The following is a 72089-nucleotide window of genomic DNA, read 5'->3' as shown; positions in this document are numbered from 1 at the left end:
TGCCAGTAGCCCCCCTTATCATGTGCCAGTAGCCCCCTTATCATGTGCCAGTAGCCCCCTTATCATGTGCCAGTAGTCCCCCCATCATGTGCCAGTAGTCGTCCTTATGTGCCAGTAGCCCCCCCTTATCATGTGCCAGTAGTCCCCCTTATGTGCCAGTAGCCCCCCTTATGTGCCACTAGTCCCCTTTATGTGCCAGTAGCCGCCCCTTATGTGCCAGTAGCCGCCCCTTATGTGCCAGTAGTCCCCCTTATGTGACAGTAGTCCCCTTTATGTGCCAGTAGCCGCCCCTTATGTGCCAGTAGCCGCCCCTTATGTGCCAGTAGTCCCCCTTATGTGCCAGTTATCCCCCTTATGTGCCAGTAGCCGCCCCTTATGTGCCAGTAGCCGCCCCTTATCATGTGCCAGTAGCCCCCTTATCATGTGCCAGTAGCCCCCTTATCATGTGCCAGTAGTCCCATATCATGTGCCATTAGCCCCCATATCATGTGCCAGTAGCCCCCTTATCATGTGCCAGTAGCCCCCTTATCATGTGCCAGTAGCCCCCATATCATGTGCCAGTAGCCCCCATATCATGCGCCAGTGGCCCCCTTTATCATGTGCCAGTAGCGCCCCTTATCATGTGCCAGTAGTCCCCCTTATCATGTGCCAGAAGTCTCCCTTATCATGTGCCAGTAGTCCCTCTTATGTGCCAGTAGCCCCCCTTATCATGTGCCAGTAGCCTCCCCATCATGTGCCAGTAGTCCCCCTTATGTGCCAGTAGCCCCCCTTATGTGCCAGTAGCCCCCTTATCATGTGCCAGCCCAGTAGTCCCCTCTTATCATGTGCCAGCCCAGTAGTCCCCCCTTATCATGTGCCAGCCCAGTAGTCCCCCCTTATCATGGGTCAGTATTGTACCTATATAAAAAAAAAAACACTTATACTTACCTCCAGCGATGCGATGCATTCCTCTGCCGGCCTGTGTCTCTCGCTATACGGCTCAGGCGGCGCGATGACGTCATCGCGCCGCCTGCACCGGCCTGTGATAGGCTGCCAGCACTAGGCTGGCAGCCTATCAGAGGAACAGGAGGGGACACACCTCTCCCTCCCCTGCCGCAGCATAGACATCTGTATTGCCGTCCTGAGGACGGCGATACAGATGACTATGGAGATGAACGCTTCCACAATGGAAGCGCTCATCTCCTGCTGCTGTGCCCTGCCGCCGGCCGCCCCTTCTTGTCACCAGGGCCGCGGCCTTGCAGCACTCAGTACTGCCGGCCTAGCGGGAAATTTCCCGGTATCCTGGCAGGCCAGTCCGGCCCTGGATGTTTTTATCTTAGTTTTTTCTGTGATTTTTTTGTCTATGTAGTATTTGCTTGAGGGAGTGGCACCTTCAAGTGTGAATGCGCACCTATTTTATCTTGGGAGTAGCATTCCTTTGCACTTTTACCCTTCCTATCCAATAGAGCGCCTTGATTAGGTGGTACATATAGGTGTGCTTGCTCATCCTCCCATTGGTTGCTTGATGCACATGGAGGTGACTAGGAGCAGCACATCATATGTGCGGTGTCTGCGTTCTTGAACATAGAAGCCCAATGGCTTAGGTAGGTTTAGCGTAGGACCCGCCTGACCTGAGACCACCTTGGCGCTTGGTAGGCGGGCTCAGATGTGTTTTGATCAAAATATATTGGCTAAGTGTCTCAGATATTATCATATCAGAGTGAGGACTTTGTCCATATATAATGCTTGTATCTACTTTACTAAGTGCATTATTATCTTATTTCTGTGATTTACATCACAGATGTGTGGACCGTCGGATGCTCATTCAAGTGAATAGGTCATGCGTTCGCATACGGCTATCTGACGTTCAGTGCCCATGCATTGCGGACCGCAATTTGCGGCCCACAACATGACCCCGGCTGGCACATGTTCGTGTCCATGAGCCCTTAGTCTATACCCCACTGAGAGACTGTAACCATATGCTAGTTGCCACATCTGAAACTATTAAAGGGGTTGTCCAAGTTATATTTATTGATGACCTATCCTCAGGATAGGTCATCAATATCAGATCGTCCGGGGTCCGACACCCGGCACCCCCTCCGATCAGCTGTTTGAAGAGAAGGAGCCAGCGCTGCCTCCTCTTCACTGTTTACCTTCTAGCCGTTGCATCTGCAGTGGTGAGCAGGTGTAATTACACCCAAGCCTTCCCATTCATTTCAATAGGAAGGCTTGGGTGTAATTACACCTGCTCACCACTGCAGATGCAACGGCTAGAAGGTAAACAGTGAAGAGGAGGCAGCGCTGGCACGGCACGCTCCTTCTCTTCAAACAGCTGATTGGAGGGGGTGCCGGGTGTTGGACCCCCGCCGATCTGATATTGATGACCTATCCTGAGGATAGGTCATCAATAAATATAACTTGGACAACCCCTTTAAGTCAGTTGCCTCTTTTGAGAACTCTATAACTGTCAAACTTGCTACCTGAGAACGGTACAGTCACTGTCCTGAGTTACATCTGTGTCCATCTAATTCCTTCTTAGAGTTGGAATCCACACATACCACACAGGCCCAAAATGATCTTATTTGTAACATCTAACCCCCTTATGAGTGGACCAACTATAGGAAAGAGAAGAGATTGTTTATGATGTAATGGCTGCAATTTCTCCATTGCCTTCTTGTAGATGGTCCTAACAATTGCACATATGACTAGTGTTGAGCGCGAATATTCGAATTACGAATATTTATCTTGAATATCGCAACTTCGAGAATAGTGCTATATATTCGCTATATCGAATATTCGTCATTTTTTAACATCTGAAAACATGATTCCTCCCTGCTTCTTGCTTGTGGGCCAATGACTCAAGCAACTTAAGCAGGGAGGAATCATGACTTTAGATGGGAAAAATTACGAATATACTAAAAAACAAATATATTCGATATAGTGCTATATATTCGTTTTTTAGAATATTCATAATATTCTAAAAGAAGAATATATAGCAATATAGCGAATATTCAAAAAAACAAATAGAGAGCTAATATAGTGCTATAATCTTCTTTGTCTAAAGTTGTAATTTTTTTCTCATCTAAAGTCCAGATTGGAAAAAAGATTATAGCACTATATTAGCTAAATTGCTCTATATTAGTTATTTTTTTCAAATATTCGCTATAGTGCTATATATTCGTTTTTGACCCACACCTGTATTGATCGCATAATATTCGCATATTATGCGATCATTACCTTGCCGATTTTTCAAGTAAAATAAAATGTTGAATATTCGAATTCGCGAATATTCGACAAAATATTCTCAAAATATCACAAATTTGAATATGACCCCTGCCGCTCATCACTACATATGACAAATAGTGATGAGCGGCAGGGGAAATATTAGAGTTTGCGATATTTCACGAATATTTGGTAGAATATTCATCATATATTTGAGAATTCGCATATTTGAGATTATTTTCTTGATCGGGAAAAATTGGCAGTTTAATATCCGTGTAATGCGCTCGAAATACAGGCGTAGGTCACTTTGGCTAAATTTTTCAAGCTGGTGAAAGTTTCCTGAGACTGGAGAAAATTGTTGGCACGGCAGAACATTACAATAGCTTTATATGCAGACAGAGTGCTCCAACATATTCACAATTGCAAAATCGACACCAATGATGCAAATATTTTGGCGCAATACGTGCAATTTCACATTTTAACAGGTCTGACTACATATTACTGATTGGTGCACTAAGTATTGTTGTGAACTTGTGACATCACAGCACTATGTCTGTATGTATGTATGTAGCATGTACAGTTGTGTTCAAAATTATTCAACCCCCACTGAAATTGAGTGTTTTGGCCAGTTTGACATTGATTTTGATCATTTCAGTCATCTTGTTTACAATTAAATCAAAGAGGCACTTGTAAGTCAGACAAGTATAACATAACATTTATAATGAAATAACCACAAATGTCTTTTCTGTGCTCACATCATTATCAGGTTTATTCAACCCCCAAGTGACATTCAATCTTAGTACTTAGTACAACATCCTTTTCCAGTTATAACAGCTTTTAAACGTGAAGCATAGCTTGACACAAGTGTCTTGCAGCGATCTACGGGTATCTTCGCCCATTCTTCATGGGCAAAAGCCTCCAGTTCAGTCACATTCTTAGGCTTGCGCGCTGCAACTGCTTTCTTTAAGTCCCACCAGAGGTTCTCAATCGGATTTAAGTCTGGTGACTGCGATGGACACTTCAAAATGTTCCAGCCTTTAATCTGCAACCATGCTCTAGTGGACTTGGAGGTATGCTTGGGATCATTGTCCTGTTGAAAGGTCCAACGTCTCCCAAGCCTCAGGTTTGTGACGGACTGCATCACATTTTCATCTAATATCTCCTGGTACTGAAGAGAATTCATGGTACCTTGCACACGCTGAAGCTTCCCTGTCCCTGTAGAAGCAAAACAGCCCCAAAGCATGATTGACCCCCCGCATGCTTCACAGTAGGCAAGGTGTTCTTTTCTTTATAGGCCTTGTTCTTCCTCCTCCAAACATAGCGTTGATCCATGGACCCAAACAGTTCTAATTTTGTTTCATCAGTCCACAGAACACTATCCCAAAACTTTTGTGGTTTGTCCACATGACTTTTGGCATACTGCAGTCGACTCTTCTTATTCTTTGGAGACAGCAAGGGGGTGCGCCTGGGAGTTCTGGCATGGAGGCCTCATTACACAATGTGCGCCTTATTGTCTAAGCTGAAACTTCAGCACCCACATCTGACAAATCTTTTTTCAGTTCCTCAGCAGTCACACGGGGACTTTTCTCCACTTTGCGCTTCAGGTAGCGCACAGCAGTCGAAGTCAGCATCTTCTTTCTGCCACGACCAGGTAGCGTTTCAACAGTGCCCTTTGCCTTGAATTTGCGAATGATGCTTCCTATGGTGTCTCTTGGTATGTTTAACATCTTTGCAATCTTCTTATAGCCATTGCCCTTCCTGTGAAGAGAAATCACCTCTTCTCTTGTCTTCCTGGACCATTCTCTTGACTTCACCATGTTTGTAAACACACCAGTAAATGTCTAGAAGGAGCTGAGTATCACAGTCCTTTTAAATCTGCCTAATTGGTGCTTATTATGCTTGATTGCTGCTCCTTGACATCCACAGCTGTATTCAATACCTGATCGAAAACACTTGAATGAACCTCTGTTCTTAAGAGTGGTAGTCTTTAAGGGGTTGAATAATTGTGTCAATGAAGAAATCACAAAAAAAATATTTAATACTGTATTACAAAAACAATTGATGTCATTTTAGTTGCATTTGGTTCTTTAAAAAGTCCTTGTAAGATTTCATTCTGAACACAATTACAATTGTACACTAAATTCCATAAAACCCTTTACAGCATTGGGGGTTGAATAATTTTGAACACAACTGTATGTATGGACAGCAGAACCTATCAGCTACACTATATCACTATCTAACCTACACTGACTATCTCCTACTAACTATCTCTATTATATATGTGAGCTAACTAACTAACTAACTAACTAATGTAATGACACAGGAAAGCACAGAGCACAGCAATGACACTGCTCTCTCTCTCTCAGATCTGCAAAAAACTGCAGAAAATGGCTGCTGGGGAGTTTCTTATATTGTAAGGGGTAAGCAACTTTCCTATTGGTTGCTATGGATGTTGCTAAGCTCAGACAAAGACATTGCAGTCTTCTCATTGGCCCAGAAGCAAGAAGGGAGGATACCTCTGAAAAAAAAAATCGAGAATATTCGCGATTACGAATATACAGTCAGGTCCATAAATATTGGGACATGGACACAATTCTACCATTTCTGGCTCTATACACCACCACAATGGATTTGAAATGAAACAAACAAGATGTGTTTTAACTGCAGACTGTCAGCTTTAATTTGAGGATATTTACATCCGAATCAGGTGAACAGTCTAGGATATTACAACAGTTTGCATATGTGCCTCCCACTTGTTAAGGAACCAAATGTAATGGGACAGAATAATAATCATAAATCAAACTTTCACTTTTTAATACTTGGTTGCAAATCCTTTGCAGTCAATTACAGCCTGAAGTCTGGAACGCATAGACATCACCAGACGCTGGGTTTCCTCCTTGGTGATGCTCTGCCAGGCCTCTACTGCAACTATCTTCAGTTCCTGCTTGTTCTTGGGGCATTTTCCCTTCAGTTTTGTCTTCAGCAAGTGAAATGCATGCTCAATCGGATTCAGGTCAGGTGATTGACTCGGCCATTGCATAACATTCTGCTTCCTTCCCTTAAAAAACTCTTTGGTTGCTTTTGCAGTATGCTTTGGGTCATTGTCCATCTGCTCTGTGAAGCACCGTCCAATGAGTTCTGAAGTATTTGGCTGAATATGAGCAGATAATATTGCCCGAAACACTTCAGAATTCATCCTGCTGCTTTTGTCAGCAGTCACATCATCAATAAATACAATAGAACCAGTTCCATTGGCAGCCATACATGCCCACGCCATGACACTACCACCACCATGCTTCAATGATGAGATGGTATGTTTAGGATCATGAGCAGCTCCTTTCCTTCTCCATACTCTTCTCTCCCCATCACTCTGGTACAAGTTGATCTTGGTCTCATCTGTCCATAGGATGATGTTCCAGAACTGTGAAGGCCTTTTTTATGTCTTTTGGCAAACTCTAATCTGGCCTTCCTGTTTTTGAGGCTCACCAATGGTTTACATCTTGTGGTGAACCCTCTATTCACTCTGGTGAAGTCTTCTCTTGATTGTTGACTTTGACACACATACACCTACCTCCTGGAGAGTGTTCTTGATCTGGCCATCTGGCCAGGGAAATAATTCTTCGGTCATCCACCACAGTTGTTTTCCGTGGTCTTCCGGGTCTTTTGGTGTTGCTGAGCTCACCTTCCTTCTTTTTAAGAATGTTCCAAACAGTTGTTTTTGCTATCTCTCTGATGGGTTTGTTTTATTTTTTCAGCCTAATGGTGGCTTGCTTCACTAATAGTGACAGCTCTTTGGATCTCATCTTGAGAGTTGACAGCAACAGATTCCAAATGCAAATAGCAGACTTGAAATGAACTCTGGACCTTTTATCTGCTCATTGTAATTGGGATAATGAGGGAATAACACACACCTGGCCATGGGACAGCTGAGAAGCCAATTGTCCCATTACTTTTGGTCCCTTAACAAGTGGGAGGCACATATGCAAACTGTTGTAATTTTTACACTGTTCACCTGATTTGGATGTAAATACCCTCAAATTAAAGCTGACAGTCTGCAGTTAGAACACATCTTGTTTGCTTCATCCATTGTGGTGGTATATAGAGCCAAAAATGTTAGAATTGTGTCGGTGTCCCAATATTTATGGACCTGACTGTATATCACTATATTCTCAATATTCGCAAATTCTCAAAGTGCCGATATTCCCGAATAATATTCGCTATTTGAATATTCGAGCCCAACACTAATGACCAATTACACCATTGTATAAAGCGTTGCTGTCTATCAGGTTGGCATCCAAATCAGGAAGCATGCAGACACAAAAAAACTGATGTTGGATTAGACAAAATTCAGGCATGTTCCCCTCCAGTGATCAGGCTTCTTTCAGCTCTGAGTGCTTTTTGTCAGGTCTTGTCTTCAAACTGTTGTGAAACCTCTTGTCTATGACATCATAAATCGCAGTGTTCTGCAGACATGAGACCACTAGTATGCAGGAAGAAATGCAGGTCAGGACCACAACAACCAACCAACGTGTTGCAGTGTAAGCCAGAATTGTGGATATTGAGAGGAAACCTACTGTGACCTGTGAGAGACAAAGGTCCAGATTTACTAATTCTACAGATGGCGTAACCTAAGGGGGTATTGTGTCAAGTGCACTGTGCCAGGAAAGTGGAGTGCCTGTTTTGTTGGTGCAGTAGGCAATTGTGCCAAATTTATTATGTATTTGCACCATTTTTATGCCAGGCACGGCAGTTTACATTTGCTAAGGGGCGGACAGATGTTTTGTGGGTGGAACTAAAATTTCAGCCAGATTTATCATTGCAACTTTTTGCAAAAATGTTTAAAAAGTTGAACATGGACTACAAGCAGCAGCACACTGCCATGCACAGTTCGCGTTTTACGTTGCAGTCATGGTAGAGTGCACCTGAACCCCTTTGTATGGAGGTGCTGGTCTAACTTAGTTTTTTACAAAAAATTTGCAAGTCTGCTCCAGTATTCTGGCGGCATACAAACTGACTAGATATTTAGCCTGAAAAACGATAGGTACAGTATATTTCGTATTGCGTAGGTAAATTTGTTGCAAAAAATGGCCTTAATTCAAACACATACACATATATTTAAAAAATAAAAAAAAAAGCCACAAAGTGATACTGGGATTTTGTGTATAGAGCTGAGGACATGGGTTGCTAGGTGGCCGCTAACACATCCGCAATATCCAGTCCCCATAGCTCTGTGTGTTTTTATTGTGTATAAAATTCGATTTGATACATATGCAAATTAACCTGAGATGAGTCAGAGCTTGAAAATATGACTCTTCTCTGGTCACACAAGTAAGATATGACTCTTTTATGTTAATTTTCATATGTATCAAATAGTTTTTTTTACACAATAAAAGCACACAGAGCTATGGGGACATGGTATTGCGGATGGGCTAGCGGTCATCTAGCAACCCATGTCCTCAGCTCTATACACAAAATTCCGGTGACGGGTTCCCTTTAAGTTCTGTTTCTTTTATCTTTTTTATTTTAAAACTGGTATTTGTTGCATTGTATTTGTATGTCATTGTACTTTTATATTTTGATAACTGTATTTTTGTATGCACTGACCTGTGGATATTAAAACTTCACTTCACTAGGAGAGTTAATTAGTTTGTTAATTGTATCAGAGACATAAAGCCATTCTTGGGGGTTCCAAATACTGCATTTGCCTCCGTCTTACTGTAATACAATAGTTAATCCGTTTTTTTATTTTGTGTGTGACCTATAGCCATTTTTTTGGGTGCAATACACCTCCTTTGCATCCGTGACACAGAAATACAATAATTAATTTGTCTATTAATTCTTTGGGTGACATGAACTCATTTTTTGGGGGGAGATACACCTCATTTCCATCCATGACAGAGAAATATAATTGATCATCTGGCAGCCAATATTTTGGGTCAAAAAATAAGTAATAAGAATAAATTGTAGAGCAGCACAAAATGGACCTTCTGGCCTATCTGGAATGCACCAGCCGTGGAGGAACAGCCAATCCAACGCCATCCCATAGACATAAATGGTTCTACACATGTCGGTCCAAGTACGTCGTCTACATGATCGTCTGCCCATGTAGTTTAATCTAGGTGGGCGAGACGACCATGGAGGTGAGGGAACGTATCAATAAACACGAAAACACCATAAGGAAAAAAATGCTGGATAAGCCGGTGGCCAAGCATTTCTCTGACTGTGGACACTCTGTCAGCCAACTGAGATTCCAGGTAATCGATTCCCAAGAGAGGAGGTGACAGGGAACGTATGCTAAAGAAATGGATTTTTACCCTACAAGCTCTTCAACCCCAGGGACTGAATATAGAGTTCAATGCTAACAATGTAGACAGATAAAAATACTTCCTACAATGTCCTTTTTCAGTGTATCTTGTTTTTACTGGGATTTTAAGGTCTATATATACTGTATATATATATATTTGTATGTAATACACCCCTTTATTCACTTTTGTACAAATAGAAACCTATTTATTCGCACCATTTATATGATCACGTGCTCCACAGTAGAGGTAAATGCTCACTATTTTATAGATGGTTCTTTATACATAGCCCTCTGTTGTCCATGCTATATATTAGAGATAAATGGCTCGGTCAGGGTTTAAAACATTTAAGTATATGGGTGATTGATGACATTGATCTATTGTCTATGCTGCACATAGACCTGACTAAGATACATATGGGATACACCTGTACCGTTATCATATGGTCTATATACACAACTGTGGTTGATAAAAATGATCTGTTACATTTTTTGTCTCTTGCGGCGTTCTAGGACCTGTTGAGGGTCAGGTAACTGTCACGTGATCGATGACGCATCAGACATGTGACCGATAACACTGATTTCTATTGGGTCACATGCGATGCTTACTTATAGTTTGATACAGCCTTCTTGCTGTGTGAGGCGACGCCCATAGAGACGCCGACTTACATGGACAACATGAGGATGCAGCTGGAACCGGTATAATGAACATCAGGTACATTTGATTGGAGCAACATTTCTATTGGCAGCAGTGATCATCTTAACAAATACACAGGCGTATTTGATCAGTAGCTTGTGCTCATTGGTTATATGTTGTCACATGGGGGGCCGATCATGGTATTTATATGTTTGATTGATCTTGTACCAGTATACTTGAGAAAGGCTACTGCGTAGCCGAAATGTCGTACTTGTGTGTGCACTCTGGTCCCCAATAAAAGTCACACTGGACATGCTGCTGTGATATCTTCTGTGAACCATTTATGTAAAAACAATAAGGGGAGCACCAAATAAGAGATGTGGGCGTGGTGCTACTGGGGTCGTTGGTGGTGGAGCTCCTGCTGCAGGGAGAGGATGTTGTCGATCTGTGCCAGCTATGTGCCCAAATAAAACCGTTTCCCATGGTGCAAGCAGGTGACAAGACGTTCTGCGTCATTTTGTAGGCCCGAATACTGCTCTAAGAATGGTGAGGCCAGAACAAGTACAGGCAGTAGTAGATTGGATGGCTGACATTGCCTCCAGTTCCTTCACATTGTCTTCCACCCGGTCCACTGCTGAAAGCGCAGAGTTCGCACCGGCGGCCCACGGGCATCTGTCCTCCACCTCAACCCCTTGCACATCAGCCAAGCAGTCTGAGCCACAAGTCATGCAGCAGTCACTTATGCTTTTTGATTACTGTGATGGCGGGGTTTCTGTGGGCCATCCACCTATCCCTGCTCAGAAGTGACAGAGATTGAGTGCACCGATTCCCAGCCACTTATGTTTGAGGATGAGGATGTGGGAGGACCATCGCAGCACGTCTCTGAAGATGATGTTGAAAGACAGGTGTCAACTGCTCTGGCTTTCTGCACTGTGCAGACTGGCAAGGAGAGCAGGGATGAGGAATGGCTGGTAGATGATGTGGAGGATGATGAGGTCCTAGACCTCACATGGCATCCAGGTCATCTGAGTGACATGTGCAGTTCGGAGGAAGAGGTGGAGGTCACGCAGCACCAGTCGCACAGGAAAAGAGGGAGCAGGTTGCTAAAGCTGAGCGACTGGCCCCCTGCCAGTGCACCTGCTACTGCCCACTGCGCCGAGGGACAGAGCACACCAAAGCCAGCTCAAAGGAGTTCCCTGGCATGGTAGTTCTTCAGACAATGTGCTGACGACAATACAAGGGTTGTTTTTTGCACGCTCTGCAATCAGAGCCTGAAGTGAGGCATAAATGTTCTAAACCTGAGCACAACGTGCATGACCAGGCATCTAAATGCAAAGCATGAGCTGAAGTGGCATAGACACCTGAAAATCCATGAAAGATCTGAGGCTCCTTCTGCTCCCTCTTCTGCTGTGGTCTCGGCCAAGATCCTGTGAATCCCTCAAAGATAAGAAGTCTTCTGCTAGAGCACCCAAACCCTGGTGGCCCCACATCATGTGTCTGTTGATCCTGAACCTATGCAGATAAACCTTCTTAGGCTGTTGGTTGACGAAAGACGGCACCATCTCTCTTCTGGTCTTTGCCTATATTGCGGTGGTTTCAGCCATCCTGATCACAACTGTCCTAGGAAGTCGGATGTTATGACCAGTGGGCGGGACCCACTGGTCAATAGTGATGTGTGGAAGGGGCAATATTAGAATTCACGATATTTCGCGAATATTTGGGTGAATATTCAAGAATTTGTAATCTCCAGTCATTATTTTCTTGACTGCGAAAATTCGCATTACGAAAAAAAAATTGCATTACGAAAATTCGCAATCAACACTACTCCTAAAATCAAAAATATTGCAGCCTTCTCATTGGCCCACAAGCTAGAAGCAGGGAGGGATCATGTGTACTGTTTAAAAAAATATCTTGAATATTCTAAATTACGAATATATAACTATATTCTAAATATTCACGAATTCTCGAAGTGCAAATATTCGCGATAAAAATACGCAATTCGAATATTCGTGATCAACACTACTGGTAAACCCAGTGTCAACCAATGGATAGCAGCCACTAACCCCTAGGGTGTTATCCAGCACTCTCACAGGAGACAGGACAGAACACGAGAGAGAAACTGAACCACTCCCTATAGGATTAGCTAATATGGTGGACAGCTGACTTACAGAGTCAGACTACAGGTAATGCTCCAACAGCTCAAGTTGCAGTAAGAACCGCAGTAAGTGTTTACTAAGTCCAATAGCAGACTCGGTGGTGAGAAGTGGTTTTGCAGAGAAGATTGGAGTAATGGCAGCAGCTGATGATGATTGTCAGAGGCAGAAGCTGAAGCGTGGTCAGAGACAAGCCACAGTTCAGAAGATAGTAGAGTGGTACAGAGGATCAGACAGGCTCAGTGTGAGACAGGTCCAGTAGTCAATGTAGGCAGCAGACAATCAGAATAATGAAACAGGCTGGGTAAAACATACAAGATCAGAACAGAACACCTTTCTATTACTGATAGTAACTTAACGCTCAGGCAACTTCCCGCCAAGGGGTCATGCTGGGAGGCAGGAAGCACGCACCACTGGAATCATAAATGACAGGAAGCGGCGGGTGCGACCATCATGGGACACCAGCATGTGATGGAGCATGGAGGCAGCTTGGCCAGCGGACACATCTGGCAGGCACATGCCTGCTACATCTGGCAGAGATAGATGCAGGGGATATGACAGGTGAGAAAGTGAGAGGTATGGCAGAAGGCCCAGGCCTAACATCGGATAACTACAGTGCCTAGGGTCATTAGGAGAGGTGATCCTAGGCGAAGATAACTCCTCTCTGAAGACCTCTGTTCTACTGTTTGGTGATGCCATGTTCTCTTTGACGGCCTCCATTGACTCTGGTTCGGCAGGAAACTACTGGGGGACTATGGGGAACATGATTACTAGTATGGGAACAATGTGGCCATTATTACTAGTGAGAGGGATACCGTGGCACAGTATCAGCCACGACGCGCTGCTTTAGTCAGTTGAAGTAGAGCCTTGAAGCAGTTTGCAGTCCTATTAGTACAGAAGAGCATTCCCCTCATCTGTCATACAAATCAGTCTCAATACAGATGAATGAGGGTCTCCTCCGCAATTTCTATACATGGGCTCTGTACGAATTTCCTAGTGATCTATACTAATAGGCTTGTGTCTCTCTTTGCATTGAGGCCATAGGTGTGCGGGTGTATTCACACACTGCTGTTTGCCTCTTCTCCCCCGTATCCAGGGGTTGTAAGTGGCTTTGGTCTCAGAAAAGTGCGGCAATTGTTTATCTATTATTTTATTCACTGGACCGGTATGTAGAGTGTTAAGTCTATTGTACATTCCAGGCTCAGTGGTTTGAAAAGTTAATAGCCTACAATACATATTCCCCCTGTGGTACCAACAGGAGGGTGGTGATATAATAGGCACATGTAGTTCACCTGATACACTCAAGACCTATGTATTAAAGTCCTCTGAGTGTGGTTTCTGTGTGCTCACCACACATGGGAATTTTTTAAAGGATTCATGAATTCCCTTCTCATCTTTTTTAGTGCAAACCAATAAACGGTTAAGTTTTAGCGCCTCTATTTATTCTTCTGTGACTAGTCACAGTATCAGCTTAGCACAATAATCTTTGGGGGACATTATGTTTATACTATTAGTGTCATGGACACTATTTGCTGAGAGAGGTTGTTTTTTAGGGCACCGTCTGCCAATAATTATTGAATGGGGCACTATCTGCTTGGTACTATTATTTTCAGGGAGACTATTGCTGTAGAATAGCATTGGGGAATACAGTGGGCACAGGATGGAGGGTAAAGAAGGTGTAAAAATGATGGAACAGTAGGAAACGAAGATGTCTGTTTGTCAAACTCTGAAGAGACGATATATGACTGAAAGAAATCATCATGGCGGTCTGCTCTGAATTGAGAAGGATGAGGAAAGAGAACATCTACATATGAGAAGACATGACTAGATGTAAGAGGAATGTATCAGTGTATTATCCTGTATGTTTTGTAGCAGTGCATGTAATGTTTTATAAGTATGTCTTTAACAGTAGGGCTGGAGGGAAGTGGTTGGGCTGAGGATTTGGCTTGGGGTGTGCAGTTTTAATTTTTACATCAGACAGCAGTAAGGTTTGGTGCACCCCCATCCCTTGCCACAATTCAATGAGGGAAGCGGGAAGGGGGGGGGGGGAGCAAGCTGAACTCTTGCTCCAGGGTCCATAAGCCTTTAGCTATGTGGTAGGAAGGCGGTGGAGTGGTTGCAATGCTGTACCCTGCTGCTGCTGAGGAGGAGGCAGATAATTGCCTGGTATGGGAGCCAGGTCGACACAATTGGGGAGGTCAAAAGGACCTGGCCTTGTTGCCAGGGTTCTGACACATCACTGCGGCAAAAATCATTGACCCAGGCTGTGAAAGACATGTACAGTCCCTGGCTGTAACCGGTTCTCCAGGTGTCCACCATGGCATGCACCTTGTTGCACAGTGACAATTGCAAGGAGTGGACCATGTTCTACGCCACATAAGAATCTTCAAGTGAGGCTGAGGGCACACCAGCTTCCTAAAGGCAGAAGACTGTACTTAAAGGGCTTCTGTCACCCCCCATTTTTCATTTTTGGGCATATTAAAATCCTTATTGTACGACTATTCCCTATATAGGGCTCTTACCTTGTTCTGTGGCTTTGTTTCATAAAAAATCGAGCTTTTAAAATATGCAAATTACCTCACTACCAGCAAGAAGGGCGTCTACTTGCTGGTGGCCGCCGCATCCTCCTTTTAAAAAACCGCCCCCTCCTCCAGTTGATTGACAGGGCCAGCGAGCGCTCTCCTCCTCCGGGTGGCCCTGTCAGCATTTCAAATCCCGCGCCTGCGCCTTACGTGTCTTCATTCGGCGCAGGCGCTCTGAGAGAAGGACGCTCGCTTCCTCAGCACTCCCTCAGTGCGCCTGTGCTGATGATGTCACCTCTAAACCCGAAAGAGAAGACGCCATCGGTGCAGGCACACTGAGGGAGTGCTGAGGAAGCGAGCTTCCTTCTCTCAGAGCGCCTGCGCCGAATGAAGACACGTAAGGCGCAGGCGCGGGATTTGAAATGCTGACAGGGCCAGCCAGAGGAGGAGAGCGCTCGCTGGCCCTGTCAATCAACTGGAGGAGGGGGCGGTTTTTTAAAAGGAGGATGCAGCGGCTACCAGCAGTAACCGCCCTACTTGCTGGTAGTGAAGTCATTTGCATATTTTAAAAGCTTGATTTATAATGAAACAAAGCCACAGAACAAGGTAAGAGCCCTATATAGGGAATAGTCGTCCAATAAGGATTTTAATATGCCCAAAAATGAAAATTGAGATTTGGGGGGTGACAGAAGCTCTTTAATGGTACAGCAGCGACTGCAGTTGGACTGTCAGAAACTTGGCCAGGATGGGTTCAGCTTCTAGGCAAGCTAATTGCTAATTCTGAATAGTTTTCTCATGACAACATATTCAGCTATGGATGCCTCACAATGGAGCAGAGAACAAGGAGGAAGAGGAGTCTGAGCAGGAGAAGAATACGCTGCTGATGATGATGACAAAGACACTGTATTTCTCAGGATGAGGGCTGGCTGCCACAAAGCGGACCAGGGGAAGGAGGACAGACTTGTTCTGATTGGGAATGTTTGCTAGTTCTATTTTCCCAGAGGGTCCAGTGATGCCGCCTCATGTGCTGCAATAGAGCCCGCCATTCAGGGTCTTACACTCTTTAGGAAAGACATGGCAAACAGAAAAGGCAGTGGTGTGTGCCTATATGTGAGGAGTGATGTGAAGGCAAGTGTGAAAGAGGAAATTATGGGTGAGGATGTTGAAACCTTGTGGGTGAAATTACAAAAGGAAATAAACTCTGTAAAAAATAATAACATAATAAGATAGTTTATAAGGCTGAAAAAAGACATCTGTCCATCCAGTTCCACCTCTTATCCTGCAAGTTGAACAAGAGTGAAAAAAAACACAAAAAAACCCTGTGAGGTAGAAGCCAATTTTCCTCACTTTAGGTGAAGAAAAGAAAAACCTTCCCGACTCCAATCAGGCAATCAGAATAACTCCCTGGATCAACGACCAATACTTGGTGTAATCTATAGACCTCCTGATATCACAGAAGAGATAGACCCTCACACATTCCAAGCTTTCCCTGATCAAAGTCCCTAGTATTCTGCAACATTTTTTCTATTCGTTCCCTACAACAGGGCTGGCCAACCTGCGGCTCTCCAGCTGTTGTAAAACTACAATTCCCACCAGGCCCTGCTGTAGGTTGATAGCTGTAAGCAGTCTGGGCATGCTGGGAGTTGTAGTTTTGCAACAGCTGGAGAGCTGCAGGTTGGCCATCCCTGCCCTACACTGTCCCTGTTCCTAGAAGAGATGCTCGCTGTATAATATTGTATTCTATCAGACACTGCACACGCCCATCCACCCTCATCAGCAGCTAAACACAAAATGCTATGCTGCTCATCTGCAAGGGCATTTTCCTGCCTGCTGCCCCACTGATTGACTGATGAGGCTGTTTGATGAAAAATTGCGAAAAATTGCATTGCCCATTTTACAAATTAAATTCAGTACATTATTAAAGGGGTTGTGTCACTTCAGCAAATAACATTTATTATGTACAGAAAGTTAATACAAGGCACTTACTAATGTATTGTGATTGCCCACATTGACTCCTTTGCTGGCTAGATTCATTCTTCCATCACATGACACTGTTCGTTTCCATGGTTATGACCACCCTGCAATCCAGCAGCAGTGGTCATGCTTGCAAACTATAGAAAAAAGCACCAGCCTATGTGCACTCACACCAAATAAGCCAGCACCTTTTCCTTTTTCCACCACTGATGGATTGCAGGGTGGTCATGACCATGGACACGAGCAGTGCATAATGTGATGGAAAAATGAATCCAGCCAACAAAGGAGGTAATATGGACAATCACATTACATTAGTGCCTTGTATTAACTTTCTCTACATGATAAATATTACGTGCTGAAGTGAGACAGCCCCTTTAACGGGTTTCTATCACTTGGTATCACATATTTAGCTGTCAGACACTAGCGATCCACTAGTGTCTGCTCTAACAAACCATCCTAATATAATAGGTTTTGGGGCAGCCGTTTCGCTAAAAAAAGAACTTATATCTATATGCTAATGAGCCTCTAAGTGCTATGGGGGCATCATTAGCACCTAGAGGCTCCGTCTACCTTCATAAACTGCCGCCGCCAAGCGCGTCCCTCCAGCCCGCCCATCTCCTGCTGAATGCGATCCTCCCCGTGCGCGTCTCTGTTCGGCGCATGCGCAGTGAATGTCTGACCGCTTCCCTGCACAGACATCTCCACTGCGCCTGTTCCTCGGAGCACTATGATGTCATCGGCGCAGGCGCAGTGGAGATGTCTGAGCAGGGAAGCGGTCAGACATTCACTGCGCATGCGCCGAACAGAGACGCGCACGGGGAGGATCGCATTCAGCTGGAGATGGGCGGGCTGGAGGGACGCTCTGGGCGGCGGCAGTTTGTGAAGGTAGACGGAGCCTCTAGGTGCTAATGACGCCCCCATAGCACCTACAGGCTCATTAGCATATAGATATAAGTTCTTATTTTAGCGAAACGGCTGCCCCAAAACCTATCATATTAGGATGGTTTGTTAGAGCAGACACTAGCGGATCGCTAGTGTCTGACAGCTAAATATGTGATACCAAGTGATAGAAACCCTTTAAGCACCACAGAGCAAGGAAGATGAAGACGGGATTATATGACCCTGGGCGCACAGGCTTGTTTATAATGTAAGCCGTGTACCGGGGTGGGCTCCCCAGGATACAGCAAAGTCACAGACAAGGAAAGCGACACTGACACCAGCTTAATATGCAAGAACAGAAACTTTACTTTGGCAAAAGTAATAAAACAAGAATAGCTGCAACAATACAAACATGCACAGAAAATGCTATACCCCGCACCAACAGTCACTGTCCCTGCCCACTGGACAGGCCTAACCGATGGCGGACACAGCAGAGCCTGAAAAGTCAATACTGTGCCGCAGAACAAGACAAACCTAGCCGATGGCGGACACAGCAGAGCCTGCAAAGTCAATACTGTGCCGCAGAACAGTTATGTGCCACCTGACAATCACACAACCCTAACTATCTATCTAGTTTCAGGCCTAGGCTTAGTCTCTGTTGCTTCAGGCGCCACTAGTATAAAGCAAGAAGTAAACGGGTGTGCTGACCTGCGTCCGTTCTGTGCCCTAGGATGTCGCTTACCCGGGATGGTCACCAAGCTCTCAGCAACCGTGCAGTCTTGCTTGATGATAAGGCTTTCTGTCCACACACTGGAACTGGTCTTCCTGGGACAACCTCTATTTCAAAGAGCTGGATCCAGTAAGGGGGCAACAGCTACTCTCCTTCCTTTGAGTGTCCATTCACTGCTGGACATCCGCAAGCCAGGATGGAATCGGATTCAGTCCCTCACAGCACAATCCTTCCACCAAGTCAGATCAGATCAGACTTCCTGGTTTTCAGAAGCAGCTTGCATGAGTCATCATCTGCTTTGCATATGCAGATCCCAGAGTGTGCTGACTGTGCTGCAAAACAGTGGCCTCTAGTGCCCAGAATGTCAAATGACAGCTCCAATACAATCTAGGCATAAACATTACACAGGCAGAACTTTTCCACAATCTCACAATAATGCCTTGTAATCAGCCTCATAGCTAATAAGGAAATACAATATAGACATGTCTCATAGGCACTATGTGAGATGCCAACTTTGAGCTCAGTCACTGATGTGATAGCAATTAGACACACAAGGCAGCAGCCAGTTTAGGGTCATTAAAGGACAGTGTTGGGCACTTGGAAGATATTTTTAGTTAGGATGATTGAATCACTTGATAGAAAGACGAGTTTTTAATATTAAGATAGGGTCAGTTAGTGTTCTGTGTGTATGTTATAGGACTCGAGCTGTTCTCAAACAGTTCAAACAAATAGACTCTGCTGCACTGCACATCAGATTGTTAAGAGATTGTGCTCTTTTTATTGTGCAGGAGCCAGCTAGAAGCCCAAATAATTACATTAATTCTACTGGCTGATGAAATTTGAAGCATCATAGTTGCACTGGACACTGTGGCCGCAGACAAGGTCTAATGTTCAGAGTAGAACGTGTGCGCATTTCAGATGTTATGTGGGTAAGAAGGCTTTCCTGGATTTGCAGCGACAGAAAGTTCTGGAATTCCACTGTATATATGCTGGAGCATCTGTAAGGTAAGCACCCGACTGTATAAGGAGGGTGATTAGGGACTGATGGTCCCCCTTCCCCTTTCCCCCCTTAGGGCGTTTAGGGAGCTGGCCCCATTACATTAGTGCTTAAGAAGGTGGTTGTTTAGGGCCATTAAGGGTTAATGCACTGGGGAGCCTTCTTAGACAGGATGTGGGCGGTCCAGGGGATCCTGGAGATACATATACTCCCTCCCGGTGCTGGCACTTCCTCTTGCCAGTGGAAGCAGATTGGCCCTCCCTCTGTGGTGATCCTTGGGAGGCAGATCAGGGTTCGGGGTTATGTTTGGCTATGGAGACTTGGTTATTCTGTTTTGTTTTTTGTTTTTTGATTTTTTCTATTCGTAAGAATCCACGCTGGGAGTCCAGCATTTTGAACATTGTTCCGATGATTACGGCTTTGGAGAAAGACAAATTATGGTCAAGTTTGTGAAGTCACAGCTGGCGGCATTTGAGTTCAGCAGAGATATGGTGGTGGCATATGGCGTACGTGCCCGCTGAAAGTCCAGCGGTTGGCATACCGCTCCGATTATATGGTTTATTAAGGTTTGCCGCTTTAATAAAGAAGCCAGCGATGGACTGGCCATCGGGAGTACCGGGAGAATCCCGGTGGGCCGATCGAATTATGGGCCGGCCAGGGCCGCCATCAGGGGGGTAAAGCTCCAGTAACAGCAGGCAGTGTGGGGGCGGCGCTCACTCACTGACGTCACACGCCTGCTCCTCCCACTAGGCGGCGCAGGCGCGTGACGTCAGTGAGTGAGCGCTGCCGCCCGCACTTGTTACTGGAGGCTGGAGGTGGGAGCTGAATGTAAGGTAGTAAAGACTCTTTACTAAAGAGATGAGCGCTGTGCCCCCACGTGTAGTAGAATACCTACCGGCTACCTGGAGCCAGACTGTGCACAGAAAGGGCACTTTGTCACTGTGGACAAAGTATGGCACTTTCTGTGCACAGATTGGCTCTAGGTGGGTACAGTGTGGCACTGCAGTCAATAAGGGCACTATTTATCTGGGCATAGTAGGGCACTATCTGCCCACATAGTCAACATATGGCGCTCTGGGCACTGCCATATAATAGTGTGGGTACGGCGATATTTGGTTCTATGTGGGCACTGTATGATTGTGGGCAGATAGTGCCATACTATCCACAGATAAATGGCGCATTTAGTGCCTGTCGTGCCCACATAGTGCCATATAGAACCCATACTCGGAAAGCGCCATACTTGTGTAGACAGAGTATAATTATAGGCAAAGTATGGCACTTTCTGCCCACGTTTTAGCTCTAGGTAGGTATGATATGGCACTTTGTGGGCACTGTAGACACTAAATACACAACTTATCTGAGCATAGTATGCCCAGGTCTTCCCACGGTCATACAGTGCTCAGATAGCGCCATGTTATGCACAGATAAATGGTGTATTTCTTGCTTATGGTGCCATACAGTACCTACCTAAAGTGAAAACCTACAGTACTTTGGCCACAGTCATACAGTGCCGACATAGAGCCAAAGTATGGCACTTTCTATGCACCTAGGTAGGTACTATATGGGTACAAATGCGCTATTTTTCTGTGAATAGGAGGGCACTATCGTGCTCTATGTGGGCACTGTATCACTATTAGGGCAGATAGTGCCATAGAGACAAAATGTCTCCCAGCACATTATACATGGCTCGTCATCATGGTTACGACCTCCCTGTAATCCAGCATTGGTGGTCGAAAAAAGCACCAAACTATGTGCACTCCCACAATCCCGGCTACTCCTATAGTGTGCAAGCATGACCACCGCTGCTGGATTACAGGGTGGTCAAAACCATGGAAACGAGCAGTGCATAATGTGATGGAAAAATGACTCCCGCCAGCAAAGGAAGCAATATGGACAATCACAATACATTAGTAAGTGCCTTGTATTAACTTTCTCTACAAGATAAATGCCACTTGCTGAAGAGACATAACCCCTTTTTTGAGTGTGTTTGGGAAAAATAAAGTGGGCCGGTCTGGCTGAAGTCCAGGGCCACTTTATTGTCCCAGTCCATCCCTGAAAGAAGCGGTGGCCGATCACCACCCAGCAACAAAAGTGACACAGTTGTCAGTGTTTTTGTTATGGGTCAAGGTTGGGTAAAGGGGCCAGGGGTGAGTAAATGGTGGTCCCCTTCCCCTTCTTCCCTAGATACCAGCAGTCTTAACGGCATAAACTGATCAAAAATTATATGAAGCACTGTGTATAATTTTGAGTTCAGACAGTGTCGGCTCATCAGGGACATGGCTAAGGGACATGAAAAGGCTACCAGATTTGTGAGTAGGAACAACATCAGTAGAGATAAGCAAATTTTTGAAAAGTTTGATTCGGCTGATTCGCCGAATTTGACAAAAAATTTTTTTTTTTTAGTAGCGGGTGCAGGGCCGGTGCAAGGATTTTTGCCTCCCTAGGAAAAGATCCATTTTGCCGCCCCCTTATGTCACTCACTCACTGACAGACAGACAGACACGCACTCAGACACTCACTGAATGACGTACATAGAAACTCACTGACAGACAGACATACACTCACTGACAGACACACATACACTCAGACACTCACTGAATGCCGTACACAGAAACTCACTGACAGATGTACTCACTGACAGATGTACTCACTGACAGACACACATACACTCACTGACAGACAGACACACACTCACTCACTGACAGACATACACATACCCACCGAAACACACACACACACACGGAAACTCACTGACAGACACTCACTCACTGGCAGAAAAACACACACATACTCACTAACAAACACACAGACACTTACTGACCGACAGACATCCACACTCACTGACATACACTCACTCACTGACATACACACACAGACACTCAATGACAGACACATATACATTTACTGACAGAAAGACAGACATACATACACTCACTCACTCACTGACATAAATACACAGGCAGACACTCACTCAGTCAAACACTTAAACACTCACCTCCCTGGGGTCCAGTGTGGTGCAGCTCCTCAGTCCTCCAGCGCGCCGTTTAGTATGCCAGGGCCGGAATGATGTCATATTCCGACATCACAGAGGGCGCACGAGGGAGGAGTGGGGAGCTGCTAGAACAGCCTCCCTTGCCACCCGCCTCCTCTCCTCCGGTAATTTACTGGCAGAGCAGGCACCTGCCATCAGGGTAAGCAGATACCTGCTCTGCCATATTTAAGAAGGACCTCCACCTCCTGGCCCCCTTGTAACTCAAGAGCCGCTCGCCCTGTCGCCCAGGGCTGCAGCCCCAGTCAGGGGGAGCCCACCAGGGCGCCCCCAGCAGGCCGGCTGCTTGGCTAACGCCTAGTTCGCCTATATGGTTGCTGCCCCACTCCCCCCCCTCCCATTGTAATCTTTAGATGCAGTGTGTAAAAACAGTGTAAAATTAACATTAAATAAAAATTTAATCAAACCTACCGCCTCCATTTGCTTGCGATGGCCCGGCACCCACTATCTTGCTTGAAGATCTGGCGCAAAACCATGATCGGCACGAGATTACATTATGTTGCCGGACAGCATGGTGACGTCATACGTCACCACGCATGGGATTTTGGCCGAGATCTTCAATCAAGATGGCAGCTGGTGGCCCATCGCGAGCAAATGGAGGAGGTAAGCATGATTTTTTTTTTACATTATTTCAGGTTAAATTGATTCCCTAAAACGTAGCACAAGGAAATTCAGCTTCGAGGTGAATCAAATTTATCCTGAAATTCGGATCGAATTCCACATCTTAGGATTCAATTCGCTCATCTCTAAACATCAGCATCAACAAAGTCATCCCCTGATATTCATATTAGAGCAAATCCTCACATTAATGCAACAATAAATGGTGGAAGAACTACTTCCACATCTTGCTTGCCACCAAATACATTAAGAACTATCTTCGGTCTCATGAACAACAAAGAGTCGTGGAAGTAATATGGCCCCCACAAAGGAACAAAATGATTTCCCTTGAAATGGAGGTTAAAGAAAAATCATACTCATCTCTCCTCATCTTGATTGAAAGTCCCAAGTGAAATCTCGTGCATGGTGTTTAGAGATGAGCGAATTTCTCAAAAATTCGATTCGGTCGGTTTGCCAAATTTTCAGAAAAAGATTTTATTCGATCCAAATTTATTTATGGTGAATTGCATAAAAAAAAAAAAATTTCCTGGCTGCAGAGAGCCTGTATAGTGGCGTAGAACACTGTGTTTTGCATAGGGTGTCTACTGTTAGTGAAACAATTCTGTGAGTCAGTATGACATGGAGATGACAGGCGTCGCTCTTAGAATTACTTCACACTTCACTCATTTGGTCAAATACGGGGCCAAAACTGACCAAATAACTCAAGTGTGAACTCAGCCTTACAGGTCAATGTCAGCACCAGGTATAAAGAACCATGCAGAGGACCAAGATCCTACTGTACCGTGAAAGAGTGCACGCCTCTTACACCGTCCTCAGCTGATTCCACATAGATTTCTACAGAACCTGTTCTATTAAACGCTTTTACAAGTAGACCCCCCCCCCCCCGACAGAGTGGAGAGGGTGTCAGCAGTAAGTTTGTGTTGACGTCACTTATTATTTTGCCCTTCCTCTGATCCGTCAGAACAATAACACCCAAAAAACGGATCCTGTCTGTTGAGCAACCGCCTTCACTTGTGGAGCATTTGGTCAGTAATCCATCAGTATTGCTAAAGCCAAAAAACAACAGGAGTGGATCCAAAACAGAGATGACACGTGAATGGAATATTTACATGTCTTCTGTGTTTTGTACCCACTCCAGTTTTTGGCTTCCAAATCATAAGCCAATTCTGATGTAAAATAGTGACCATGTCATAAAGTCCTTATAGCTGCTACACAGACAGGATCCATTGTGCGTCTCATTTTTCCTTCTGTCTGACAGATCAAAATAAGGGTCAAATAAATTATGATGTCAACCAGGTCAAAAAGGCAAAATAGTGGCCCAGGGGGGGGGGGAGGAACAGCATAATAAGTCCACAGAGTGGCCCTATGACAGAGTGGTGAGGTAGCAGCAGCATGCGGAGACTACAGAGTGGCCCAGTGACATAGTGTTGAAGTGGCAGTAGTGTCGGGTGCTCGTCTCCAGGAGGGGTGGTAAAAAACCCCTAGTAAAGCAATTTGTAGAAATCCAGAAAAATAAAAAAATGGAGACAGCACGTCCAAAAAAGGTGCAAAAGGTGGAGTTTATTCCGGGTGAAACGTTTCGGCTGTGTTAGCCTTTTTCAAGCATGCCCACAGAGTGGCCCAGTGACATAGTGTTGAGGTGGCAGCAGCATGAGGAGACCACAAAGTGGCCCAGTGACATAGTAATGAGCTGGAAGCAGCATGAGGAGACCACAGAGTGGTGATGTGGCAGCAGCATGAAGAGACTACAGAGTGGTGATGTGGCAGCAGCATGAAGAGACCACAGAGTTGCCCAGTGACATAGTGGGGAGGTGTAGGGCAATACCAGTACCAGCTGAAGATGGTGGGTGACTGTAGGAGCACCTGGCAGCAGGTGTGGCATCAGGTGTGTGGCAGCATCAGAATAGTAGCTGAAGCAGATAGCCAGAAGAAACAGGTCTCTTTTGTCAAAGTGTAGGTGTGATACCATGGATGATCTAATCTGATGCATCAGGCACTGGTGTTTGAAAATCCTGGCTGATCCACGCCGGATTCATCTTCACAAAGGTCAGTTTCTGCACATTTTGTGTAGACAGGCGAGTTCTCCTTGGGGTAACAATGTCCCCCGCCGCACTAAACAACCGCTCTGATGCCACACTGCTGGCCGTGCAGGAAAGCTTGTCTAAGGCAAACACTCAGCCAGTTGTGGCCACAAATCGAGTTTGGCTGACCAGTATTCCAGGGGGTCTTTGATGTGGGGTGGCAGGGTGCACTCCAAGTATGCCACAACCTGCTGGTTCACGTTCTGCGCTATGTCTACCTGCTGCTACTGGTGAGTAGTTTCTTCAGTAGGAGGGTGACTCTAGATGTAAGTTGCTGCTGATGAAGCTGGTACTACTCCTGCCCCTCCAACCCCCTTCCCCCCAGCAGCCATTGCAGTGGAATGTGAGTGCAGAGGGCCCCCCCCCGGTCAGAACTGCGTGAGTATGGGTGATAGCGCACATAGGCAGCGGCCAACTGACTACATAGAATGTCTTGATAGTAGTTCAGTTCGTCCTCCCTCTCAGCGGGTGTAAGAAAGACCCCCATTTTGGACTGGTAGCGAGGGTCTAACATGGTGGAGAGCCAGTAGTCATTCCAGAATTTGGCTGTCACTACTCAAGCAACTGAGCATGCATGAGGCTGTGTCACATTTAGAAAAAATCCAGTTTGGCCATGCTGTATGCACAGAGCAACAATCAGTGCATACAAAGAGCAAAGCTCAAACTGATTTCTTATTTGGCACTGTCTATGCCCATACCATAGGTGAATATGCTATGTGGGGGACATTAATTAAGACTGGCGGTCTCAAGTCCCACTGTGCTGCCAGCGGAAGCAGCAAAGTTATGTAGAGGTGCAGGCCTCAACAAACAGTAATATTGACGCTTCCCCCAACAGAACGTGAGACAGACTTAAATCTATGGCAACTCCTTTCCGTTTTCCATGCCAAAAAAGGAGTAGAAAATGATAAAAAAGATGGGCCTGATGGCCTGACTCCACATCCCCTTTTTCTCAAATGTTGCAGCAAAAATGGCATGCAACAAAATCTGTGACTGTCAAATTCGGTGGAGGAAGCCTGATGCTGTGGGGCTGTTTCACAGCCAAAGATGTTGGATACTTAACCAGGATCGATGGTGGTCTCAATGCTGATCTATATGTGAGTATCCTACAAGACAAGTAACTTTGTATATGTACTATGGGTATGAAAAGGACGACATAGTGTTCCAGCAGGACAATGACTCGAACCATATGTTGAGATTGGCAAAGAAATAATTCAATGACAATGAAGTAGAAGTGCTGGATTGGCCCCCACAGTCCCCCGACCTCAACTCAATCGAACACTTGTGGGTAGAGAAAAAGCTGTATTTGTACCCAAGTGAGTCAACCAGTATGCACCAATATTGGGAACGTGTAGAAGAGACCTGGGAACAGATTTCGGTTGAGATCGAGAGCATGCCCGGAAGGATTCAGGCAGTGTTAAAATCCAAAGGTGGATTTACTAAATACTAACAAAATAATAAAAATGGAAATTTAGAATTTTAGGAGCAAAACAGTAACAATGCCGTTACATGACAAGAATCTGTATAGCTAATCATATGCTAAACAGCTGCAAGTCCAATTTATGTATGAGATAGCCAAGAAGATTGTCTATAAAATGATGGTAAACACCAAACCTATATCCCCACCTATAATCAACCCATATACACCACAGAATAGAACACCAATAGAAGTATACGTGGTTCAATAATAAACAGGCTAATCACACATGCATCATTTTTATAGTATCAAATTTGTATTAAACATATATTACAGACATGATTGGCATACACTAATAAATTTAAAAGGTTAAAAACACCAACACAGTAGGGTTTGCTTAACTATTGTTTTAGACATACACAGACGAGCAAAAGGGTAACAATGTTTAGAACTTCTGACTTTCAGCCTCAATATCTTATCATCCACTATAGCTCCTAACATGAGACTGCCATCATTTTAAAAATACCAACATAGTGATGGTGACCACATGGCAGGATAAATGCAATAAAGTGCAAGTGCAAAAAGTATTTTTAGGGAGGTACTATAAAGTGAAGATTCAAGAGTATATAAATAAGTATTATACACACAGCCTAATGGTATGGCTATAAATAGTACAGATTAAATAACATGTAAAAAATAAGCGATGTAGTCTAAATGTCACAGACGTTCCCGCGACAGGTGGCAGGAGATCAGTGAGACTGGCAATACGTGGCTTGATCTGACATGTTTTCCGTTTGGATCAAATAACATCTGTGTTGTTTCTGGTGCTTGCCGCACCTTCTTTCCCCAGGTGTGACTATTATGGTCATTTAACCTTCTCTATTTATGGTTGTTTCTCCCACTATGCTATGCGGTTTATTGCATCTGTTTGAGCTGTGGATTGGAGTGGATCTCGGCTGAATTCCTGGTGCTGCCACAGCCACTTGAAGTTAAGTGTTTTCTTTACCATTTGTATTTTGTGTGGGTTATTTTGTGTGTTGCATTTGTATTAAGGCCTGAGGGAGACTCCTGTTCTTCCTTCCTTTTGGAGGAACAGGTTGTCTCAGTCCTGACATTAGAACCCTGTCCTAAAGGTTGAGTTAAGATTAGTGATGAGTGAGCATGCTCGGCCGAACTGCTGTTCGGCTGGAGCATCGCTATGCTCGGCAGATCCGAGTGCTCAGCCGAATAATTTGGGTGCTTGAATACAATGGAAGTCAATGGGAACACCCCAGGCACACCCTGCTCGGAAGAGAAGAGGGTGTCTGGTTAAAAAAAAAAAAGGTTAGAAATTATTGGAAACCCCATCAAAATGGTTTGGAAACAGCATTAGGAGGATAGCTGGATACATCTTAGACTCCTATTGTGTACAACATACAATAGACAACTACACAAAGGCTATATGCCAAAAGCCAGGTATGTGCCCACTCTATCCATGAGACAGATGACAGCCTTGTGCACCATGAGATATTCCAAACCAGCTCTCATCTGACTGAGAACCAGTAAGCCTCAAAGTTATTTTTTATCTGTTGGATGGCTTGGGTGGACCTGCACACCTAGATCAATATCATTAGGGTTACAAAAAGTTTTCTGATTGTCCTAACATAATATTCAATAACCCTTCTATACAGTTTTGTCATGTAAAAACTCATTTGCATAAACATAGGCTTATGGGAAAGACATGCAAATGAGCAGAATCTGCCTTGTTTTTCAGCTGTCATAAGACTATGAAAACCAATAGATGGCGCTATTGAGTTATGAACAGCGCCCTCTATTGGTTTCACAGTCTTATGACAAGACTAATATTCTTGTCAGAAGACTATGAAACGAATAGAGGGCGCTGCTCATAACTCAATAGTGCCATCTATTGGTTTTCATAGTCTTCTGACAAGAATATTAGACTGAGTCTTATGACAAGCTTATTAGTGTAGCCTTTTGCATGAAAAATTTTCAATTAAAATTTGCAATTAGAATATTTGCGATCTACACTAGGATGATATCTGACACTGGGAAAGCTGGGTAATAACTTGCGATCTACACTGAGTTATTACCCAGCTTTTCCAGTGTCAGATATTATCAATGACTTACTACATAAATATTACATAATATTCACTATATTGCTATATATTAGTTTTTTTAGAATATTAGGAATATTCTAAAAAACAAATATAGAGCAATATAGCGAATATGATCTCAGCGAATAGTCTTGTCTTAACACTATGCAACTAATAGAGGAGGCTGTAATCATGACTCATGAATCATGACTCATGAACAGCGCCCTCTATTACACTGGCCCCACAATTTCCCAGACATGAACCCAACTGAGCATCTGTTAAACCACCTTGATGGTCGTGTTTGCTCATGCCCCCTCCAGCAGCTGTGAGACGCACTGCAGTCAGCATGGCTCCAGATTAGAGTTGAGCGAACCCGAACTGTAAAGTTCGGGTTCCTACCGAACTTTAGGTTTTTCAGCACCCGGACCCGAACCCGAACATTTATGTAAAATTTATTTAAGCTGGAGTCACGTAGCGCCGCCCGTAACTCTGCTCGGATTAGTGTAGGGATAGGCTGCAGCTGCTGTGAGGGAGAGATCAGGGAGGAATCTTATCAAGAACTGCTTCTTTACTCAGCGATCTACAGCAAATGTGTTTTGTGGGTGCAGTGCACAATTTTTTTAAGCCTGCCCTGAGCCAACTACTGCTGAAAACATTTTTTTTTTTACTTCAGTTAGTCAATATCAATACATAATCGTCAGCCATTTTATGCAACGATAGTGCACCAGAACAGGATATCTGCATGTCTGCAAGTCCAGAAATACTGCTCTGAGACACTGGGATAAAAAAAAAAAATTTTTTTCATATAGTGCACATCTAGGATTAGACGTGGATAAGTGAGTGTCACATTTAGGCCATAAATAAAGCTTTTTGCTTACTGGGGTGAAAAAAACCCCATCTGTTTCATATAGTGCACATCTAGGATTAGACGTGCATAAGTTACTAGAGTTAAAAAAAATAATAATTTAGTGCAATGCCCTACATCAGGGTTTTTATTGGTGGTTAATTATTTTTAACAGACTTAACCACTTTTTACTTTGCTTGGTGAACGCTAACTATGAGGCAAACATCTAATAAGGGACACGGTCATGGTCGTGGTGGTGGTGTTGGTGGAGCCTCTGGTGCTAGGAGAGGATGTGGCCGTTCTGCTACAGCTACACGTCCTACTGAACCTACTACCTCAGGTCCCAGTAGCCGCCAGAATCTACAGCGATATTTGGTCGGGCTTAATGCCGTTCTAAGGATGGTAAGGCCTGAGCAAGTACAGGCGCTAGTCAATTGGGTGGTCGACAGTGGATCCAGCACGTTCACATTATCTCCCACCCAGTCTTCTGCAGAAAGCCCACAGGTGGCGCCTGAAACCCATGCCCATCAGTCTGTCACATCACCCCCGTGTATATCGAGGGACCTGTCTTAGCTTCAAGTCATGCAGCAGTCTCTTATGCTGTTTGAAGACTCTGCTGGTAGGGTTTCCCAAGGGCATCCACCTAGCCCTTCCCCAGGGGTGGAAGACATAGAATGCACTGATGCACAACCACTTATGTTTCCTGATGAGGACATGGGAATACCACCTCAGCACGTCTCTGATGATGACGAAACACAGGTGCCAACTGCTGCATCTTTCTGCAGTGTGCAGACCGAAAAGGAGGTCAGGGAGGAAGACTGGGTGGAAGACGATGCAGGGGACGATGAGGTCCTAGACCCCACATGGAATGAAGGTTGTGCCACTGACTTTCAGAGTTCGGAGGAAGAGGCAGTGGTGAGACCTAGCCAACAGCGTAGCAAAAGGGTGCAAAAGCAGAGCAGCCATCGCCAAAACAGTTCGCCTGCTACTGGCCACCGTCACCAGGGACCGAGAACACCAAAGGCAGCTTCAAGGACTTCCCTGGCATGGCACTTCTTCACACAATGTGCTGACGACAAGACCCGAGTGGTTTGCACGCTGTGCCATCAGAGCCTGAAGTGAGGCATTGACGTTCTGAACCTTAGCACAACCTGCATGACCAGGCATCTACATGCGAGACACGGGCTGCAGTGGAGTAAGCACCTTCAAAACCAAGAAAGGGCCCCTCCTGCTCCCTCTTCTGCTACTGCCTCGGCCTCTTCCTCCGCCTCTGGAGGAACGTTGGCACCTGCCGCCCAGCAAACAGATGATGTGCCACCAACACCACCTCCGTCACCAAGCATCTCCACCATGTCACACGGAAGCGTTCAGCTCTCCATCTCACAAACCTTTGAGAGAAAGCGTGAATTCCCACCTAGCCACCCTCGATCCCTGGCCCTGAATGCCAGCATTTCTAAACTACTGGCCTTTGAAATGCTGTCATTCAGGCTGGTGGACTGGTGGAGAAGGACAGCTTCAAACAGCTCATGTCGCTTGCTGTCCCACAGTACGTCGTTCCCAGCCGCCACTACTTCTCCAGGAGAGCCGTGCCCTCTCTGCAAGTATCGGATAAAATCAAGTGTGCACTACGCAACACCATCTGTGGCAAGGTCCACCTAACCACGGATACGTGGACCAGTAAGCATGGCCAGGGACACTATATATCCCTAACTGCACACTGGGTAAATGAAATGGCGGCTGGGCCCCAGGCGGAGAGCTGTTTGGCGCACGTCCTTCCGCCGCCAAGGATCGCAGGGCATCATTCTTTGCCTCCTGTTGCCTCCTCTTCCTACTCGGCTTCCTCCTCCTCTTCTACTACCTCCTCATCCGGTCAACGACTGACCTTTACCACCAACTTCAGCACAGCCAGGGGTAAACGTCAACAGGCCGTTCTGAAACTGATGTGTTTGGGGGATAGGCCCCACACCGCGCAGGAGTTGTGGGGGGGTATAGAACAACAGACCGACGAGTGGTTGCTGCCAGTGAGCCTCAAGCCCGGTGTGGTGGTGTGCGATAATGGGCGAAATCTCGTTGCAGCTCTGGGACTAGCCGGTTTGACGCACATCCCTTGCCTGGCGCATGTGCTGAATTTGGTGGTGCAGAAATTCATTCACAACTACCCCGACATGTCAGAGCTGCTGCATAAAGTGCGGGCCGTCTGTGCGCGCTTCCGGTGTTCTCATCCTGCCGCCGCTCGGCTGTCGGCTCTACAACATAACTTCGGCCTTCCCGCTCACCACCTCATATGCGACGTGCCCACCAGGTGGAACTCCACCTTGCACATGCTGGACAGACTGTGCGAGCAGCAGCAGTCCATAGTGGAGTTTCAGCTGCGGCACGCACGGGTGAGTCGCACTGTGGAACAGCATCACTTCACCACCAATGACTGGGCCTCCATGCGAGACCTGTGTGCCCTGGCGCGCTGTTTCGAGTACTCCACCAACATGGCCAGTGGCGATGACGCCGTTATCAGCGTTACAATACCACTTCTATGTCTCCTTGATAAAACACTTAGGGCGATGATGGAAGAGGATGTGGCCCAGGACGAGGAGGAGGAAGAGGGGTCATCTCTAACACTTTCAGGCCAGTCTTTTAGAAGTGGCTCAGAGGGAGGTTTTTTGCAACAGCAGAGGCCAGGTACAAATTTGGCCAGCCAGGGACCACTACTGGAGGAGGAGGAGGATGAGGAGGAGGAGGAGGAGGAGGAGGAGGAGGAGGATGGGGATGAAGCATGTTCACAGCGGGGTGGCATCAAATGCAGCTCGGGCCCATCACTGGTGCCTGGCTCGGGGGATACGGAGGACGCAGACGATACGCCTCCCACAGAGGACAGCTTGTCCTTACCTCTGGGCAGCCTGGCACACATGAGCGACTACATGCTGCAATGCCTGCGCAACGACAGCAGAGTTGCCCACATTTTAACATGTGCTGACTAATGTGTGGCCACCCTGCTGGATCCCCGGTACAAAGACAATGTGCCGTCCTTAATTCCCTCACTAGAGCGTGATAGGAAGATGCACGACTACAGGCGCACGCTGGTAGACGCGCTCCTGAGAGCATTCCCGACTGATGCCGGGGGACAAGTGGAGGCACAAGGCGAAGGCAGGGGAGGAGTAAGAGGTCGCCAACGCAGCTGTGTCAGCGCCAGCACCTCAGAAGGCAGGGTTAGCATGGCCGACATGTGGAAAAGCTTTGTCACCTCGCCGCAACAACCGGCCCCAACTGCTGATATGGAGCATGTTAGCAGGAGGCAGCATTTGAACAACATGGTGGAACAGTACCTGTGCACACGCCTACACGTACTGACTGATGGTTCTGCCCCATTCAACTTCTGGTTCTCCAAATTGTCCACATGGCCAGAGCCTGCCCTGTATGCCTTGGAGGTGCTGGCCAGCCCTGCAGCCAGTGTACTCGCTGAACGTGTATTTAGCACGTCAGGAGCCGTCATTACAGACAGACGCAGCCGCCTGTCCACAGCCAACGCTGACAAGCTCACGTTCATTAAAATGAACCAGGCCTGGATCCCACAAGACTTGTCTGTACCTTGTGCAGAATAGACAGTTCTAACAGCCTCAACCATCCATCTTTGTACTCAAGTGCACTTATTCCTTTTTTTTTTTATATGTCCCAATATTTTGGGGGATACCCCTATGTAAAAATGCAAAATAACACACATCTGTGTTGGCTACCTATTCCTCCTTCGCCGCCGCTTCCACCTAGACCGCCACGTGAGCCTACATGGCCACATCCACCCATTTACCGCCTCCTCAACCTCTTCCTCCTACATCATTCCTAATTTTTATTTTTTTAAGGTCTTTTATGTTTTTTAAGTCATATCCCTATCCACATTTGTTTGCAGAGCATTTGCCATGCTCTTAAGCACATTTTGCAGCCCTCTAGCTCTTTCCAGGGCTATTTTAGAGCAATTTTAGTGGCCAAAAGTTTGCTTCCCCATTGACTTCAATGGGGTTCGGGTTCAGGGTCAAGTTCGGGTCCCGAACCCGAACTTTTTTTTTCAAGTTCGTCCGAACCTGCCGAACCTGAACATCCAGGTGTCCGCTCAACTCTACTCCAGATACCTGTGACCACCTACCAGGGGCTTATTGAATCACCTCCAGACTTTCTAGCTGCTGTCCCAGCTGTACATGGCGGTTACTCTGGATATTAGCTGGTGGGCATAATAGTGGGACTCGACTGTGTATCTGATAGTTCATTCTACCTCTACTGTATGATAGATTAAATAAAAAGAAACATTGGAATTTATCATTTATAAAACATTTCCAGTGCTCTTTGTCACAGATTAAAATAATGAGAGACGCTTCATGCAGAGAGGAAGGGGTCAAATTAAGTTATCAAAAATACTTTTTTTTATAAAGATTTTATATGTCAAATTCAGCTTCCTATGAAATGAATAGGTACATTTTCAGAATTATTAAGGATCATGACAATTAATTTAGAAAAGTTCTCTTCGGTCTAGAAATATGTGTTTGCTCTTTAGGGAGCAATGAAATCTCTGGGGCTCATGATGGCCTTGTTATACTGTAACTCACCATCTATAAAAAGGATGCAAGTCAGAGCATTGTGTCTGTATTACATAGACAGAGTCCTGTTAACAATCGGTTTTCTTAATACTGATCTGAAAGAGAGCAAAATGTCTAGATACAGTCATCTACTGTAAGTATGCTGCATTCTGGATTGCTTCTGATAGTTAAAAAAAATCATATCTAATAGGAGATTAGCAAAACTATTCTTTAGATTAAAAATTTTATAGAATTTTTAAAAAAGTTCTGATTCGTCAAAAAAATATTCAGGAAAATCCTGATTCTAAAGGAGAGAAAGAGAGGCATGTACCCGGATCGAACCTTATGGTCGATTTGGACCTGAATCGAATTTTAGAAAATTTACTCATCTCTGTATCTAATGTGATAAAATTAAATACAGAAATATGTGAGCTTAACAACGCAAAATTACCCGGTTTTTCCTCAACAACTAAAAGTCCGGACAATAAGGGTTTAATTGAGAGAAATTTGTTATCTTGAGTAATATGTTATTTTGTTTTACCTGACTTAAGGGTCGTCCTTGTTCGATCCGCGTAGGAGGTGCAGTTGTTCTGCATTTTTCCATTCTCTGGTTTTAGGATGACAAAATAAAGGTCTTCATTTTACAACATGGATTGTAGAGGTTGGACTTGTTTCATACATATTGGCAGGGCTGGTTCATGTATCATGTCTAGGCCTGTGGTGGAAGTGGTGAGACAAGGAGAGAGACATCATCTCCACAGGTAGGAGTGTGCACATGGAGATGGGACACTGAACCTGCTTCTTCCGACATCTCTGATTATGCAAACCAACAAAATAGTTCACTTACAGTATGATAGAAACAATACACTTTTTTTTTAAACATTTTTAAAGGAACAAATTAAATAAAGGTCTAATGTGATCAGAGTTCATTTGTTTTGATGATATGATAATAAATCTACTTACATGTAGGATAAACATTTGTATTAACACAATGACTTTTAATGTTTTGTTTTTTTCATGTTTTATTTTAATTTCATATTAATATTAAAAATAATGTTTGTTGATTGTTTATTACAAATCTGTCTACTAGCTATCTGGACCCAAGGCCAATGTCCTGCTAACAATATAAAAAAAATGAGGCAGCACTCTGGATTCCATGGAGAAATCTTTCATCCATTTTTAGTACTATATGTTGTCTAAAGGCCCTTCTACACTGCCCGATTGTCCCCAGATTATCGGGTACAAATGTTCATACATAGGCTCGTTCCTGATATTCTGCCTGTATAAAGGTGCCTCCAATCTCTTAATAAACTAACAAAACGGTTGTTCATCGGGTGAAACAATTGCTCATGAGGGCACTAAATTATTGTTTGTGGGCAGCAGATCGTTCTTTCTAAACAGCATTCTGCTGCCCAGAAATAATGATTCTGTATGAGGATGAGGGATGGCAGTATCCCTATCAATACCATACAGTGGAGGGAATGGCTACGTGCTTTCTACTCCAATGATGAGCAGGCAGTTTTCGGGAAGGAACAATTTCTTCCTGACTTTCGCCTGCTCCATCGGGCCGTGTAAACCAGTCTTAAAAATGGGTAACTTTTGACTTTGATGCGGTCCACTGCAGGCTCGTATCAGATTTGTGACACTGTCGGTACCCACTGCATATAGTCACATCATACATTCTCTGCACACCCGGATTGTGCCAATGGAGTAAATATGAATTCAATAATTAAAGAATATTGTTCTTGTTCTCGGTCTTTATCTTTAGGTGAAACCTTTATCATCTTCAGGTGTAACTCATCAGTGCTAGAATTCAGTATCTTCATCAGGACATTTATTCAATATTTTAAGCTAATGCAATCATTCTGGTCTTCATCATTATGCAGTATAACTCCACTGCTGTGACTGAAATCTTTCTTTTGGGTTTTCAAAATTTTCAAAGTATAAAGAACTTTTTCTTCATTTTGATGCTTCTAACTTACTGTGTGACTGTGTGTGGAAACCTCATCATCATCTTAGTGGTGTCCTACAGCCCATCGCTCCACTCTCCCATGTACTTCTTTCTAACACAGCTCTCCTTCTCAGATATCCTCCTCACCACCACTATAGTACCCAACATGCTCCGAGTTGTGTTGTATGATGGAAGTTATGTGTCTTTTATTGGATGCTTAACTCAATTTTATTGTTTTTCCGCCACAGAATCAATAGAATGTCTTCTCCTGACCGTGATGTCCTATGACCGGTATCAGGCCATCTGTAACCCTCTCCATTATGTCTCTGTCATAAACATCACATTTTGTGTAACAACAATATTTCTCTCTTGGTTGTTTGTCCTTTTTGTAATATTGATCATTTCAGTAACAATAAATCATTTGATATTCTGCGGACCAAATATCATTGACCATTTCTTCTGTGATTTTGACCCAATTCTTGAACTTTCCTGTACAGACCCTTTTATAGTGAAGATGGAGAGTCAGTTAATAGCTGTTCCTCTGGTCATTTGTCCATTTATGGTTATTATCATTTCATATGTTTATATAATTGTCACCATACTGAAGATCCCCTCTGTGACCGGGAGGCAGAAGACCTTCTCCACCTGCAGTTCTCACTTGGCTGTGGTGTCTTTATACTATGGATCACTTATTAGCATCTATTTGCTTCCAAACATGAACAATGCAAAGAAAATCCTTTCCCTGTTTTACAATGTTGTAACTCCACTTCTGAACCCTATGATCTACAGCTTAAGGAATAAAGATATTAAGCAGGCCATAGAAAGAATATTTCAACATATGAGCAATAAAATCCACACGTGTTAATTCAGTTGTAGTCATAGTCGTAGTCAAAAGCAGTGAATGTTATTACAAGCATAGTTAAAGGGGGTCTGTCACCAGGACCAGCTCTAATAAACCAAGGGCAGCAACAAATAGATTTAGCTGACCTGAAGCACATGCTTCCTGGGCTTTGTAAATTGATTACTGTTTTGTGACAAAATAACACACTGATTATGAATTTTAGTAGTTTAGTGTAGAGATGAGCGAACCTTTGAAGATTCAATTTGTGTCAGGTTAGCAGAGAGAGAGAGAGAGAGAGAGAGAGTCTGTCTGATGACAGCAGATGTAAGCTGTAATCATTTTCATATATTTTTTTCCCAGGTACCCAGAGGAACTTGACTGGGTTACAATACTCCTTATGCATACTCAGCACTCTGCATAAGATATAATAGTACCTACCCAGAAGTCCACCCAAGGCCTCTTAACTGGAAAAGCTGATTATATCTGCTTTGCTCTGATAAAGAGTTTTTGTCTCTCTCTCCAATTTGCCCGAGACAAATAAAAAAAATAAAATGAGGGTCCTTTGAATCCAGAGGGAAAACAATAGGCTGTTTTGAGAGCTCCATTTATACAGGCAGGCAAATGACGCGAGTTTGTGAGCGTTCAAGTGTTTGATTTTTAAGTGTGTGTTTGTAATAAGTGTGTGATTTTAGATTAAGTGTCTTCAGATTCACAGACTTTAGTGGGGGACTGCAGTAAATCAGTTTCTTATCACTGCATTATATTGTATTTTTCTCTTTTCTTGCGTAATCCCCCTTTAGTATGTGTTCCATTATTGACAGCGCAATCCAGTGCACATCTTGTCTAATGTATGCAGTCCTGGAACAGCCGTTTGAGGGTGCATATCCTTGTTCAAAATGTGAGCAAAATGCCCATTTGGAATCGCACATCGAGTATCTAAACGGGCGAGTTTCAACACTGAGAGACTTGGAAGAGTTTGCTGCTCACTGAGCAAGCACTCTTTGGGATAGATGTGAGGGAGGGTAGTAGCAAGGAGTCTGAGGAAAGTGAGATAGCTATCTGGATAACAGTTAGAAAGCAGGATAGAGGGAAGAGTGCCAGGGAGGCTAGCCCTGATCTGACACACCCCAACAAGTTTGCAAGGTTGGCAGATGAGGGGGATATCAGTCCAGGGACGGCACTGCTGCAGCCGGACACTTCCTCTGCCAGTCAGGGGAATGTCGGCTCCAGTATGCAGGGGACCAGAAGAGCAGGGCAGGCCAAACAGGTGCTGGTAGTGGGAGACTCAATTATTAGGGGTACAGATAGGGCAATCTGTCACAAAGACTGGGATCGTCGAACGGTGTGTTGTCTTCCTGGCGCTCAAGTTCGACACATCGCGGATCGGGTTGACAGATTAATGGGAGGGGCTGGAGTAGATCCAGCGGTCATGGTCCATATCGGAACCAATGACAAGTTAGGGGTGGGTGGAGAGTCCTTAAAAATGATGTTAGGGATTTAGGTCAAAAGCTTAGGGCAAGGATCTCAAAGGTAGTATTTTCCGAAATACTGACGGTACCACAAGCCACACAAGAAAGGCAGCGGGGGATAAGGGAGGTTAACAAGTGGCTCAAGAATTGGTCTAGGAAAGAGGGGTTTGGGTTCCTGTAGAACTGGGCCGACTTCTCTCTCGACTACAGGCTCTATCGTAGATATGGGCTGCACCTCAATGGGGAAGGGGCAGCTGTGTTGGGGGAGAAGATGGCTAGAAGGTTGGAGGAGTGTTTAAACTAGGGACTGGCATGGAGGGTAATTACGTTATAGGAGGGGAATATAGTGCAGATAGATACCTTGGGAAAGGTAAAGGAACTGGGGGAGGAGTGGAAGGAGGGACTAGAACATTTCAGAAGGAAAGGTGTAGAGTAAAAAATATACATAATCTTAAATGTATGTATACTAATGGCAGATATGTATACTAATGGCAGAAGCATGACTAATAAAACTGGGGAACTGGAATTAGTGATGTGTGAGGAGGACTATGACATAGTGGGAATAACTGAGACATGGCTGGATGATAGTTATGACTGGGCAGTTAATGTACAAGGTTACAGTCTGTTTAGAAAGGATCACAAAAACCGGAGAGGGGGGGAGTCTGAATTTATGTAAAGTCCTGTCTAAAGCCCACAGTCCGAGAAGATATAAGTGAGGGACATGAACATGTGGAGTCACTGTGGGTAGAAGTACATGGAGGCAAAAGCAATAATAAATTACTAATAGGAGTTTATTATAAACCACCTAATATACCAGAGTCCACAGAAAATCTACTACTAAACGAGATAGACGAGGCGGCAAATCATATTGAGGTCATTATTATGGAGGGCCTTCAACTACCCAGATATAGACTGGGAAACTGAAACCTGTATATCTCATAAAGGAAACAGGTTATTGGCAATAGCCTTTCCCAACTGGTTCAGGACCCGAGGGGATGGCCATACTAGAATTAGTATTAACCAATAGACCTGACAGAACAACAGATGTGCAGGTTGGGGGACACCTGGGAAATAGTGAACATAAAATTATAACCTTCTATTATCCTTCAAACAAGCGTTTCTTCAGGGAAGAAAAAAAAATGCCAAACTTCAAAAAAGCTAAATTTAGCCAACTAAGAAATGCCATAGGCCTAACTAACTGGGACAAAGTCCTCAAAAATAAAAATACAGCCACAAAATGGGATATTTATAAAAGCATCCTAAATTCTAATATTGAGAGGTACATACCTTATGGCAATAAAATGTTATGGAACAAGAAGAAACCAATGTGGATAAATAGAACTGTAAAGAAAGCAATAAATGACAAAAAGAAAGCATTTAAAATCACTAAAACAGGAGGGTAGCGAGGAAGCACTGAAAAAATATAAGAAAAAAATATAGAATATGTAAAAAACAAATAAAAGCGGCCAAACTAGAGACCGAGAGATTAATTGCCAAAGAGAGCAAAACTAACCCTAAAATGTTCTTTAATTATTTAAATTGTAAAAAGTATAAATCTGAAGGTGTCCGCCCTTTTCGGAGTGATGAGGGAGGGGTTGCAGAAAGCGATGAGGAGAAAGCAAAGCTATTAAATATTTTTTCTCCACTGTATTCACTGAAGAAAATAAACTGTCAAATGAAATGCAGAATGTTAAAGGTAAATTCCCCATCAAAAGTGTCCTGTCTGACCCAGGAAGATGTACAGCGGCGTCTTAAAAAGATTAAAATAGACAAATTGCCAGGACCAGATGGCACCCCCCCGTATCCTAAGAGAATTAAGTAATGTCATAGCCAGACCCTTATTTCTGATATTTAAGGACTCTATACTGACAGGGAGTGTTCCACAGGATTGACGCATAGCAATTGTGGCGCAAATATTCAAAAAGGGTCCAAAAGCCAGGAAACTATAGGCCAGTGAGTTTAACATCCGTTGTGTGTAAACTGTTTGAAGGTTTTCTAAGAGATGCTATCTTAGATCACCTAAATGAAAAAAGGCAAATAATGCCATATCAGCATGGCTTCACGAGGGATCAGTGATGTCAAACTAATTTAATCAGTTTCCATGAGGAGGTAAGTTCTAGACTTGACAGCATCAAATCAATAAATGTCGTATATCTGGACTTCTCCAAAGCATTTGACACTGTACCACATAAAAGGTTAGTATATAAAATAAGAATGCTCGGACTGGAAGAAAATGTCTGTATCTGGGTAAGTAACTGGCTCAGTGATAGAAAACAGAGGGTGGTTATCAATGGTACACACTCAGACTGTCACTAGTGGAGTACCTGAGGGGTCAGTATTGGGCCCTATTCTCTTCAATATATGTATTAATGATCTTGTAGAAGACTTGCACAGTAAAATATATATTTTTGAAGATGACACTAAACTGTGTAAAGTAATTGACACAAAAGAGGACAATATACTGCTACAGATGGATCTGGATAGATTGCAGGCTTGGGCATAGAAGTGGCAGATGAGGTTTAACACTGACAAATGTAGGGTTATGCACATAGGAAGGAATAATGCAAGTCACCCGTACATACTAAATGGTAAAACACTCGGTAACACTGACATGGAAAAGGACCTAGGAATTTTAGTGAATGGCAAACTAAGCTGTAAAAACCAGTGTCAGGCAGCTGCTGCCAAGGCCAATAAGATAATGGGTTGCATCAAAAGGGTCATAGATGCCCGTGATGAGAACATAGTCCTACCACTTTACAAATCACTGGTCAGACCACACATGGAGTACAGTGAACAAGGCAGACATAGCAGAGCTGGAGAGGGTTCAGAGGAGGGCAACTAAAGTAATAACTGGAATGAGGGAATTACAGTACCCTGAAAGATTATCAACATTAGGGTTATTCACTTTAGATAAAAGACGACTGAGGGGAGATCTAATTACTATGTATAAATATCAGGGGACATTACAGAGATCTCTCCCATCATCTATTTATCCCCAGGACTGTGACTGTGACGAGGGGACATCCTCTGCGTCTGGAGGAAAGAAGGTTTGTACACAAACATAGAAGAGGATTCTTTATGGTAAGAGCAGTGAGACTATGGAGCTCTCTGCCTGAGGAGGTGGTGATGGTGAGTACAATAAAGGAATTCAAGAGGGGCCTGGATGTATTTCTGGAGCGTAATAATATTACAGGCTATAGCTACTAGAGAGGGGTCGTTGATCCAGGGAGTTATTCTGATGCCTGATTGGAGACGGGAAGGAATTTTTTTTCCCTTAAGTTGGGAAAATTGTCTTCTACAGGTGAAAGTAAAAATCTTATAATTAGAAATTTCTTGAGTTTCACCTGTATCTCACAGTTTTTTTTTTGCCTTCCTCTGGATCAACTTGCAGGATGACAGGCTTAGCTGGATGGACAAATGTATTTTTTCGGCCTTATATACTATGTTACTATGTTGTTAATTTCGGGAAGAATTCAGAACTGGTAGAATCAATTTGCTCATCCTTATTTCAGTGCACCGAGGGCACTGCCACTGACCTCCGTGCATGAAATATCCATTATCCACCCAGACCTTCACTCCAAATATTGATTGACGATGCCAAGGCCTTGGATACATCATATTGTTTGGCCCTGTGTACTCGCAAACAAGAGTCATGTGATCACTAGAGATGTCCCGAATAGTTCACCGGCGAATAGTTCCCGATGAACATAGCTTGTTTGCGTTCGCTGCGGCGGGCGAACATATGCGATGTTCGGTCCGCCCCCTATTCATCATCTTTGAGTAAACTTTGACCCTGTACCTCACAGTCAGCAGACACATTCCAGCCAATAAGCAGCAGACCCTCCCTCCCAGACCCTCCCACCTCCTGGACAGCATCCATTTTAGATTCATTCGGAAGCTGCAGTCTTAGTGAGAGGAGGGACAGTGTAGCTGCTGCTGATTTAATAGGGAAATCGATAGCTAGGCCAGTGTATTCAGTGTCCACTACAGTCCTGAAAGACTCATCTGATCTCTGCTGTAAGGACAGCACCCCAAAAAGCCCTTTTTAGGGCTAGAACATCAGTCTGTTTTTTTTTTTTTTCCTGTGTAATCTAATTGCAGTTGCCTGCCAGCGTGTGTGTCAGGCTCACAGCGTATACTGTGCCCACTTGCCCAGTGCCACCACTCATATCTGGTGTCACAATAGCTTGCATTTAAAAAAATAAATAATAATTTTTGACTGTGAAATAATATCAGTCATTTTCCTTCACAAGTGTGCGTTTCAGGGCCTGCAAGGGCACAGTGTCACACCAGTGCAACTCATATCTGGTGTAACAGTGGTGCACATAAAAAAAAAAAAATACAATTTTGACTGTAATAGATTGAATAGCAGTTAGTTTTCTGCAAGCGTGTGGGTCAGGCCTACAGCATCTACTCTGCCAACTTCTGCCAGTGCACAGTGCCACTCATATCTGGTGTCACAGTAGCTTGCACGCATAGTACAACTAAACTAATCTAAAAAAAAATGACAGGCAGAGGCAGGCCATCCCGCAGGGGCCGTCGTGGTGCTGTGATTCCCTTTGGCCCTAGAATAATGCCCAGTGTTCAGAGGCCACGTACCCTGAACTCGAAAAGTTCTGAGGACATAGTTGACTGGCTAACACAGGACACCCAATCTTCTACAGCTTCCGCTCGGAACCTTGACGCACCATCCTCCTCCAGCTTAGCTTCGGGCACCTCTCAAGTTACCAATCGCCCGCCTGCCGCCACCACCAACACTAGCACCACAGCCGCTTCACTTGATCTGTCAGAGGAGTTATTTACACATCAGTTGGAAGAAATGAGTGATGCGCAACCATTATTGCCAGAGGATGTAGATAACAGGGATATGTCTCAGTCAGGCAGCATTACACACATGGACGTATGGTGTGATGATGATGATGTTGTACCCGCTGCTGCTTCCTTTGCTGAGTTGTCAGATTTAAGTGAAGCGGTTGATGATGACGATGTGTCCGTGGATGTCACGTGGGTGCCCGCTAGAAGAGAAGAAGAACAGGGGGAAAGTTCAGATGGGGAGACAGAGAGGAGGAGGAGACGAGTTGGAAGCAGGGGGAGGTCTTCGCAAGGAGCTAGTGGCACAGTCAGACAGCATGTATCGGCACACGGGGTCAGCCAGAAAGCACGCTAATCAACGCATGCTGTTGCCACCACCAGAATGCCGTCATTGCAGAGCTCAGCAGTGTGGCATTTTTTTTGTGTGTCTGCCTCTGACAACAGCGATGCCATTTGCAACCTGTGCCAAAAGAAACTGAGTCGTGGGAAGTCCAACACCCACCTAGGTACAACTGCTTTGCGAAGGCACATGATCGCACATCACAAACGCCTATGGGATCAACACATGATGAGTACAAGCAGCACACATACTCAAAGCCGCCATCCTCCTCCTGGTCCAGCATCTTCAGCCACGTCAACCACTGCTGTCCTCCTTGCCCCCTCTCAACCACCCGCCACTCCGCCTCTCACCTTCAGCAGTTCCTGCTTATCTGGCCACAGTCAGGTGTCTGTCAAGGAAATGTTTGAGCGTAAGAAGCCAATGTCACAAAGTCACCCCCTTGCCCGGCATCTGACAGCTGGCTTTTCGGAACTCTTAGCCCGCCAGCTTTCACCCAACAAGCTCGTGGAATCTGAGGCCTTCCAAAAATTTGTAGCTATTGGGACACCGCAGTGGAAGGTACCCGGCCGAAATTTCTTTTCACAAAAGGCAATCCCCAACCTGTACTCTATTGTGGAAAAGGAAATCATGGCATGTCTGGCACACAGTGTTGGGGCAAGGGTCCATCTCACCACTGATACCTGGTCTGCAAAGCATGGTCAGGGCAGGTATATCACCTACACTGCGCATTGGGTAAACCTGCTGACGGCTGCCAAGCATGGAATGTGTGGCTCTGCAGATGAGTTGGTGACACCGCCACGACTTGCAGGCAGGCCTGCTGCCACCTCCTCTACTCCTCCTACTCCACCCTCTTCCATAATCTCCTCGGCTGAGTCCTCTTCTGCTGCTGCGTCTTGCTCCACATCAACGGCACCCCCCCAGCTCCCCAGGGGCTATTCCACATCCCGGATACGACAGTGTCACGCCGTCTTGGGGTTGACTTGCCTGAAAGCTGATAGGGGACGTAACAGGGATTAAACTGATAAGAATAGAACCACTTAACACACCACTCCTATCTGGTGGCACATTAGATTACACGCGCAGTGCCCCAAATTTGAAGTAGGAGGACCGACCAAGCATCTTTTTCCATCTCCCCGTTCCTAAAATCGATGCCATATACACGTCCCCTGATAGGGGACGAAACAGGGATTAAACTGATAAGAATAGAACAACATAACACACCACAACTATCTGGCGGCACATTAGATTGCATGCACAGTGCCCCAAATTTGAAGTAGGAGGACCGACCAAGCATCTTTTTCCATCTCCCGGTTCCTAAAATCGATTCCATATACATGTCCCCTGATAGGGGATGTAACAGGGATTAAACTGATAGGAATAGTACTACTTAACACACCTTATAATAACGCAGAGAGAGGCAACGCAGAGAGAGGAGTCTGAAGAAGAGGAGTCAGAGGAGGAAGGTGGCTTTGAGGAGGTGGAAGACCAACCACATCAGGCGTCCCAGGGGGCTTGTTGTCACCTTTTGGGGACCCTTGGTGTTGTACGTGGCTGGGTGGAGGAAGAGACCTTCAATGACATCAGTGAGGACAAGGAATGGGACACGGAAAGCTTGGTATCCAACCTTGTGCAAATGGGGAGTTTGCGGTTGTGCAAATGGACTGTTTGCGGTTGTTTGCGGTGCGTTAAACGGGGAGTTTTGTCTGTCACTGTGAAGCGGGCATAACCCTTACACTACCTGATCGATACAACATCATACCTGATGTTTTAAAGCACGTTATTCCAAACAATTTAGGAATGTTAGGTGATTTATGCCCTTTATGGATTAAAACCCGACTCTGCGTCAACTACGTAATTTTCCATGGGAGTTTTGCCATGGATCCCCCTCCGGGATGCCACAGTCCAGGTGTTAGTCCCTTGAAACAACTTTTCCATCACTATTGTGGCCAGAAAGAGTCCCTGTGGGTTTTATAATTCGCCTGCCTATTGAAGTCTATGGTGGTTCGCCCAGTTCGCGAACGGAAAATTTTATGTTCGCGACATCTCTAGTGATCACATATTAGTGCACGCACAGTGCACTTCTATTCATCCTGGCAGATACTCTGGGATCTACTGCGCATGCGTACATACAATTTACTTATAATCTTTAATTAGCAATGGTGATCGATCGTTCACTGTGGGAGACTGGGTCACCTTTGATAACTACAGTTTCTTAGTTAGAAATATTTAAACAGGGGCGTAGCCAAAAGCTCATGGGCCTTGGAGTAGGGGCAGGGAAGCACATAGCCTTTGTGTTGCCAAAAATTGAAACATCAACCCACAATGCCAAATGCTTGACCTAACACCTTCTCTCCAGCCAGAGGTGTAACTTGATCTGCATGAACTTTGTATAATACCAGTGTCTTCTTATGCGCCACAAAATTTTTGGGCCCCCTCAGATTTCTGGGCCCAGTAGTGACTGCTATCTCTGCACCCCCTATAGCTACACCCATGCATTTAGGGATAACTTGCTAAGTAACCCCTTTTAAAAACTGTTTAGAATGATTGATGATTCTTTATTGGAAGGCTGGATAGACCTGGGGAAATGGACTTTCTTTATGCACTTTTTAAAAATGTGTATAAAAAGCCATACATTTGAAGTTTTTTTATGGCTCTTCTACACCCTGTACAGAATTATTAGGCAAATGAGTATTTTGACCACATAATCCTCTTTATGCATGTTGTCTTACTCCAAGCTGTATAGGCTCAAAAGCCTACTATCAATTAAGCATATTAGGTGATGTGCATCTCTGTAATGAGAAGGGGTGTGGTCTAATGACATCAACACCCTATATCAGGTGTACATAATTATTAGGCAACTTCCTTTCCTTTGGCAAAATGGGTCAAAAGAAGGACTTGACAGGACTTGACAGGCTCAGAAAAGTCAAAAATAGTGAGATATCTTGCAGAGGGATGCAGCACTCTTAAAATTTGCAAAGCTTCTGAAGCGTGATCATCGAACAATCAAGCGTTTCATTCAAAATAGTCAACAGGGTCGCAAGAAGCGTGTGGAAAAACCAAGGAGCAAAATAACTGCCCATGAACTGAGAAAAGTCAAGCGTGCAGCTGCCAAGATGCCACTTGCCACCAGTTTGGCCATATTTCAGAGCTGCAACATCACTGGAGTGCCCAAAAGCACAAGGTGTGCAATATTCAGAGACATGGCCAAGGTAAGAAAGGCTGAAAGATGACCACCACTGAACAAGACACACAAGCTGAAACGTCAAGACTGGGCCAAGAAATATCTCAAGACTGATTTTTCTAAGGTTTTATGGACTGATGAAATGAAGTGAGTCTTGATGGGCCAGATGGATGGGCCCGTGGCTCGATTGGTAAAGGGCAGAGAGCTCCAGTCCGACTCAGACGCCAGCAAGGTGGAGGTGGAGTACTGGTTTGGGCTGGTATCATCAAAGATGAGCTTGTGGGGCCTTTTCGGGTTGAGGATGGAGTCAAGCTCAACTCCCAGTCCTACTGCCAGTTTCTGGAAGACACCTTCTTCAAGCAGTGGTACAGGAAGAAGTCTGCATCCTTCAAGAAAAACATGATTTTCATGCAGGACAATGCTCCATCACACGCGTCCAAGTACTCCACAGCGTGGCTGGCAAGAAAGGGTATAAAAGAAGAAAATCTAATGACATGGCCTCCTTGTTCACCTGATCTGAACCCCATTGAGAACCTGCTGGTCCATCATCAAATGTGAGATTTACAAGGAGGGAAAACAGTACACCTCTCTGAACAGTGTCTGGGAGGCTGTGGTTGCTGCTGCACGCAACGTTGATCGTGAACAGATCAAAACACTGACAGAATCCATGGATGGCAGGCTTTTGAGTGTCCTTGCAAAGAAAGGTGGCTATATTGGTCACTGATTTGTTTTTGTTTTGTTTTTGAATGTCAGAAATGTATATTTGTGAATGTTGAGATGTTATATTGGTTTCACTGGTAAAAATAAATAATTGAAATGGGTATATATTTGTTTTTTGTTAAGTTGCCTAATAATTATGCACAGTAATAGTCACCTGCACACACAGATATCCCCCTAAAATAGCTAAAACTAAAAACAAACTAAAAACTACTTCCAAAAATATTCAGCTTTGATATTAATGAGTTTTTTGGGTTCATTGAGAACATGGTTGTTGTTCAATAATAAAATTAATCCTCAAAAATACAACTTTCCTAATAATTCTGCACTCCCTGTATATGTAATTTCTACACATATTTCTACGAGCGAAGTTTTGAAAAATTCAATTCAACCGATTCGCAGAACTTTGACAAGAAATGTAATTTGTTACAAATGAATTAGTCATGAATCACTATAAATCAGGTATACCGTACGTAGACCTCTCAGTGGGAAAGTTAACCCTTTCTAGACTGCCGACAGTGTATCTACGTTGGCGGACGGACATTTAAAAATGGTGCCCGCTGACACGTGCAGCACGAATGTCCAGAATTTAACCCTTTAGATACCATTACCCCATACCAGCAACAGCCCCTGTTTGGCTAACATATTATATGGCAGCTACTTTTCCCTTATCGCAATAATCCAGCGGCCATGTTCGATCCATGCACCGTGTTCGGCCCATATGGTTTTAACCATAATACATTTACTTAGAGAAATTTCAGTACGTTCACAGTATGCAGGGATAACGGGCCTTATGGAGGGATCCACATGGGTTAAAATTTTGTTGCACTGCAGTAACATAGAATTTGTTTAAAACTTGCTGCTGTCATGGTGATGCAGAATGAAATTTTCGTAACAGAATGCATTAGCTATGAATGACATTGACGTTGAATTTGATCAAGTTTGTCATGGTTGTTATAGTGATGTTTTACTGTCCAGTAATGATATGAATGAACGGGGTCCGTCAGTAACCGACTTTTACCGCCATTTAACGGCTCCAGTGGTTCCGTTATTTTCTTAGTTCTGCTCCTATAACGGAGGAGAAAGGAAACTGAAGCACTGGTGTAAACCTGGCCGTAGCATTAGTTACTGTGCCATCACTATTACAGGCAGATCTCATTTATCACCATGTAACCAAATTGTCAACCGGAATTTTTCTTTTTTCTGGACAATTTATTCCTAAATTATGGACAGCCCAAATAATTTGTATCATCAAGAAATCGTTTATGGCCTTTCTCTATTCATATAATCGGTCCAACATATGGAGGGTAGAATTCCAATGGGTGGAAACGTCGCATATCAGCCTATGTTGGGGGACGCCTTTCTGCGGCTGCAGCTCAAGGAGGGAGTTCTTTGTGGTGGCTGAAGTGCATGCAAAGTTTCCTGGCCATTTTCAGGATGTCTTGCAGATGGGCAGATGACTTCAGGAACCGCTTTACAACCAAATTAAACACGTGCGCCATGCCGGGCACATGGCTCAGCCCTCCTTGAAACAGTGCCGACACCATGTTTTTCCCATTGTCAGTCACCATGGTTCCGATTTTGACTTGTCGAGGAGAAAGCCAGGATTTGATTTCTTGATGAAGTATGCGGAGCAGTTTCTCCCCTGTGTGACTCTGTTCGCCCAGGCAAACTTGGTGCAGAACAGCGTGACACCGCTGTGCCATGCACATGTAGTATGCTGGAGGGGCACTGTGAATGGTCCCTGCAGTGGAGTCTGAGGACACAGTAAAGCATGAGGAGGCAGAGGTGGACATTGTTGCAGGACCAACAGCGTGAGAACGTGGAGGTGGAATCTGCATCTCCTGGCCAAGTTGCTGGTGTAGCTTTAGGAACCACATTCACCCAGTGAGCCGTAAAGGACATATATTGTTCTTGACTATCGTTACAGCTTCATACATCGGTGCTGCCGTGCACTTTTGCAGACACCGACAGACTCAAGGACTGGCCCACCTTCCGGTCTACATATGTGTGCAGGTCTGGTACTGCCTTTTTGGCAAAGAAATGAGGGCTTGGGACTCTCCACCTCGGCTCAGCACAAGCCATCAGTTCTCTGAAAGTTGCAGAGTCCACCACTTGTAAAGGGAGGGACTGCAGCACCAGCAACTTGGCCAGGAGTACGTTCAGCTTCTGCGCCGTATACTGTCGTCTCTTGGCAATCGTTTCAGTAATCGATTGCTGATGGAATGACTGACGAGGAGGAGGAGGAGCAGGAGCATCAGGACCAGCAGATGATGGGAAAGACAGAAAGCTCCCTTCGGCTGAGGTGGTGGAGCCTTGACTGCATGAAATTGGGTGGGTGCCACTGGGTGATGCAGCGGTTGCTGCAGCATGCTGGACCACCACATCAGAGCCACAGTTCTCCCAGGGCACTTTATGGGGACGCTTCCATGTGTTGATGCAGGGCCGTGGTGCCAACATTGGCCCCCTGGCCACGGTTCACCTTCTGCATACAAATTTGGCAAATGGCCATGTTTACCTCCTCCGGCGGTTTAACAAAAAATTGCCACACTGCCGATTATGGCATTTTCCCCCAACACTCCACGCTAACTGTCTGCTACTGCTGCCTCCGTGGACCCCTGCACTGCTTTCTTCCGAACAGGTAGGCTTCTGCGAAGCAGGTGGTCTACCCCGGGCACGTTTTGCTCCCGACCTCCCACTGCTGCCACCCTGCTGACTCACTACCACGCTGCCACCATACTGGCTCTGCCGCTGCCTCATGCACAAGCTGCCAGCCTCTTCTCCTGATGATGATGATGAATTGATGATGAAGCCCCTTCTTCACCCGGCTCCCAAGTGCGATCGGCTACATCATCATCATCATCTGCTATTGTCTGCACAATACTGATGTCCCCCTCAACGCTCTCAGTGCCAGGAGCCTGACTGCTCACAACACCTGCTCCCACACGACTCATCATCACTACTTGCCCGTCTACCGAATGAAGCGGCGGATGTCTCCTCCAGATCTTGGCTGGGCAGTAGCTGCTGACTGTCTTCTAGTAGCTCGTCCCCGCTGAAAAGTGGAGCCGAGCCTATGGCATATAATAATTCTCGTGCTGAGGGAACTGAAAATGACAGAGGAAGGTTCAGGACAGGTGAAGGGCCTGTCACCTGTCTGTCTGACATACTGTATAATAAAATAATTAAATTAAAATTAAAATAATACCAAAAAAGGCTGTAGTACAATTTTACTTCATCGCTGAATGGCAATTAAGATATATCTATATATATATATATATATATATATATATATATATATTTTTTTTTTTATTATTATTAATAATCTCCACCTCAAAAAAAAATAATTACAATTCACCACAGAAGGTCAATTAAGATATATTCTTTTTCCTATAACTACACCCCAAAAAAAGAAATATAACAATCACAATTCACTGGCTAATGGGACGTACGTATATTTACTTTTTCTACACCACGCTAATGGCTGTAGTACAATGTAACTTCACTGCTGAACGGCAATTAAGACATATATACGGTATATATTTTTTTCTGATTAATAAACCCCCCCCCCCAAGAAAAAAAAAATATCACAATTCACCGCAGAACGGCAATTAAGATGTATTATTTTTCCTATTCCTAAATCCCCCCAAAAAAATAACAATCACAATTCACCACATAAAGGCTAAAGGGACATACGTATATTTCCTATTAATACACCCAGTAAATGCTTGTAGTACAATGTAACTTCACTGCTGAACGGCACTTATGGCATATATTTTTCCTTTTTTTTCCCCTATTAATAAACCACCCCCAAAAAAAGTAAAACAATGTAAAATCAATGCAGAACGGCTAATAGGACGTATAACCCCTTTAACTCTGAATGTGGGTGCAGTAGAATGTCATGCACATGGCGATACACTGAACTTGCTGTCTCCCTACTGTCCCCCTATACTCTCCCTACAGTCTCAAAACAGTCTCCTTGCACTGTCCCTGCACTCTCCCTGTCCAATATTCTTTTATAAACCAGTTTTCAGTAACACTATCCCTAGCCCATGAGTGCTTGACACATCTCTCCCTATGCTCAGCTCACAGGACAATGGCAGGGGCCGTGCGGGATGAGTTTTTTTTTTTTTTTTTTTGGTTTTTAAAAGTTTTATTGAATAAATCAGTACAATACAAAAATAGAGCAGAAGAGAAGTAACAAACTCCTCTACTCTTACATATAAGAAGAACAGAATACAGGTCTATCAATTATTAATTATACAATAAGTATGATAAAACGGCATCCAAGGGGTTAATCGGTATAGAATATCCTATGGAAAATATGGAAAATATACTTTAGAAAAAGCACATTTAAAAACCAGGTGGCAATTATTGATCTAAAATGTCTGTTAAATACCTTAAGCCTTAGTGATATGATCCATCCGAGACGGTCCCAAGCGGGAGCAGCAGTACCGTCTGAGCAACTCAACGTCCAACAATCTAAGAAGGGTTAGGAAATAAGTAGATGGGAAGATAGATGGGGTAGGCCCTAGATGTTATATATCTAAGGATAATGTTGATTGTGCTAATCCCTGTCTAATAGCCTCTAAAGGAAATCCATTGACTCCAGTTATTTAGAAACTTATGATGGGATCTCAGTTCCCATGAGGATAACTCCTCTAATCGGTAAATTTGATCTATTTTCTGATACCATTGATCCAAAGAGGGAACCTCAGAGGATAACCATAATGTAGGGATCAGCAATTTTGCAGCATTCACTAGATGTTTGAAAAGAAGTAGATTAGGGGGGGAGGGGTTACGAGGATAAAGATTCAGGAGGGCAACTTCCGGAGACGGAGTAATATTGGAATTGCAAATCCTGTTACTGATTTGAAAAACCTTTTCCCACCAATTAAGTAAAATTGGGCATGTCCACCATATGTGGATAAAAGCGCCCCTTTCTTTTGAGCATCTCCAACATGTGTCAGATGCTGTAACTGAATATAAGCATGTCTTGTCGGGGGTTTTATACCATCTTGTGATGATTTTATAGTTATTCTCCTGAATCCTGACACACCTTGAGGTTTTATGTGAAGAGTTATATATGATGCAGGTATCCTCCGGTGAGAGACTTATATTTAGGTCTTTTTCCCAAAGTCTTATGAAAGCAGGCGTTAGGGCTTCAGGAGGAGTTCTCAACCTGTTATACCATTGTGAGATCAGTTTATGTGGGGTGGAATCACGAGAGATAATATGTTCAAGCCAGGTAATAGGGCGTAACAATGTATGTAATTGTACGTTTTGAGACATGTATGCTCTTAAGAAATGGAGCCCATTAAAACTTGAGAGTGGACTTTTTAAGAGATCACATATCTCTTTTATGGAGAGTAATTTGCCTTCTTTGTATAGATCTATCAGTTTCAGATTAGACTGAGCAATTTCAGTGGGAAGGCTGCTCTGTAAGGCCTGGGGGGCTAAGTGAAAAATATCCTCTATTTTGAGGACAGGTGATGGGAGTGGGGAGCTTAAGGGTGATTTTTGTAAGGTGTACCACGCATTTAGAGTGGCTTTCATAACTGGAGTAATATTAGGATCGGGGGGCAGTGGAGACATGCGTCCCAGTAGAGCCGCTCTGAACGGAAGGGGGATGAGTTTTTTTTATAGGGATGTGACATCACAGGGGATGGGTAGCTGCTGATTGGCTAGCTGCACGGTATTATGGGGGGTTACATCACATTTCTGGGATTCTTACTTTCACTTTGTAACACGTGTAGCTGTCATTTAGATTCATTACCATGAAAAGCGAGGGAATTCAGATTCACGTTGAATCAAATGTTTCCTAAACTTCGGATCAAATTCCACTTCGGATGCCTTGATGTCACTCAACACTAGTCATGATGTATGAAAGTTTATTTTGGCACTTGTTATTGTGGCATTCATGCCCACCACCATTTCACTACTCCCGGTGGGCATGGCCCTGGCTTTTCTCACCCGATTCACTGCTCTGGGTCTTCAGTGTTTCAGACCTGCCTGGTGTGCTTGGCCACTGGAGGAGTGCTTCTTCATACACTCTATGCAGGCTTCCTAAAAGGTCAGTCTGGCGCCTAAAAGGTCAATGCCTATAATGTAATTCTCTCCAGCCAATACTTGGCCACCCTGTGGTACTCAGGACACCTACCCCTATGGGAGATTACCAGAGCAATAGGTTTTAGTACTCTATTATCCTGTAATGGTGCCATTTTATATGTTTATCTACCCCTGTCCTGACCTCTGCTAGTTTTCCGATTTTGACCCTTCTATGTCTGACCTGATCTCTGCCTGATTTCTGTTCTGACCCTGAGTTTCTCACTGTTACTGCAGACTTATTTGTGGACCTCATGTTCTCTGCGTGCCCCATCCTCGGCCTGTCCTTGACCATGGTTTTGCCTTATCTCTAGGTGCTCCACCAGCGTCTCTTAACCACTGTGGGTCAGACATCACTTGAATAGAGAGTACTACAAGATGTAATGTCCTGGGGTTCTCCTGCAGTGGAGTCCAGTTCCCTGTATAGGAGTTAAAGGGTGAAGACAAGGAGGGCCAATGGGATAATACCCTTAGGAATAGCCCTATTCATATTCAATTCGTAACAGCATTTTCTCCACACTGTGAACAATAGTGAACATGTCATAACCGAGAATAAGCTAAACAAAACAAACAGGCCACATCCACTGAAAAATATGTGAAGCCATAATATTCCCATAAAAATCACAGCTTTATTAGTTTAATAAAAATATAACAATTGGTATATAAAAAGGGTCAGGGTGTAATTTCTATGACCAGGTGTCACATTGTTGAAAAATATTTCATCAAAGCTCTACTCCTATGTTTTTAGGACCTATGGCATTGACGAGGGAAAAGTTTGGCCTCATGCACATGACCGTTGTTGTGTTCCATGTCCGTTGTTCCGTTTTCCGTGATTTTCTGCGGACCTATTGACTTTCAATGGGTCCGTTGAAAACTCGGATAATGCACCGTTTGTCATCCGCGTCCGTGATCCGTGTTTCCAGTCCGTCAAAAAAATATGACCTGTCCTATTTTTTTCACGGACAACGGTTCGCGCACCCATTCAAGTCAATGGGTCCATGAAAAAACACGGAGGCACACAAGATAGTCATCCGCGTCCGTTTTTTTCCTATCATTTGCAAGGCAAACTTGACTTAGATTTTTTTTTCACTTTTCATGTCTGGTGATCCTCCAAAAATCAAGGAAGACACACGGAAACAAAAACGGAAACGGATCACGGAACAACGGAACAGCTTCTTGCGGACCGCAAAGAAATACAGTCGTGTGCATGAGAAGACATGTGAGAAAAGGTTTAATTTATCTTTGAAAGTGTTCACACAACCAGGATATGTACCACTCCAATCAAAAATATGTTGTATTAATTGGCACCCAGTGGAAAATTCTGCAAATCACGAGAGTGTAGGTTACCTTTAAAACGTAACTTTTAATGATAATACCTAATATGATAGGCCCATAAGCAAATACAATTAACCACCTCAGCCCCCAGTGCTTAAACACCCTGAAAGACCAGGCCACTTTTTACACTTCTGACCTACAATACTTTCACCGTTTATTGCTCGGTCATGCAACTTACCACCCAAATGAATTTTACCTCCTTTTCTTCTCACTAATAGAGCTTTCATTTGGTGGTATTTCATTGCTGCTGACATTTTAACTTTTTTTGTTATTAATCGAAATTTAACGATTTTTTTGCAAAAAAATAACATTTTTCACTTTCAGTTGTAAAATTTTGCAAAAAAAACGAGATCTATATAGAAATTTTGCTCTAAATTTATAGTTCTACATGTCTTTGATAAAAAAAAAATGTTTGGGTAAAAAAAAAATGGTTTGGGTAAAAGTTATAGCGTTTACAAACTATGGTACAAAAATGTGAATTTCCGCTTTTTGAAGCAGCTCTGACTTTCTGAGCACCTGTCATGTTTCCTGAGGTTCTACAATGGCCAGACAGTACAAACACCCCACAAATGACCCCATTTCGGAAAGTAGACACCCTAAGGTATTCACCGATGGGCATAGTGAGTTCATAGAACTTTTTATTTTTTGTCACAAGTTAGCGGAAAATGATGATTTTTTTTTTTTTTTCTTACAAAGTCTCATATTCCACTAACTTGTGACAAAAAATAAAAACTTCTATGAACTCACTATGCCCATCACGAAATACCTTGGGGTCTCTTCTTTCCAAAATGGGGTCACTTGTGGGGTAGTTATACTGCCCTGGCATTCTAGGGGCCCAAATGTGTGGTAAGGAGTTTGAAATCAAATTCTGTAAAAAATGACCAGTGAAATCCGAAAGGTGCTCTTTGGAAAATGGGCCCCTTTGCCCACCTAGGCTGCAAAAAAGTGTAACACATCTGGTATCTCTGTATTCAGGAGAAGTTGAGGAATGTGTTTTGGGGTGTCTTTTTACATATACCCATGCTGGGTGAGATAAATATCTTGGTCAAATGCCAACTTTGTATAAAAAAATGGGAAAAGTTGTCTTTTGCCAAGATATTTCTCTCACCCAGCATGGGTATATGTAAAATTACACCCCAAAACACATTCCCCACCTTCTCCTGAGTACGGCAATACCAGATGTGTGACACTTTTTTGCAGCCTAGGTGGGCAAAGGGGCCCATATTCCAAAGAGCACCTTTCGGATTTCACAGGTCATTTTTTACGGAATTTGATTTCAAACTCCTTACCACACATTTGGGCCCCTAGAATGCCAGGGCAGTATAACTACCCCACAAGTGACCCAATTTTGGAAAGAAGACACCCCAAGGTATTCCGTGAGGGGCATGGCAAGTTCCTAGAATTTTTTATTTTTTGTCACAAGTTAGTGGAAAATGATGATTTTTTTTTTTTTTTTTTTTTCATACAAAGTCTCATATTCCACTAACTTGTGACAAAAAATAAAAACTTCCATGAACTCACTATGCCCATCAGCGAATACCTTGGGGTCTCTTCTTTCCAAAATGGGGTCACTTGTTGGGTAGTTATACTGCCCTGGCATTCTAGGGGCCCAAATGTGTGGTAAGGAGTTTGAAATCAAATTCTGTAAAAAAATGACCTGTGAAATCCGAAAGGTGCTCTTTGGAATATGGGCCCCTTTGCCCACCTAGGCTGCAAAAAAGTGTCACACATCTGGTATCTCCATACTCAGGAGAAGGTGGGGAATGTGTTTTGGGGTGTCATTTTACATATACCCATGCTGGGTGAGATAAATATCTTGGTCAAATGCCAACTTTGTATAAAAAAATGGGAAAAGTTGTCTTTTGCCAAGATATTTCTCTCACCCAGCATGGGTATATGTAAAATGACACCCCAAAACACATTCCCCACCTTCTCCTGAGTACGGCAATACCAGATGTGTGACACTTTTTTGCAGCCTAGGTGGGCAAAGGGGCCCATATTCCAAAGAGCACCTTTCGGATTTCACAGGTCATTTTTTACAGAATTTGATTTCAAACTCCTTACCACACATTTGGGCCCCTAGAATGCCAGGGCAGTATAACTACCCCACAAGTGACCCCATTTTGGAAAGAAGAGACCCCAAGGTATTCGCTGATGGGCATAGTGAGTTCATGGAAGTTTTTATTTTTTGTCACAAGTTAGTGGAATATGAGACTTTGTATGAAAAAAAAAAAAAAAAATCAGCATTTTCCACTAACTTGTGACAAAAAATAAAAAATTCTAGGAACTCGCCATGCCCCTCACGGAATACCTTGGGGTGTCTTCTTTCCAAAATGGGGTCACTTGTGGGGTAGTTATACTGCCCTGGCATTTTCCAGGGGCCCTAATGTGTGGTAAGTAGGTAAATGACCTGTGAAATCCTAAAGGTGCTCTTTGGAATGTGGGCCCCTTTGCCCACCTAGGCTGCAAAAAAGTGTCACACATGTGGTATCGCCGTATTCAGGAGAAGTTGGGGAATGTGTTTTGGGGTGTCATTTTACATATACCCTTGCTGGGTGAGAGAAATATCTTGGCAAAAGACAACTTTTCTCATTTTTTTATACAAAGTTGGCATTTGACCAAGATATTTCTCTCACCCAGCATGGGTATATGTAAAATGACACCCCAAAACACATTCCCCAACTTCTCCTGAGTACGGAGATACCAGATGTGTGACACTTTTTTGCAGCCTAGATGCGCAAAGGTGCCCAAATTCCTTTTAGGAGGGCATTTTTAGACATTTGGATACCAGACTTCTTCTCACGCTTTGGGGCCCCTAGAATGCCAGGGCAGTATAAATACCCCACATGTGACCCCATTTTGGAAAGAAGACACCCCAAGGTATTCAATGAGGGGCATGGCGAGTTCATAGAAATTTTTTTTTTTTTGGCACAAGTTAGCGGAAATTGATATTTTTAATTTTTTTCTCACAAAGTCTCCCGTTCCGCTAACTTGGGACAAAAATTTCAATCTTTCATGGACTCAATATGCCCCTCACGGAATACCTGGGGGTGTCTTCTTTCCGAAATGGGGTCACATGTGGGGTATTTATACTGCCCTGGCATTCTAGGGGCCCTAAAGCGTGAGAAGAAGTCTGGAATATAAATGTCTAAAAAATTTTACGCATTTGGTTTCCGTGAGGGGTATGGTGAGTTCATGTGAGATTTTATTTTTTGACACAAGTTAGTGGAATATGAGAGTTTGTAAGAAAAAAAAGAAAAAAATTCCGCTAACTTGGGCCAAAAAAATGTCTGAATGGAGCCTTACAGAGGGGTGATCAATGAAAGGGGGGTGATCAATGACAGGGGGGTGATCAGGGAGTCTATATGGGGTGATAACCACAGTCATTGATCACGCCCGTGTAAGGCTTCATTCAGACGTCCGTATGCGTTTTGCGGATCCGATCCATCTATCAGTGGATCCGTAAAAATCATGCGGACATCTGAATGGAGCTTTACAGGGGGGTAATCAATGACAGGGGGGTGATCAGGGAGTCTATATGGGGTGATCACCACAGTCATTGATCACGCCCCTGTAAGGCTTCATTCAGACGTCCGGATGCGTTTTGCGGATCGGATCCATCTATCAGTGCATCCGTAAAAATCATGCGGACATCTGAATGGAGCTTTACAGGGTGTGATCAGGGAGTCTATATGGGGTGATCACCACAGTCATTGATCATGCCCCTGTAAGGCTTCATTCAGACGTCCGGATGCGTTTTGCGGATCGGATCCATCTATCAGTGCATCCGTAAAAATCATGCGGACATCTGAATGGAGCTTTACAGGGGGGTGATCAGGGAGTCTATATGGGGTGATCACCACAGTCATTGATCATGCCCCTGTAAGGCTTCATTCAGACGTCCGGATGCGTTTTGCGGATCCGATCCATCTATCAGTGCATCCGTAAAAATCATGCGGACATCTGAATGGAGCTTTACAGGGAGGTAATCAATGACAGGGGGGTGATCAGGGAGTCTATATGGGGTGATCAGGGGTGATCAGGGGCTAATAAGGGGTTAATAAGTGACGGGGGGGTGTAGTGTAGTGTAGTGGTGCTTGGTGCTACTTTACTGAGCTGCCTGTGTCCTCTGGTGGTCGATCCAAACAAAGGGGACCACCAGAGGACCAGGTAGCAGGTATATTAGACGCTGTTATCAAAACAGCGTCTAATATACCTTTTAGGGGTTAAAAAAAACACATCTCCAGCCTGCCAGCGAACGATCGCCGCTGGCAGGCTGGAGATCAACTCTCTTACCGTCCGTTCCTGTGAGCGCGCGCGCCTGTGTGCGCGCGTTCACAGGAAATCTCGCGTCTCGCGAGATGACGCGTATATGCGTGACTGTGCGCAGCGCTGCCACCTCCGGAACGCGATCCTGCGTTAGGCGGTCCGGAGGTGGTTAAAAGCATGCATGCATCGGTGTCCATGCCACACAGAATGGTGAAAATATAGGCAGATGTAGGATAACAATTGCTGAGAGGGCGAGTTAGTAGAATGGGGGTATGAATCAAGAGGGAGACAGGTACTGGGTCTCTTCCCCTATAACTTCCTATATTCTAACTCTCATTCAAGCCCTCTCTGTATGTCCCTGGGTGTCCCTTAAACAGTAGCGGCGATGACTGCCCAGCTTCGCCAGGGAATTACATACACCACGGGTACACACATAAATAATGCCAAGCGCACTCGTACCGACGTGCTTCAGTGGCCAAATTATAGGCCAGATCATCAGGGGACTGGCAAATCTATAGGTGGTCACAATAGCCAAACAGTTAGGTCGCCCTCTCAGCAATTGTTATCCTACATCTGCCTATACTTTCACCATTCTGTGTGGCATGGACACCGATGCATGCATGCTTTTTAATTGTATTATTTGCTTATGGGCCTATCATATTAGGTATTATCATTAAAAGTCAAGTTTTAAAGGTAACCTACACTCTCGTGATTTGCTTAATTTACCTTTGCCCTGTACGCCGTTTTTCTTATGTGTATTCCATTCTTCAATTTCCCTAATAGTCTCCCCTCTATTATGTTCAGACTATAGTTTCTGAAAAAAGGTATTCTTATTTGCAGACCTTGTTGATTCCAGAACCAAGCCCTTGCAGTCTTTCAAGAATCTCTAGGATAAAGATCAATTTTCCTCTCAATGTAGATTGCATAACCTCTACATTTGCCATATTTAAGAGATTGTGAAAGAAGAACACATCAACCAGGCGTTTACTTATGAGTGAATCGATTCTAACCAATAAGATTTGTTCTGGACTTCACAAAAATGTGCCTTCCAAACAAATCTGAAGCTTCTCTGATTCGATTAGGATGAATTGCATAAAAACGGCACTCAGGGCTCTTTTACTGTTCATGTTGGTGGCAAAACCACAAGGGGGGAAATAAAGGATGATCTTATGACACTAGGAGAAAGGAGCAGGGTCTTTCCCTGACTGGCTGAGAGGCATATAGCCTGATCAGCCAATCCGGGGAAGTATTCACCAAGGTCTTGTTACAGACAGCGGAACAGAATGCCATTCTGCATTGTACTTGCGGCCTGGAAGGATGTTGTGCTGTGGCTCTGTCTCCCTAAAAACAATTGCATAAGCCACACATAAGTCACCGATAAATTATGAAAGGGACAGTATATGAGTAATATTAATCTTTATTTATCTAGCGCCAACATATTCCGCAGCATTTTACAATCAGGGGGTTCATGTACAAACAGAATCACAAATAACATTGCAGAGACAGGTCAACAATTAAAACAACAGTAAATAGGGCCACTTCAATTAACCCTACTGCCACTATTGTTACCGCTACACAGTCATAACTACTACTACACACATATACTGCCTTTTCTGTTCCATGCTGTGCTGCTCCTTCTACTATTACATCCACATGCCACTATCACCCTTTCCTTTCCACATCCACACTACACTGCTGCTGCTCCATATTAAAAGAGAGACTTTATCCAGGCTTGTTTAGAACAAGCTACTCTTTCTTGCACACTTGTGTGCATATAAATATCGGCAAGCATTCTGACCCCATTAATGCCTAATTTTTGGATTCTAGTGCAGAATAAGACACTCTTTCTTCTAACAAAATACAAAGAGGTATCTCCTAATAAAGATTTCTTGAGAGATACCTCTTGGTTATTCATTTCCTATGAAGCATGGGAAATGCTATGCGTCATTGTGACGGTCACGTACACTACACACAGTGGGGAGGATAGTAACCACTGCGCTCCACCCTCACCCCTGGCCCTGCCTACTTGCCTCGCAAGTCCTAATGACAGGGGACAACTAGACGGCAGTCCCTAACTTCGGATATGTGCTGGGAAGACAGACAAGACAAATAATGGTACGTGAAAGCACCGGGTCAATACCTAGAGAGCTACGCAGTACTAAGGAAAGAGCAGAGAATAGTCAGGAAAAGCCAAGGTCAAATACCAGGAGAGAAACGAAGTACAACAGGAGTCCGCAAAGAATCGTCAGGTGGAAGCCGGGGTCAGGATACCAGGAGAGATGCGCAATACAGGAGGAGCAGGCAAAGGATCATCAGGGAACAGGATCAGGTAGCATTTCAGTAGTCCAACAAATAGCCAGGAACTTAGAATTAACAGGTAACCTGTGGCCAGCAGGCTGCCTGTATTTATAGTGGGGTCTGAGGGTCATGTGACGTGGCCAGCGTCACATGACCGACAGACAGACAAGTCGAGCACCGAGTGATCAGCTCGGCGATCAAGGCAGACCTAGGAGCAGGGAGCCTCCCAGCAAGCAAAGCCGCCCTGGGAACGAGGTCAAACACAGAAACTCGCTCCCGAAGCTAAGCAGCAGGTCTGCGGCTAATGGGGGACTGAGTGCACCTTTGGCGCTCCCCGTGGCAGTCATCTCCCCTGTTCCCCAGCTCCCCATTCAAGTGAATGGAGTAAGTACTTGTAATTAGTGTTGATCATGAATATTCGAATTGCGAATTTTTGTCGCGAATATCGGCACTTCGTGAATTCGTAAATATTTAAAATATAGTGAGATATATTTGTAATTTTGAATATTCTAGATGTTTTTTTCATCAGTAACCTCCCTTCTTGCTTGTGGGCCAATGATAAGGCTGCAATGTCTTTGACTTTAGGAGTAGTGTTGATTGTGAATTTTCATAATGCAAATTTTCGTAATGCAAATTTTTTATGCAAAGTTTTTAATTGCCGATTTCCACAATCAAGAAAATAATGACTGGAGATAACAAATTCTCGAATTCGCGAATATATGGCGAATATTCACCCAAATATTCGCGAAATATCACAAATTCGAATATTGCCCCTGCCGCTCATCACTACTTGTAATTACACTGGTCTCCAAGATGACAGGCAGTGTAATAAAGAGGAGGTAGCACTCACATGGAGCACTGCCTCCGCTTCAGCTGATCTGCTGTTTGCCAGGTGTCGGACCCCCGCTGATCAGATGTTGATGACCTATCCTTACGATAGTTCATCAATATATATGGCCTGCACTACACCTTTAAAGGGGTTGTCTCACTTTGGCAAATGGCATTTATTATGTAGGGGAAGTTAATACAAGGCTCTTACTAATGTATTGTTATTACCATATTGCTTTTTTTGCTGGCTGGATTCATTTTTCCATCACATTATACACTGCTTGTTTCCATGTTTACGACCACCCTGCAATCCATCAGTGGTGGTCGTGCTTGCACACTATAGGAAAAAGCAATAGGCTATATGCAGTGCCATGGTCCTGGCTAGAGTTGAGCGAACACCTGGATGTTCGGGTTCGACGAGTTCGGCCGAACTTTCGAAAAATGTTCGGGTTCGGGATCCGAACTCGACCCGAACTTCATCCCGAACCCGAACCCCATAGAAGTCAATGGGGACCCGAACTTTTGGGCACTAAAAAGGCTGTAAAACACACCCGGAAAGGGCTAGAGGGCTGCAAAAGGCAGCAAAATGTAGTTAAATCCCCTGCAAACAAATGTAGATAGGGAAATGATGAGTTAACATAAAATAAATAAAAATTAAACAATATTAATTGGAGTGAGGTCCCATAGCACAGAATCAGGCTTCAAGTCACCCACCAATGGAGAAGGTCACTTACTATTATTTTGACCACAGCACCCAGACAAAGGAGAGAGGTCCCACAGCAGAGAACCAGGCATCATATCACCCACCACAGGAGTAGGCCACCATTTAGTTACTTTGACCCCTACACCCAGACGGAGGAGAGAGGTTACACAGCAGAGAATCAGGCATTTAGATCACCCACCACAGGAGTAGGCCACCATTGAATCAGACCCCGGCAACCATGTCAGATGGCACAAGCATAAGCTTTATATCAATCAGCACAGGGGAAGGCGACTTTGACAGACTTTGACCCCTACACCCGGACGGAGGAGAGAGGTTTCAAAGCAGAGAATCAGGCATTTAGATCACCCACCACAGGAGTAGGCCCCAATTTAATGGGACCCCCGGCAACCATGTCAGATGGCACAACCATCAGCTTCATATCAATCAGCACAGGAGAAGGCGACTTTGAAAGACTTTGACCCCTACACCCAGACGGAGGAGAGAGGTTTCACAGCAGAGAATCAGGCATTTAGATCACCCACCACAGGAGTAGGCCCCCATTGAATCAGACCCTGGCAACCATGTCAGATGGCACAACCATCAGCTTTATATCAATCAGCACAGGAGAAGCCACCATTGAGTTACTTTGACCCCTGCACCCAGGAAGAGGAGAGAGGCCCCACAGCACATATTCTGGCATCATATCAGCCACCACAGGAGAAGCCACCATTGAGTTACTTTGACCCCCGCACCCAGGAAGAGGAGAGAGGCACCACAGCACATATTCTGGCATCATATCAGCCACCACAGGAGAAGCCACCATTGAGTTACTTTGACCCCTGCACCCAGGAAGAGGAGAGAGGCACCACAGCACATATTCTGGCATCATATCAGCCACCACAGGAGAAGCCACCATTGAGTTACTTTGACCCCCGCACCCAGGAAGAGGAGAGAGGCACCACAGCACATATTCTGGCATCATATCAGCCACCACAGGAGAAGCCACCATTGAGTTACTTTGACCCCTGCACCCAGGAAGAGGAGAGAGGCCCCACAGCACATATTCTGGCATCATATCAGCCACCACAGGAGAAGCCACCATTTAGTTACTTTGACCCCTTCACCCAAACAGAGGAGAGAGGTTCCACATCAGAGAATCAGGCATCATATCAACCACCACAGGAGTAGGCCACAATTTAATGGGACCCCGGCAACCATGTCAGATGGCACAACCATCAGCTTCATATCAATCAGCACAGGAGAAGGCGACTTTGAAAGACTTTGACCCCTACACCCAGACGGAGGAGAGAGGTTTCACAGCAGAGAATCAGGCATTTAGATCACCCACCACAGGAGTAGGCCCCCATTGAATCAGACCCTGGCAACCATGTCAGATGGCACAACCATCAGCTTTATATCAATCAGCACAGGAGAAGCCACCATTGAGTTACTTTGACCCCTGCACCCAGGAAGAGGAGAGAGGCCCCACAGCACATATTCTGGCATCATATCAGCCACCACAGGAGAAGCCACCATTGAGTTACTTTGACCCCCGCACCCAGGAAGAGGAGAGAGGCACCACAGCACATATTCTGGCATCATATCAGCCACCACAGGAGAAGCCACCATTGAGTTACTTTGACCCCTGCACCCAGGATGAGGAGAGAGGCCCCACAGCACATATTCTGGCATCATACTAACCACCACAGGAGAAGCCACCATTGAGTTACTTTGACCCCTGCACCCAGGAAGAGGAGAGAGGCCCCACAGCACATATTCTGGCATCATACTAACCACCACAGGAGAAGCCACCATTGAGTTACTTTGACCCCTGCACCCAGGAAGAGGAGAGAGGCCCCACAGCACATATTCTGGCATCATATCAGCCACCACAGGAGAAGCCACCATTGAGTTACTTTGACCCCCGCACCCAGGAAGAGGAGAGAGGCACCACAGCACATATTCTGGCATCATATCAGCCACCACAGGAGAAGCCACCATTGAGTTACTTTGACCCCCGCACCCAGGAAGAGGAGAGAGGCACCACAGCACATATTCAGGCATCATATCACACACCACAGGAGAAGGCCTCTTTCAGTGATTTAGGCCTTTGGACCCAGACAGAGGAGAGAGGCACCACAGCACATATTCTGGCATCATATCAGCCACCACAGGAGAAGCCACCATTGAGTTACTTTGACCCCCGCACCCAGGAAGAGGAGAGAGGCACCACAGCACATATTCTGGCATCATATCAGCCACCACAGGAGAAGCCACCATTGAGTTACTTTGACCCCCGCACCCAGGAAGAGGAGAGAGGCACCACAGCACATATTCTGGCATCATATCAGCCACCACAGGAGAAGCCACCATTGAGTTACTTTGACCCCTGCACCCAGGAAGAGGAGAGAGGCACCACAGCACATATTCTGGCATCATATCAGCCACCACAGGAGAAGCCACCATTGAGTTACTTTGACCCCTGCACCCAGGAAGAGGAGAGAGGCCCCACAGCACATATTCTGGCATCATATCAGCCACCACAGGAGAAGCCACCATTTAGTTGCTTTGACCCCTTCACCCAAACAGAGGAGAGAGGTTCCACATCAGAGAATCAGGCATCATATCAACCACCACAGGAGTAGGCCACAATTTAATGGGACCCCGGCAACCATGTCAGATGGCACAACCATCAGCTTCATATCAATCAGCACAGGAGAAGGCGACTTTGAAAGACTTTGACCCCTACACCCAGACGGAGGAGAGAGGTTTCACAGCAGAGAATCAGGCATTTAGATCACCCACCACAGGAGTAGGCCCCCATTGAATCAGACCCTGGCAACCATGTCAGATGGCACAACCATCAGCTTTATATCAATCAGCACAGGAGAAGCCACCATTGAGTTACTTTGACCCCTGCACCCAGGAAGAGGAGAGAGGCCCCACAGCACATATTCTGGCATCATATCAGCCACCACAGGAGAAGCCACCATTGAGTTACTTTGACCCCCGCACCCAGGAAGAGGAGAGAGGCACCACAGCACATATTCTGGCATCATATCAGCCACCACAGGAGAAGCCACCATTGAGTTACTTTGACCCCTGCACCCAGGATGAGGAGAGAGGCCCCACAGCACATATTCTGGCATCATACTAACCACCACAGGAGAAGCCACCATTGAGTTACTTTGACCCCTGCACCCAGGAAGAGGAGAGAGGCCCCACAGCACATATTCTGGCATCATACTAACCACCACAGGAGAAGCCACCATTGAGTTACTTTGACCCCTGCACCCAGGAAGAGGAGAGAGGCCCCACAGCACATATTCTGGCATCATATCAGCCACCACAGGAGAAGCCACCATTGAGTTACTTTGACCCCCGCACCCAGGAAGAGGAGAGAGGCACCACAGCACATATTCTGGCATCATATCAGCCACCACAGGAGAAGCCACCATTGAGTTACTTTGACCCCCGCACCCAGGAAGAGGAGAGAGGCACCACAGCACATATTCAGGCATCATATCACACACCACAGGAGAAGGCCTCTTTCAGTGATTTAGGCCTTTGGACCCAGACAGAGGAGAGAGGCACCACAGCACATATTCTGGCATCATATCAGCCACCACAGGAGAAGCCACCATTGAGTTACTTTGACCCCCGCACCCAGGAAGAGGAGAGAGGCACCACAGCACATATTCTGGCATCATATCAGCCACCACAGGAGAAGCCACCATTGAGTTACTTTGACCCCCGCACCCAGGAAGAGGAGAGAGGCACCACAGCACATATTCTGGCATCATATCAGCCACCACAGGAGAAGCCACCATTGAGTTACTTTGACCCCTGCACCCAGGAAGAGGAGAGAGGCACCACAGCACATATTCTGGCATCATATCAGCCACCACAGGAGAAGCCACCATTGAGTTACTTTGACCCCCGCACCCAGGAAGAGGAGAGAGGCACCACAGCACATATTCAGGCATCATATCAGCCACCACAGGAGAAGGCCTCTTTCAGTGATTTAGGCCTTTGGACCCAGACAGAGGAGAGAGGCACCACAGCACATATTCTGGCATCATATCAGCCACCACAGGAGAAGCCACCATTGAGTTACTTTGACCCCCGCACCCAGGAAGAGGAGAGAGGCACCACAGCACATATTCTGGCATCATATCAGCCACCACAGAAGAAGCCACCATTGAGTTACTTTGACCCCTGCACCCAGGAAGAGGAGAGAGGCCCCACAGCACATATTCTGGCATCATACTAACCACCACAGGAGAAGCTACCATTGAGTTACTTTGACCCCTGCACCCAGGAAGAGGAGAGAGGCCCCACAGCACATATTCTGGCATCATATCAGCCACCACAGGAGAAGCCACCATTGAGTTACTTTGACCCCCGCACCCAGGAAGAGGAGAGAGGCACCACAGCACATATTCTGGCATCCTATCAGCCACCACAGGAGAAGCCACCATTGAGTTACTTTGACCCCTGCACCCAGGAAGAGGAGAGAGGCCCCACAGCACATATTCTGGCATCATATCAGCCACCACAGGAGAAGCCACCATTTAGTTACTTTGACCCCTGCACCCAGGAAGAGGAGAGAGGCACCACAGCACATATTCTGGCATCATATCAGCCACCACAGGGGAAGCCACCATTTAGTTACTTTGACCCCTTCACCCAAACAGAGGAGAGAGGTTCCACATCAGAGAATCAGGCATCATATCAACCACCACAGGAGTAGGCCACAATTTAGTTTATTTGACCCCTGCACCCAGGAAGAGGAGAGAGGCCCCACAGCACATATTCTGGCATCATATCACACACCACAGGAGAAGGCCTCTTTCAGTGATTTAGGCCTTTGGACCCAGACAGAGGAGAGAGGTCAGAGATTAGCTTCATATCCCCCAGCACAGCAGAAGACCGCTTTATTTGACTTAGGCCTCAGCACCCAGACAGAAGACAGAGGTAGCATGGCAGAGGTTATGGCTTCATGTCACCCGTTAGTTTAACCGGCCACTTTCATCTGGTTAGGCCCCGGCGCCCAGACAGAGAAGAGTTTCATTCAACTGTGGGTTTCATAAAATTTGTATCAAATAAAGAAGTGGCCCGTAGCACAACAAGACATGTTTTAGGCAGTTAATAAGGACTACTCTGCACAAGGGAGGGACAGGTCCTGTGGGATCCATGCCTGGTTCATCTTTATGAAGGTCAGCTTGTCCACGTTGGCTGTGGACAGGCGGCTGCGCTTGTCAGTAATGACGCCCCCTGCCGTGCTGAATACGCGTTCAGATAAAACGCTGGCCGCCGGGCAGGAAAGCACCTCCAAGGCATAACATGCTAACTCTGGCCACGTGGACAATTTCGAAACCCAGTAGTTGAATGGGGCCGAACCATCCGTCAGGATGTGGAGGGGTGTGCAGACATACTGTTCAACCATGTTAGTGAAATGCTGCCTCCTGCTAACACGTTCCGTATCAGGTGTCGGTGCAGATAGCTGTGGCGTGGAGACAAAACTTTTCCACATTTCTGCCATGCTAACCCTGCCCTCAGATGAGCTGGCCGTGACACAGCTGCGTTGGCGACCTCTTGCCACTCCTCTGCCTTCACCTTCCACCTGTTCCCCTGTGACATGTGGGAATGCTCTCAAGAGCGCCTCTATCAGCGTGCGCTTGTACTCGCGCATCTTACGGTCGCGCTCCAGTTCAGGAATTAAAGTGGGCACATTGTCTTTATACAGGGGATCCAGCAGGGTGGCCACCCAGTAGTCTGCACACGTTAAAACGTGGGCAACTCTGCTGTCGTTGCGCAGGCATTGGAGCATATATTCGCTCATGTGGGCCAGGCTACCCATGGGTAAGGACAAGCTGTCCTCTGTGGGAGGCGTATCGTCATCGTCCACCGTATCCCCCCAGCCACGCACCAGTGATGGGCCTGGGCTGCCACCCCGCTGTGAACTTGCGTCATCCTCGTCCCCCTCCACCTCCTCCTCCTCCTCATCCTCCAGTACAGTGCCTTGGCTGGCGCCTTGTGAACCTGTCCTCTGCTGCTTAAACAAACCTCCCTCTGAGCCACTTCGAACAGACTGGCCCGAAAGTGTTAGAAACGAGCCCTCATCCTCCTCCTCCTCCTCCACCTGGGCCACCTCCTCTAACATCATTGCCCTAAGTGTTTTCTCAAGGAGACATAGAAGTGGTATTGTAACGCTGATAACAGTGTCATCGCCACTGGCCATGTTGGTGGAGTACTGGAAACAGCGCAGCAGGGCACACAGGTCTCGCATGGAGGCCCAATCATTGGTGGTGAAGTGGTGCTGTTCGGCAGTACGACTGACGCGAGCGTGCTGCAGCTGAAACTCCACTATGGCCTGCTGCTGCTCGCACAGTCTCTCCAGCATGTGCAAGGTGGAGTTCCACCGGGTGGGCACGTCGCATATGAGGCGGTGAGCGGGAAGGCCGAAGTTCCGCTGTAGCGCAGACAGGCGAGCAGCGGCAGGATGTGAACGGCGGAAGCGCGCACAGACGGCCCGCACTTTATGCAGCAGCTCTGACATGTTGGGGTAGTGGTGAATGAACCTCTGCACCACCAAGTTCAGCACATGCGCCAGGCAAGGGATGTGCGTCAAACCGGCTAGTCCCAGAGCTGCCACGAGATTTCGCCCATTATCGCATACCACCAGGCCTGGCTTGAGGCCCACCGGCAGAAACCACTCGTCGGTCTGTTGTTCAATACCCCGCGACAACTCCTTTGCGCTGTGGGGCCTGTCCCCCAAACATATGAGTTTCAGAATGGCCTGCTGACGTTTACCCCGGGCTGTGCTGAAGTTGGTGGTGAAGGTGTGTGGCTGACCGGATGAGCTGGTGGAAGCAGTGGAGGAGGAAGCCGAGTAGGAGGAGGAGGCTACAGGAGGCAGAGAATGATGCCCTGCGATCCTAGGGGGCGGAAGGACGTGCGCCAAGGAACTGTCCGCCGGGGGCCCAGCCGCCACTACATTCATCCAGTGTGCAGTTAGTGAGATATAGCGTCCCTGGCCGTGCTTACTGGTCCACGTATCTGTGGTTAGGTGGACCTTGCCACAAATGGCGTTGCGCAGTGCACACTTGATTTTATCGGACACTTGCATGTGCAGGGAAGGCACGGCTGTCTTGGAGAAGTAGTGGCGGCTGGGAACCACATACTGCGGGACAGCCATGGCCATCAGCTGTTTGAAGCTGTCTGTGTCCACCAGCCGGAATGACAGCATTTCAAAGGCCAGCAGTTTAGAAATGCTGGCGTTCAGGCCAAGGGCTCGAGGGTGACTCGGGGGGAATTTGCGCTTCCTCTCTAAGGTTTGAGATATTGAGAGCTGAACGCTGCTGTGTGATATAGTGGAGACGCTAGTTGACGGTGGCGGTGGTGGTGGTGTCGGTGGCACATCCTCTGTTTGCTGCTCGGCAGGTGGCAACATTCCTCTCGAGGCGGAAGCCGAGGCAGCAGCGGTAGAGGGAGCAGGGGGAGCCTCAGCGAGTGCCTGGTTTTTAAGGTGTGTACCCCACTGCAGTTCATGCTTTGCATGTAGATGCCTGGTCATGCAGGTTGTGCTGAGGTTCAGAACGTTAATGCCTCGTCTCAGGCTCTGATGGCAGAGCGTGCAAGTCACTCGGGTCTTGTCGGTAGGACATTGTTTAAAGAAGTGCCATGCCAGGGAACTCTTTGAAGCTGCCTTTGTGGGGCTGGGTCCCTGTTGGCGATGTCCAGTAGCAGGCGAACTCTGGGGGCGGCGGCTCGTCTGCTTTGGCCCCCTGCTCCCTCTTTGGCTTCGCTGTTGTCTCGGTCTCACCACTACCTCTTCCTCTGAACTGTGAAAGTCATCGCCACGACCTTCAGTCCATGTGGGGTCTAAGACCTCATCGTCCTCTGCATCGTCTTCCACCCAGTCTCCCTCCCTGACCTCCTCCTGTTCAGTCTGCACACTGCAAAAAGACGCGGCAGTGGGCACCTGTGTTTCGTCATCATCAGAGAGTCGGTGACTCTGCTGTGGTGGTATTCCCATGTCCTCTTCATCTGGAGACATAAGTGGTTGTGCGTCAGTGCATGGTATGTCTTCCTCCACTGGGGAAGGGCTAGGTGGACGCCCCTGGGAAACCCTGGAAGCAGAGTCTTCAAACAGAAGAAGAGACTGCTGCATAACTTGTGGCTCAGACCGTTTCCCTGATATGCTTGGGGGTGATGTGACAGACTGATGGGCTTGGTTTTCAGGTGCCACCTGTGCGCTTTCCGCAGAAGACTGGGTGGAAGACCATGTGGTGAACGTGCTGGAAGCACTGTCGGCCACCCAATCGATTAATGCCTGTACCTGCTCAGGCCTTACAATCCTAAGAGCGGCATTGGGCCCCACGAGATATTGCGGTACATTCTGCCGGCTAGTTGAGGGAGTTCGTTCCCTACTGTGTGCGCCTGGGGCCAAACCGGCCACGTCCTCTACCAGCAACAGAGGCTCCACGGACACCACCACGACCGCGTCCTCGTCCCTTAATAGTATTTTTCTTCATTGTTGCGATTCAACTCGCACCACAATGAAATATATTATTTTTTATAAGCAAAATCCCCTCACTGGAATACTTTCAGTCTTTTGACTGTATGGATTACAGATGGAATGACTGTTATATGTGAGTACCGCTTTCTTTGACAGATTCTAGTATGGGTACATATATGTTTTCCCAACCCCAGCACATTAGTTTGCTAATTACAGATGTATGAAACGCAGGCCTAACTGTATCTAGTATATTGAACGCCAGATAAACTAACTTGGCCTTTTTTAAATAAATAAAAAATCCCCTCACTGGAATACTTTCAGTCTTTTGACTGTATGGATTACAGCTGGAATGACTGTTATATGTGAGTACCGCTTTCTTTGACAGATTCTAGTATGGGTACATATATGTTTTCCCAACCCCAGCACATTAGTTTGCTAATTCCAGATGTATGAAACGCAGGCCTAACTGTATCTAGTATATTGAACGCCAGATAAACTAACTTGGCCTTTTTTAAATAAAAAAAATCCCCTCACTGGAATACTTTCAGTCTTTTGACTGTATGGATTACAGATGGAATGACTGTTATATGTGAGTACCGCTTTCTTTGACAGATTCTAGTATGGGTACATATATGTTTTCCCAACCCCAGCACATTAGTTTGCTAAT

The 72089-nt window shown here is 45.3% G+C and overlaps 1 protein-coding gene and 1 long non-coding RNA gene across 2 annotated transcripts; one reads left to right on the top strand and one right to left on the bottom strand.

Annotated features, from left to right (window-relative positions):
* The first annotated feature begins 35932 nt into the window (after window positions 1-35932).
* On the top strand, window positions 35933-36868 carry LOC120989807 (olfactory receptor 11L1-like). Its single transcript, XM_040418147.1, has one exon. The coding sequence runs from the start codon at window positions 35933-35935 to the stop codon at window positions 36866-36868; it is 936 nt and encodes a 311-aa protein (XP_040274081.1).
* A 1924-nt stretch (window positions 36869-38792) lies between these two features.
* On the bottom strand, window positions 38793-57848 carry LOC120986639. The gene is made up of 3 exons (XR_005775716.1): window positions 57838-57848; window positions 43765-43769; window positions 38793-38907 (listed from the first exon to the last, which is right to left on the bottom strand). It is a non-coding gene; the product is annotated as an uncharacterized LOC120986639 (long non-coding RNA).
* Between the last annotated feature and the right edge of the window lie 14241 nt (window positions 57849-72089).

This window comes from Bufo bufo, chromosome 1, assembly GCF_905171765.1.
Source record: "Bufo bufo chromosome 1, aBufBuf1.1, whole genome shotgun sequence".
Taxonomy (NCBI): Eukaryota; Metazoa; Chordata; class Amphibia; order Anura; family Bufonidae; genus Bufo; species Bufo bufo.
The sequence above is the reverse complement of the archived record's forward strand: the minus strand, read 5'-3'. Positions and strand labels throughout refer to the sequence as shown.

Coding starts and splice junctions, on each gene's coding strand:
- LOC120989807 (XM_040418147.1), top strand. CDS start 35,933: ATGCAGTATAACTCCACTGCTGTGACTGAAATCTTTCTTTTGGGTTTT.